This window comes from Dama dama, chromosome 1 (assembly GCF_033118175.1).
Source record: "Dama dama isolate Ldn47 chromosome 1, ASM3311817v1, whole genome shotgun sequence".
Classification (NCBI taxonomy): Eukaryota; Metazoa; Chordata; class Mammalia; order Artiodactyla; family Cervidae; genus Dama; species Dama dama.
In genome coordinates this window covers 41,026,077-41,082,409 of record NC_083681.1, presented here as the reverse complement: position 1 = coordinate 41,082,409, position 56,333 = coordinate 41,026,077, and the positions used below count along the sequence as shown (strand labels likewise).

Genomic DNA, 56,333 nt, shown 5'->3' with positions numbered 1-56,333 from the left:
GACTATTTCTAGTTGCATCCATGTTAGTTTTATTGCCTCTGCCTCATAGGAGATCAGATAGAGAAATAACCTGTTTTCCAAACACGGTGGTCTTCCAAAAGGGGATTTCTTACCAGCTCTTTTGTCATCTTATGCAGGGCGATTGAGCTGCTGCTGCAGCAGCGACACCTCTCAGCAGTCTCTCGGCTCTCTGCCTTTAGAAACCCGGTCTATCAAAACATAATCTCTAATCTAGTCGGCTTTCTTGACTCTGGTGGGGATGCACAGACCCCAGGAGTACTTCCTGCCCCTTGTCCCACTCTTCCGCCACAGCAGACCAGCGTTGTTTCTCTTTTCAGCTCTCATCCTTCTGCCTTACACCCGCTTTGTCCTGAGTGTGTCAAAAGCCCAAAGAAACAGGGTAGGGAGGCTGGAAACGACTTGGAGGAGTAAAAAGAGGGAGCAGGAAGACAATATGAAGAGGAAGCTGGGAAGAATCAGCAGCAATCATTTTTGTTCTATTATACTCCTCCTCAGTCTAAGACTGGGTGGGTGGACAAGCCAGCCACTCACCTATGCAGAAGATGGGGCTCAGACTCAGAGCTTGTACCAACGCCCAAACACTTTATTTTCTAAACTTGCTTTCACCTGCAGGTTGGAAAGCAGGTGGGTTGGGATTCATAAAGCTGTATTTTGTTCGCCATTTGCTTGTTTATTTATTTCAAACAACATAGACTAACAGCACTTTATCTGTCTTGTTCGTGGTTGACTTTAGAAGGAATCCAGAAATAGCTGACAGCAGGACTGCTTTCCTTCTCAACGAATTCAAGGGGACCCAGACATTTATCATTCTGTGGTAAGGAGAATAACAGCCCCCAAAAGATATTTGTATCCTAAACCCCAGACCCTGTGAATACTTACCTTACGTGATAGTTTGGTACTCGCATCTTCCTGCCTAACCTTTCCTATTCCTTCTGCCCTCCTGAGAAACTGTCATCTTTGAAAGCCAGTTCCCATGCTGCTTCCCTTCCTGGGAAGGGTAAGCAGGATGATGCCAGTACCAAACTCCACTACTCTTTATACATTCCACTTAGAATCGTGAGTCAAGATATACCAGCTACTTGAGTCAAGCCTCTCATGTTGTTACATTTTTGTGGCTATGACGACAAAGAACAAGATAATATACCTGCATATAAGCCCCAGGAGACAGGAGCCTGGTTTTATCTCATGTACCACTGTCTCCCTGACACCTTACATAGGGCCTGACATTTAGTAGGCACTCAATAAATTTTTGGATGAAGTAGTTTTCAGCCTCTTCTCCAAATGCTCAGTTTACCTCACCTCCCAGCCACTGTGCATTACTTGCAGTTACCCTTCTATACCATCCCTCCTCTTTGCCTGCCTCCACCTGTGGCCCAAAATGCCCTTTCCTATTCCTTCTGCCCTCCTAAGCAACTATCACCTTCGAAAGCCAGTTCCCACCCTGCTTCTCCCAAGCCATGTGCTCCTTCAGGCTCCTGTAATACTGCAGATATCGGGTTGATGGCTTGCTTTCTGTCAGTGCTGCATTCAGTGTATCTCCCTCACTAGGCTGGGATACCTTCAGGGAAGGGGCCCTGTCTGGATCAACTTGATAGCCCTGGGGCTTATCACAGCACCTGGGCCTGAGCATCTGGTGAGTAATGAGGATGCAGAGTGGTCCTGATAGTGGTTGACACTAAAGGGAGAACAGCTGTATATCGCATCTTTAAATTATCAGTATATCCTGGGCATACTGTACTAGATAATTGTTTTTGTTTGACGTCTCTTCAGCCTTTTGAGTCTCCATTTCATCTGCTAAATGAAGAAAATATTCATGGGTTTAATGAAGATTAAACATGGGTAAATGAAGACACATATGAATATACCATCTAATCTGGTGTCTATCACCCATATGTCACCCTGACCTTCATATATAGTAGCTTTATTATTATGAATTATGGTCCCTGAAGATCTGTGTTCGGTCCAGAACTGCAGTTGATTAAAGCAGCCTCCCCTCAAAAGGGGCATGTGCTGTGTTGTGTGCTTAGCCGTTCAGTCTTGTCTGACTCTTTGCGACCCAATGGAGAGAGGAGCCTGGCGGGCTACAGTCCATGGGGATTCTCCAGGCAAGAATACTGGAGTGGTTGCTGTGTCCTCCTCCAGGGGATCTTCCCAACCCAGAGATTGAACCCAGGTCTCCCGCATTGCAGGCGGATTCTTTACCAACTGAGCCACCAGGGAAGCCCAAGAATGCTGGAGTGGGTAGCCTATCCCTTCTCCAGGAGATCTTCCCGACCCAGGAATTGAACTGAGGTCTCCTGCATTGCAGGCAGATTCTTTACCAGCTGGGCTACCAGGGAAGCCCCAAAAGGGGCTTACAATTCCATTTACTCTTCCAGAGACAGCGAAGCACTGACACTCTTGAGGACTAATCCCCATCCAAAAATGGTTAACATTTCTAAAATATTTTGATGCTTCAACTGCCTGGAAATTTTGCCTTATGGAGGAGGTTTTTTTTCCTTTTTGGACAATGCAGTTCATTTTTATTTTTTTTTGGCTGAAAGGGTTTTCTATTTAAAGCCAAAAAAAAGAAGTCCAAGAGTTACAAAAGAGTAGTTTAAGTGATTTATGCTTGGTTTCTAAATGCAACATATGTGTTTATACATAATTTAAAACTCAAAGAAAGCATGCTTATACAATTGTGACTTTAACATTTAATAACTCTGGATGCATACATGATGGAAACAGTCCATGACACCTGAAAATATCATTTATGGAACCGCATACAATTCAGTGCTCTCAGCTTGGATATTACAACCATATTTCATAGAGCCTTGCTTGGTTTGATTTTCTCCATGTGGCTGATCATGGTCTTCAGTTGTTGGTAAGTGATTTTACAAATTTCATTTATAATCCTGGCCCTACGACTACCTAAGTGCTGTTTCTGGCAAGTTAACATATATTATGCTCCAGTCATGTGTACCTTCAAAGCTACTGACGTGACTGAGTGCCACAGGGGGCCGTGTTAGTATTTTCTGTCTCCACGAGAATGCTAGCCACCCCACAGCGCGGGGCCTGTTGTATTTCTAACAGTAGAAGTTTAACCTTACAGGGATATGTGAACCAGTCTGACTTTAGTTCCAGATGTGCCTCAAAAAAAAAAGGGAAGAAAAATCTCATCCTCCTCACAGGGGGGACTTTTGGCACACGGAAGCTGATGGGGAGCAGTAGGGTGAGCACGGGGCATGGAGTCACACCTGGGCAATCTGCTCTGGTCTTCACGAGCTGTGTGACTTGGGCAAGCAAGATGACATCTCTGAGCCTCTGAGATCCTGACCGATGGGGAGACCAACATCCCCCTTCAGCAGGCTGTGGTGAGAGGACGTGGACTGCTGCCCTGGCACAGAGGTAGGAGCTGAGTAACACTGCTGAGAGGATGAATGCAGGCAACAGGGAAGACATCTCACCTGCAGCAGCTCAGGACAGCACGTGCCTGTGCCCACGGCGGGAACAGCATGACAGATTCACTGGTTGCATTTTCACAGGTTTACGTTTGCAAAGCAGGGCATCCTTCTCCATGTGTCTGAGAGTCCACATTCCCCTAAAACCCGTCATGGGGAAATTCTGCATCCTCTTCCATCCCCTCCCGCCCTCAACAACGCTCAAGGCAATGTCATATAAAACAAAACGTGCCATCTGCCAACCAGCAGAGGCGGAGCCGCCAATACTTTGGACCAGTTTAGCAGCCCTGTTCTGCTTCAGCCTCCCACACCCCAGTATTCCCCAGGCACCAGAGCTGTGATGATGCACAGTGGGGCAGGGCGTGCTGGACAAGGGTGCAGCCCCTCATGTTGTTTCAAGCCAGAAGGAAAATGGACTGGGAAGAGGCCACGGAAAAAAGCCTGGTGAGCCCACACCTAGGGACACAGCTGGGGAAATAAATTAGCTACTTCTATTGCACGTCTACCCACACAACAGGCCTGGGTCTAAATCTCCTCTCCCTCCAGCTGCTCAGAGGCAGCCCCGGGCTCCCCGAGAGCCATCTCCACTGACAGGCTCCTCTCCAGGTTCTCCAGCTCCCGGCGCACCTCCTCCATGAAGCCGCCATCTTCATACTCATCAGGGGCCTCTCTGGGTACCAGGCTCTCCCCGTCGTCCTCACGGCCCCCGATGAAGGTGGGCTTGCACACATACACCAGGCTGTGGCTGTGGAGGGAGAAATCGGGAGCCCTCAAACTAAGGCCCCGCCCTCTGCGCGACCCCAGCTCAACCTCCCCTAACGCTTGCCTTCAAACACGCTGATGGAGGGTCACCCGTGACAGGTGTCCTCAAAGGGCAGCTCTCCCATGTCTAGCGCAGGTCTGTCCTCCTGTGACTGACCTGCTGGGGCAACCCAAGGACTCCGAGGTCTGACCACTTACAGCCCCCTGCCCACCCAGGCCCCCAGGCAGAAGCAGCCCCTGAGCACTCATCCGCTGTGCCCGTGGGGAGCCCTGGGCCTCGTGAGCTGGGCCCAAAGTCCTATCTGCCTGCCCAGCCACCCTGGATTCTGCTGGGAGAATCCTTCTGGCAGAGCAGTGGCCGCTGAGTGAGACGCACACTGAGAAACCTGCCTCCAGCAGGCCGATGCCTCGCATCCCTCCGCGGCCTCCAACTCTGTTGGCCGCTGTCCCGGGTCCCCTCCGCCTCTCTGGCTGCACCTTCTGTCTCCTCTGCCCTCTTCTTCTCTGGTCATCGCCCTGATGGGCCTGGGAGCCCTCCCCACCCAGTCTTTTTTGAAGGGCATCTACCCAGGAGGCTTCAGCTCCCCACCTGGATGAGCCCAAACCTGTACCCTGGCCACACCTCCTGAGCCCTCATTCTAGAGATCGCTACTGGGCCCTCCATCTGGAAAACCCAGGGACACCTCAAACTAAACCTGTCTTAAATCCACATCTCCCCCCCACTTCTGCTCCTGGGTCCCCACTGGGTGGCACCTCCTCTGCTCTCGGCCCTCGACAGGAAGGGCAGGTGGAGCCTCACCTATGGGGCTGGCAGAGGAGGCCACTGGCACATGGGCATCGGTCCAAAGCTCCATCGGGCTCCAGTTCCCAGGTGATGAGGTCCAGAAGCCGGCTGGCAGGGTCGTGGCAGAGTTCACCCTCCACGGGCAGAGGTGTACACACAGGAAACAGCAGACCTAGAACCGGCCAAGAGTCACGTCTGCATGCCCAGCACCAGGCAGGCACCAAGAGAAGGATCAGAGAAATGGGGTGCAGCCTCCCACCTTCCACTGTGAATCCCAAAGTAGGGGTTAGGATTGAAGACATGGAATGATAGGAAACAAGAATAGCAGCATGGCCTCAGGAGGGAACAAGCTGAAAAGGCTTGAGCAATTAGGACTGCCTGGAAGAGATGGGCTTGTGCTGGGTTTTGAGGCCAGAGGTCTGAAGAAATTAAGACTGGAAAAGAGCAATGAAGTATTTTTGAACAGGTAAGAATTACTGCAACAAAATACACATACATGTGTTCAAAGAAAAACAATCTGGAAGGATATAGATAAGACTTATCTGTACCTTCTAGTTTTCCTACACTGAAAATATATTTGTAAAATTAAAATATGAAAAGTATGTGTGTGTATGTGTATATATAATATAAAAAGAAAACAGAAAAATAGAAAAAAAGGGGGGTGGGTACACAACCAACAAAGGCCTGAGACTGGGCTGGTGAGAAAGGTTGAGGCAATGAGATTCCCAAAAGACCCGAGGAGTGAGTGGAGAGAAAAGGAGGACAAGTAAGCTGGACTCAGCGAAGGCCTTGGAAGGCCAACTGAAGGATCTAATTGAAGTGACAGGACAGGAGCAGCCACTGCTCCCAGAGGAATGCTACCAGTGAGCCATGTCCCTGAAGAAAACTGCTGGGGCAGCCGGCACCGGTGGACTGGGGTGGTGGAGGGGCTGGGGAAGGCCTTCAGAAACACCCGTGGCTGGGAGAGCACTGAGCCAGCCTCACCTGGGATGGGCAGTGGAAAAGGGGGCCACTGGCAAGAAAGTGGGTGGGCCTGGGGATCAGAGGAGTAGGGTGCCCTCGTCCACACATCTAGAGGTGTCCCTCCCCCAGGCTCATGCATCCTGAAAGAATGTAGTTTCTAGACATCACAGCCCCCCCTCCCCAAATGAGACAGGGACACAGAGAGCTGGCCTTCGGCCCCAGGCAGAGGTCGTGGGGCTGGGACACAGAGCAGTGAGTACCGGGGACCCTGCGCAGGAGGGGGTCCCTGAAAAGGTGTGGTGGCATGGACGGGGCCCCCGAGGCCCGGTGTGTTGGCGCTCGGGACAGGGCTGGTCCAGCGCCGAGGGGAGCTGCGCACCTCTCTGGAAGGCACAGCACAGCCCCGGCTGGCAGTCCCTCTGGTTGTCACAGATGGTCCCGTTACCGCCTGCGGCGGAAGCTTTGGTGCAGCGACCCCACACACACAGCTGGTCTCCGCAGCACTCGCTGTCTCGGGTGCAGACCTGCAGGAGGGAAGATAAACGATCCGGTAGGAATGGGGAGCCCAGCCCGTTGCTACCCCCGATCCTGGAGAGAGCACAGGTCAGCTAACCCACATACTCCTCCCATCACAGACAGGAGGAAACCAAGCTCCTAGGTCTGGGGGCCCTTTAGGGATGCCAAGGGGGGCAGAGGAGAGAGCTGGGCAGGTAGAGGACATGGCATCTGCAGGAGTCCTACACAGCTCGAGACTGTACAAAGGATGGTCGCATCGTCTCGGTTCCCCCACAGACTTGGACCTCGCCTCCTTTTTGTTAGGTAGGAAGATGGCTTACGGCCCACAGACACAGGCAGAGAGTGAATCTGACTGCCTGATTAAGGCCCCAGCCTGGGCAGCCCCATGGATGGGCAGGCCCTGGGCGCCTCGGCCCTGGAGTCACACAGAGAGTGTGGCACCCAGCAGCCGCCCAAGCACAGGTAGGGCCGGGCAGGGCAGCAAGAAGCCCTTGATTTCCTCAATTTGTTATGAGGGAGGGAGGGAGGGAGGGTTAGTTGCTCAGTCATGTCTGACTCTTTGGGACCCCATGGACTGCAGCTCACCAGGCTCCTGCATCATTGGGATTCTCCAGGCAAGAATACTAGAGTGGGTTGCCATGCCCTCCTCGAGGGGATCTTCCCGACTGAATCCACTCTCCTGTGTCTCCTGCATTGGCAGGTGGGTTCTTTACCACTAGCACCACCTGGAAAGCCCTATCAGGCTGTGTGATTGCCTTAATAACAGAAAGGACAAGAAAGCCTATATATGGCCTGGACCAAAGCATCTGTTGGGCAGAAGGAAAGTCTCTCTTCCCTAGCTTCCTGTTTCCTGGTGGAAGCTCCATCTGGAATATGCTCTGGCTTCTTCCTGGGCCCCCTTCTACCCTCTCAGAACAGACTGGGAGGAAGATGTGGGGGGTGGGGTGCCCCTTCCCTGCCCAAGACCCCCTGCTGTTGCTGGCTGTGTCTACTGGGATGGGTCTTCCCCAGGGAAGAGACAACGTGGGGCCTCCTCCTCAGCCCTCTCTCCCCATCTCTGGTATCTATGAGGCAGGCGATGGGGCCAGAGATCACTAGGCGGGCAGAGTGGCAGCATGTCTGCAGACGGCTTCCTGATCACCCCAGGAGTCAGCCCCACTGGGCACCATGGACTGGCTCTTTCAAGTGTGGCCATGGCGGGGCCCTTTAGGAGGCTTTCAGGAAGCCCCGCTGAGAACCGCAGGCTGCTGGCCTCCTCCCCCAGGTGCCCCCGCCTGGGCCCCCACAGCTCAGGTGCTGCTGCCCCGGGGTCTCTGGGCACACTCACGGCCTGCTGGTCCCGGCACGGCTGGCAGGAATACTCGAAGCTGGAAAACTGGCAGTACCTGCTGGGCCCGCAGTCCTCGTCAATGATGCACTCCTGTTGGGGGGAGGAGGGAGCGGCTTCGTCAGTGACACGCAGACCAGATGACCCACGCGCCCTGGAAGGGCCAAGCCCCGAACGGCCTGCAGGCCGGCGGGGCCCTCACCCACCCCACACGCCCAGGCTGCCGCCCCAGCCGCACACACGGCGGAGTCTGTGTACAGCCCTCCCCCTCACACACCCGGGGCGGGAGCACGGAGACGCTGGGCCATTCTTCAAGGCAGAGCAGATGGATTTAATAAGGAGAGCTAATGGGCTCCAGGCTCAGGCGCTGTACAGGAGGGCTGGGGTCCAGGCCCAGCAGGCCCTGCTGACGGTGCGGGCAAGGGCTGCCGAGACTTGCAGTGGGGCGGCTGCAGGGGGCCCTCCTGGGGGTCCTGGTCTGGGGTCCAGGGCTGCCCGGCAAGGAGCTGCCAGTGTTGAAGGAGGAGGGTGTGGCTGGCACCACGCCCTCTAGCCCAGGTGCCCTCTCAGGGCTGCCAGCTCTGCTCGGCAGGAGAGAGAGTGAAGAAAGGCAGAGAAGGCATCTCTCCATCCCGAGGCCCAGGAGAGGGAGGAGGCCACAGGAGAGGCCGCTGTGGCCCAGCCAGTCAGCCGTCACTGCTACTTTAGCTCCAGACCTGCTGTCAGGCTGAGGCCTGGGGACTGGCAGCTTCCGAGGGAAAGAAGGGCAGAGGAAGTGAGGGGCATCAGATCAACCACTGACAACCCCTCATGGGGCCAGCCCCGGCGGGCTCCATGTCCCTGACCTCCCTTTGTGACTCCACCACCGGGGAGCAGGGAGGGGTTACTTGCCCCATGCTGCCAAGCTGGAAACTGAGGCTCGGAGGCCAAGGGGCCCCCCAGGATAGTACAGTATTCAGGATAGGGGGGCTCCCCTCCACCACCAGCCCTTGGCTGTGAGGGGGTTTAGGGCTCCAGATGCAGCTGTCTGAGACCCACGGACAGAAACTCTCCTGAGGCAGGTGTCCTGGGGCCCCAGCAAGCCTTATGGAAGGGTCGAGGGGAGGGAGGGACCTGCCTTCTCCTTCTGCCTGGGCATGTGCCATGCTCAAAGTAAGCGTGAAGCCAGACCCAGAAAGGCCCAGATGAGCAGGCCCTGGCCTGAGTGCTCCTGAGCTGAAGTACCTAGGGCTAATGGATGTGGACAGGAGACTGTGAACAGGGTCTTCTAAGGATACACCCAGGGCGAAAGTGTGAGTATAAGTCTAGGGATCAGCAGGGAAGCTCTGGCCAGGCAGCAAAGGGAATGAAGCTCTGTTCCTAGGAGTGATAGGTGTGTCCCCTGGTCAACACTGCAGGCCCGAGAAGATGGGCATTCAGTCCAGGGCATCTGTAGGCTTGGCCCCTGCACTGGACAGCTGTAGCCCTGGCCTGGCACTGACCCCCAGCCTGGCACACCCCAGAGCACAGGTCATGCTTCTGTTCACCAAGCAAGGCTCGCCCAGCAAAGAGGACCATCAGGCCCAGTGGACAGCATCTCCCCACAGCCCCTCTGAGGGATGACGAGGAGAAGGCCAGCCTGGGGACACGGTACAAGTCACCCACATGTGCCAGGTTCTGCGCTCACCAGGGGCTCCAGCAGGGACCAGGGCTCTGACACCTCTGAATAAGTGGAAAGTGATTCAAATCTCTTCTGTCACTTCTCAAAAAAACTGTCCAAGTGTAACCGAGCGGGGCCCTCTGGGGCCTCCCTGGGACAGACCCCCATCCCCTGTCCTCTGTTTGCCTCTTGTTGGTAGAGTAACTTTAGCCTTTTAAGGCTTTCCCTAAGTTCCAAAGAACAAATTTAATCAGAGAAGTGAGAAAATGCAGAACCACAGGAAAACAGTCAAGCAAAACAAAATAATAGTTTAGCCATTAAACAAAGTTTAGGACCTTTAGGGCCTCCTCCAGGACTACAGACAGTATTCAGAGCCATAACCTTCAGCTATTTGACAGACACTAAAACCCCCACCAGGTGGAAGGAGTTACCCGTATGCCGACCACAAACACACAGACCCCCGGAAGAGTTGGGACCAGAAGGTTGATGATATTGACTCCTGATTACCTCGCCACCAACCAATCAGAAGACTGTCCACAAGCTGATCACACACAGGTGCAACTCTCTCCCTCTCCCTGTCTTGAAAAACACTTTCCTGTGCCCTACAGCAGATTCTTATTAGTTATCCATTTTATATACAGTAATGTGTATTTGTCAACCCCAAACTAATAAGAACCTGATGTAGAGCACAGGCAACTCCACTCAATATTCTGCAATGGCCTATGTGGGAAAATAATTAAAAAAAAAAAAAGTGGCTGAGTGTAAATATAACAGATTCACTTTGCTCTACACCTGAAACTAACACAACATCATAAATCAACTTTACTCCAATAAAAATTAAAAGCAAAAACCCTTCTCAAATCCATCAGGGATTTCAGGTCTTTTGTGTTCTAGCCACTGGCTCTCCCTGCTTGGCCTTACAACAAAGGCTGCACTTTCCTTCACCACGACCTGGTGTCAGCAGATTGGCTTGACTGCATGTGGGCAAGCGGGCCCAAGTTTGGTTCAGTAACAGAAGGAGAGCATAAGGCCCATCACGCTGCAGAATGACCTAAAACTGCTCTTCTCTGGGTCTCCCCAGAGTCCCACTCATCTTGGCCCAGCAGCCCACCCCTCCACCCCCCGCCCAAGGCGCCGCCCGTGGCTTCCATCACCATGGTAAGTGTAGCAGCTCAGCAAGCAGAGGCTGACTCTCAGAAGGAGCCGCTCTTGTCCCTGGCTCCAAAAGCAGCAACCCAAAAAGGTCAGCATGCCACCACTGCTGTTCTTACTGGTGAGAAAACGGAGTCTCAGAGACGGTGGGAGAGCCTCCTGAATCAGGGGCTGTGCTGGGGGCAGGGCTCTCAGCCTGTGTGACCCCAGAGTCCATAAGTAAAGCACTCAGCCACCGTGCCTTCCAGAACACAGACTCAACTCAGCCAGTTCAACCAAAGGCCTCCTGACATATTTTCCAAAACAGAATAGCAAGAGCTTGGTGTGGGAGTGAGGGAGAGAAAAGCAGAGTGCCCACAGGCACCAAGGCTGTTCTCTGAACCGGGCTACACTTTGAAGCACTGAGATGCAAACGTGAATATGAGAAGGCCCTTGCCCTCAAAGATTTATCATTCAATTTTAAAAAGGCAACCCAGCAGAAAAGGAAAGAAGGGTAAGAACCGACAACTTACTGCCAGAGAAACCAGTTTGTTTTCCTCACACAGAAAAGATATTTGACCTCACCAATAACCAAGAAGACATGACTTAAAAGAGCAGGGTACCATGTTTTCACTTAGAACAGAAACAAAAGGCTGATCCTATCTGCAGAAGGCAGAATACTGATCCCCCTCCACCCTGCACAATGTCCACACCCTCCTCCCTGGGAGCTGTGGGCATGTCATGTTACATGGCAAGGGGATAAAGTCATGGGTGGAAGGGTGCTAATCAGCTGACCTGACGTAAGGAAAGAAGCCCAGGTTATGCTGGGGCATCCAGTGTAATGGTAAGGGGCTTACTGCATGGCAAGGAGCAGCAGAGTCAGTGTCAGAGCAAAGACATGTGCCAAGACCCCACCCACCCAGTCATCCAGACCTCACTGGCTTTGAATATGGATGCACCATGGACTGCAGATCAGGATCTCTCTAGACCTTCCAGAAGGACCACAGCTCAGCCAACACTTTGATTTCAGTCCAGCATTGGACTGCTGACTTACGGAACTGTAAGATAATAAATTTCTGCTGTTTTTAAACCACTACATATATGATAGTTTATGATAGTGGATATGATAGCAAGGAGCTCAAACCAGTTAGTCCTAAAGGAAATCATGAATATTCATTGGAAGGACTGATGCTGAAGCTCCAATACTTTGGTCACCTAATGTGAGAGCCGACTCATTGGAAAAGACTGATGCTGGGAAAAACTGAAGGCAGGAGGAGAAGGGGACGACAGAAGATAAGATGGTTGGATGGCACCACTGACTTAATGGACATGAGTCTGAGCAAACTCCAGGAGATGGTGACGGACAGGCAAGCCTGGAGTGCTATAGTCCATAGGGTTGCAAAGAGTCAGACATGACTGAGCAACTGAACAACAACAAATACAATTGAACAAGAAATATACAATAAGTTGTGATAGAAGCAATAGGAAACTAATATAATATCCAATGTGGGTAGGGATTTGAGAAACTGAGCATTGCCAGATGGTAATTTGGGGCTTATTAAAACTGAAGTAGATATGCTTTGCAGGCAAATTCATCAGCATCTATCAAAAATGTGAAAGCATATAGATCCTTTGACTGAGTATGCCCACTTGGGTAGCTATCCTCAGAGACACTCCACATGTGCAATATCCGAGTACAGGGATGTTTCAGGCTATATTGGTATATGTGCAATCCAGAAATAATGGAAATGCCCAATAAGAGGGGACTGATTAAATTACTGTACAAGCATTTCGTGGGAAAATGGCACCAGGCAGATACTAAAAAGGGTGAGGTAGTTCTTTGCACTGTGATGTTTACCATCCATCAGTAAACAAAACAAGCAAGTGGAAGAAGCATGCAATCCCACTTCTGTAACGCAGAATAACAATACGTAGGACACGTGTCTGGACCCAGCACAGCGCCTGGCACGTGGGGGCACCCGATGGGTGTATGTTGAGTGGATGGAAACACTCGTACATTCCTGGAGCAAAGCGGCCTACAAAATGCTGACTGTTAGCAATGATTTGGGAACCAAAGCAAGAAAATATGCACATTCCATTGGAGATTTCTCATTCTCCAAGAATCCTATATGGAATTTCCACTATATACTTTTCTTCCAGATCTTTAATTAAAAAGATAATGAGCTGGGAATTTCCTGGTGGTAGAGAGGTTAGGACTTGGTGCTTTCAATCCCTTGCAGTGTGGCCAAAAAAAAAAAAACAACCCAAAAAACGAGCTAAGACCCTTTCCTGTTCACAGCTCTCCATGAAGAAAAGAACAGGTTCATCCTCAGGAATATCTTCCTTTCCCTGAACTGACTCCTATGCAGAACAAGGCAATCCCTGCAAAGTCACAGTGAAGCAATTAATTTTTTTTTTCTACGTATGGAAAAGTTTTCAGCATGGAACTTTGCCAAACACTTCTGAAAAATCCAAATGCACTAAAGAGATGGTTTCCTTTGCTGACATGTTTCTGCTACCTCCAGGGGCTCTGGCAGGTTAGATCAGCATGACTGCCCCCCAAGAAAGCTCCGTGCTCTGTTAACGGTCTGCCAGCTTGCTTGTTGTGGGTGTGTATTTCCAGCAGCCTCTAGAAATGCTCTTTGAGAATTGTGATCATACTGGAAACCATGGAACTTCAAACTGTGAAGAACCCCTAAAGGCCACAATAGCAGAAAGAGAATTCTGGTTTTACCACTTCATAGCTGTGACCTATCTCACAGCGCTGTGGTGCTGAGTTCATGCTCTGTGCATGTAGCCATAGCAACAAAAGACAGGGCATCCTAACCGCATCATAACCATAGCAACAGAGGACTGGGGATCCTAATCCCCTCAGTGCCTGATTTCCCCAAGGAGACCCCTTGCCAGGGGACTTGCTGTCAGCAGAAAGGCAGGTCTAAACAACAGGGGCTGATGCCTCCGCCAACAACTCCCTATCTTGACCCCTGCCAGCACTTGGGCATTTCACACCTAATCCTGACCAGTCTCTATCCACAGAGTATCACTAAGATTAGGCAGCTGCCTGGACCACTTGTAGCAGTGAAGCGTCTCAGGCAGAGTGGCCTCTTTTTGTACGAAGACCAGGCTCTCCATATGGTAAGGCTGTAAGTTGGGGTCTCTCCTGAGGACCCCTTAGTGGTAGGGGGCAGGGTCCCACCTTCCTTGGTGTTAGAGACCTGGGAACAGGTCAGGTCCCCCTGCCTTAAGCAGAATTCAGTGGATGGGAGGGGAAGACATGGGTTGGTGCTCCCAGAGCCAGGCCTGATGTTGAGAAATCCAGGATTTTATTATTTTTAATAATTCTAGCTTCTTTCACCAGTACTCAATGGATATGTTCATATTTGAGCAGAGGTTTTAAAGGAGTCTCTGTCCCCAGCGGGACGTAGTGTGGCTGAAGAGGTAAGTTCTGAAGTGAGAGGCCCATGAGTGGGGAGAGAGGCTCGGCTGTGACCTGTCTAACAGGTGGTGGATGTTCTGGGTTCAGGGTACCTCTCAGGTCACTGGGTCTGCAAGAGAGGCTCCATGCTACACCCACAAGGTGAAATTAAAGATGCAGAATGAAGGTCATCCAAGTACCGCAGAGCAGGTGGGATGAGGTGCTGGGACAAGAGGACAAGCTGAGCCCACACCAGCCGCCCACAGCGTCCGAGCACCAGGCCCAGGCACCGAGGGACCACTGCTGCAGCCACCCCGCACCACTGCTGAATCCCCCCAGCGTGGGCCTTAGAATCCATGCTTCCCAGATGTGGAAACTGAGATTTAAGGTGAAGAATCTGCCCAGGGTCACCCAGCCTAGACGTGGCGTTGTGAGTCCAGGCCAGAGGGTCTGACCCTAAAGACAGGATCTTACCGTCTCCTCCTGGGAGGATCACACTTCTTCCCTCCCTTCAGCACCGACCAGCCTCCTGTCCCTCAGTCCCGCCTTAGCAGAGCCTGCCTGGGACAAGGCCTGGGCCCCACACATCGCCAGAGACAGGAGGCAGGAACTCAGGGCCAAGGCCACAGGCGTCCGGGCCTCACGTGTCACAGAACCAGCTTCTTCAGAGGCTCCTCTGTCCTGGCCACTCCCTGTCTGTCCCCGTTCCTCCCTCCCATCCTGGTAGGGGAGACTGACCAACAGCCCAGAGGCCTGCCGTCAGGGCGGATGCCACTCAGGGGATCGGGGCTTTGTTGCTCTGAGGACGGAGCTATATTTAGAAGGCTCTGGCCAGCGGCCTACACAGCACTCAGCTCAGATGCCGGCGGGGAGGCCGGGAACGTGCCGGAGATCTGGCAGGATGCTGGGCCGGGAAATGGCCCTGGGGCTTCAACACTATCATGAAATAGTGGAAAATGGCGGAGGAGCCATTCTACCTCTTTGAGTTTCCATTTCGGAGTTTACCCAGGGGAGGCAAAGAAGGAAAATAGCACAGGAACCCTGCGAGGCTTTCCTCAGCTTCTGTGTGGGCCAATGAAGGGGGCACAGCATCTCTGGCCCTCCTGCCGCCGCACTTCACTTCTCATGCTGGCCAGGGCCTGCTGCCTGCAGTTCCCAGGAATCCAGACTCTCCTGCATCATGAGGCCGGAAGGAGGAGGCCACTGGGGACCCTGCAGGGGCTGTCCACAGCCTCCTCTCAAGCTCAGGGGTCTGATAAGCAGCCCGTCTTCAGAGGAACAAGCCCAGGGCACATGAAATGAGGGTCCGGGGGACCTCCACCAGCTGAAACTCTCTGGCCCTCAGAGCATCTCCCATGCAGCAGGGAATGTTCAGAGAGCACCTGCTGCGTGTCAGCACCTGCTGGGGCTTCCGTGGCTCTCTCTGTACCCACAGCCCTGTGAGGTCACTTCATGTCCCCCACCACGTGCCTGGAGAAGTGGAGTTGTCCTTCAGTTGAAAATATATAGGTAAACCGAAGGCCAGACTCCACTTTACAGGTAAGGGAACTGAGGCTCAGAGCCCAGGGTCTTCGATATAACTGGCAATGCTAAGATTTAAACTCAAGTCCATCAGACCCCCAAGCTGAGACTCGCTCCTTCCATCACACCCTGTTGCCTCTAAATGCACAGGTATGGATTGAATTATGCTCCCCACCAATTCACACACTGAAGTCCTGATCCCGAGTACCTGGACTTGGGATAGTGCCTGTCCTGTCAGTAAACAAAGGATGCTTCAGCCATCAAGCCATCACATGACGGTGGCCCCGAACCATGAGCCCTGAGGGAACTCAGGATGCAGACAAACCAGAGGGGCTGCCCAGGGCCAAGCCCTCAGCCTCACCCGCAGCTGTGCTCCCCGAGGGAACTCAGGATGGAGAAAAGCAGGACGTTAGCTGCAGGTAGCTGAGGTGCCCATCAAAGGAGTGACTTCAGTGAACCCAGACTCTTTCATCTTCTCATACACAGAAAAGCACTAAATTCCTTAACGTGAGATGTCTGGTTTTCTTTAATTAATAGTCATCTTTTGATGTTCTGACTACCTGGTCTTTGTTACAAAAACTCCTATGCACCGTGGCTCCCCCCGCCCCACCCTTGCCTCTTCAGAACAGTCCCTCAGAGTCATCTCAGGGTCCCATCTCCCAGGGTTGACATCCTCAGAATGCTCACGGAATAACACAAAACTCTCACTCTGTAGGTTGTGCTTTTTTTCAGAAGACATGTCTCAGAATGTGACCATATTTAGAAACAGGGTCGGTGCAAATATAATTACTTAAGACGAGGTGACGAGGGTGGGCCCTAGCCCGATATACCCAGCGTCTTAATGATAGGGGGAAATTCGGGCACAGAGACAGACACTGGAAGAAAGGAAGACCTTGTGAAAAATGGAGAGAAGATGGCCATCAACAAACTGCCCCCTCCCAGCCCTCAGAGGACCCACTTCGGCCAACACCTCAACTTCAGGCCTCCAGCCTCCTGAGCTGGGAGACCACACACTTCTGTTGAGTCACCTGGTCACCCAGCTTGTGGTTCTATATTCTGGCAGCCCTAGGAATCTGACACCCATGGTCCCAACAAGCCTGTGGCCAAGTCTCCTCTCTTCCAGACCTTCCAAACATGTCCAGCCTCTGTTGCTGAGCTTCCAATTTTCCTGGGCGAGGTGACAGAGGGGATGGGGTCAGAACAGATGCCTGTTCTGAAGGATTTTGACCCCAGCGACCAGAACAAAGGCCTTCTGGCTGAGCCCCCATCAGCCAGAAAGTCCTGGCTGGTTTGGATGAATGCTCTTCTCCTGGCCCAGGGTGTGGGGTGCTGATGCCGAGCCCTGAATGCTCCTGAGATGCGAACACAGTACAGTCAGATAAACAAACGTCCCTCCCAGCTGCAAGACTGTTCTCTGATTCCCCAGTCCTCCTGAGCAGAGAGACAGGCCCACAGAGAAAAGCAGACCATGGTCACAAACTGTCCTGTTGTGTCCAGTATGGGGGGCTTCTCAGGACGTAGGCCCTGCAGTGCCAACATTGAGAAAGCCCTGGGCACTCTGGGGGCACACCCCCGACCTGTCTCTCCTGTCGCTGCACTCACCACACTGCTGGTTGCTCCGTGTCCTCCACCCCCTCAAGGCCACGTGGCACCCGTGTACCTCGGGCGGCATGAGGCGGGAGACGCAGGCTTTGGGGCTCAAGTCTGGATTTGAATACAGGTTCACTTACAAGCCGGGTGATCTTGGGCAAATTACTGAGCCTTGGTTTCCTTGTCTGGAAAATGGAGAACCTCAAGAGGCTGTTGGACAGATGAAAAGAGATAAGATGGGCACGCACTTGGAATGGCGTCTGGTCCTCAAGACTCAATCCTCTGGGCTCAGCTCTGTTTGCACAGCTTAACTCATTGCAGGAGCTCAAAAGGTGACCATGGGAAGGTTTACGCGAGCTTAGAGCTTAAGTTCAGGCCAGGGGATCTCATTCTACAGTGATACCTTCCTACTGAAAAGATCCAGGATGTCAGGTGCAACCAGGGCTCTCAACCCATCACCGCGAGACAACCTTCTGCTTCACCCTGGAGCCCTTGGCTATGGAGGAGATACAGGCGGGGAGGACAGGCGTACAGACCTACAAGGGGACCAGGAATACAAGCGGGCATGCAAGGGGCTGGGAAATACATGATTCAATTTCACCCTGGGTGCTAGGCACTGTCTTCCAAAGTGAGCAAGAGAAGCTCAATTTTACAGATGAGGAAACCAAGGCAGTGAACTCACTTGCAGAGGTCATGGGTAAGAAGTGGTAGGGAGGGCCACTCAAGCCCAGGAGTTCCTCCGACCCCAACCCAGTGCTCTAGGGAGATAAGAGCAGACCCCAGGGGCCCAGACAGAGAGGCAGGAGGGAGACGTGCGGGGCATGAGGCCTCTGGGGGAGGTGGGGAGCCGCCAGCTCTACCTCCAAGGGAAGGCAGGGTCCCCAAGTCTGGGCCCCGGGTGCAGGTGCCTGTAGTGTGAGAAGTGATGCTGACAGCGTGCAACAGGCAGTCTCTCCTTCATTCTACAGGGTCTCCCCATTCCCCCGAGTCCTTCTGTGACCAGGACCAACTGCAGGAGCCTGTAAGACTCCTGTGCCATTTGTCTCCAGGACAGCAGGGCCCCCAGCCTCTCCTGGATGCTACCTTGGAGACTTTCAGCCAGCTCAGGGCAGGCAGGGGCCGCAGACCTCACCCAGGGCTCTGGCCTGGCCCACAACACAGAGACCGCCCTGCCGAAAAGCACAGGCCAGAACCAGGAGCCAATGCCAGCTGTCATTATCCTAAGCCCTGGTGTCTGCAAAGGCCTTGGGGCTTCTGGGGTTGCTACACCAACCTCTCTTCCCCAACCTCACAGCCCGTGAAAGAGGAAAATGTGGCCCCGCTGGGCTGAGCAGGCCAGATGCCAAGAGCCGCACGCTGAGGCCCTCGGTGGCTGCTTCACTCGGGACCTGGGCCCCGAGATCTCCGCTCCTGCCGCCCCACTGTCCCCACCCCGGGCTCTCAGGGGAGATCTTCACACCCACAGGTCTTCAGAGATGGAGAGCAGGTGTTCCAGACTGCAGCCAGGACAGGCCACAGAGTCGGCCAGGCTCACACTCCGGGAACTACCCAACACATTCTTTCAGCCTGAGCCACGTTTCCTCTGGAGAACTTACAACCACATCTAATTCCAAAAAAGCTTCTAATTCACCTGTCTGAGTTGTGTTTAACCAATGGAGTGCTGTCACCCGCCACGGTTAGAAGCAGTCAAGTGAGCCCCTCACCCTCCCCCTATCTACGTTTCTGAGGCTTTGAGTTTGCATGGCCTGAAAAAAAAAAAAAAAACAGACTGGATCAGGCCTGACCTTCACCCAAGGCACACGGAACACAGTTAGTGCAGAAGAAACCTGCGGCCCAACTCATCAGAAGCCTACTCATAACTGTTCTGAAAACTGCTCCAGCAGACGGACCTGGAGAAGGCTGAGGTTGGACTAATTCAATCAATGTCAAATTGGAGGAGACAGGCGGCCCTCCAGGCCCAGGGAGAGCCAGACTGCATCCGTGATGGTGACATAATAACCAAGTGTGACAAGGGCAGAGGTGGATAAAAAACAGGTGTGTCCCCCTGTGATCTGAGACAGGGGGGCCCAGAGTCCCGTCACGGGGAGGTCTCTGCCCTGCCTGCCCTAGGCAGACCTGGAAAGGTGGATTGCCCCCTCGGCTGAAATTTCCACTCACCCAGCAACGCTTGGACAACCCACCCAGCTCCCTAAGACCCTGACAACAGATGGGAGGACCCGGATGGGTCCTCACCATTCCTTCCACTAGAAAGAGATGCTCCTCACCCCTGCAAACTAAAAACTACACATCAGTGAGGTCCGAGCTCAGTTAGCAAGAGGGCCAAGGATGTCCAGTGTCTGGATCTACAGGGCTCAAGGGTCCTGGACTCTGGATTATTCACCCAGGCTATGAGTTCCCATGAGAACATCTCCCTGCTTATACTCTATTTTGTAACTCACAGTCTCTCCACCTTCCCTGCCAACCATGATCTGAGTCCAATCTCTGTTGGCACACAGTTCCCAAACTTCTTTCCAGTCCAGGTTCCTTATCTCCTCAAGGCCCAACTTTGATCCCTGCTTCTAGAATGCCCTTACCTCCCCACTCTGCCAATTCATCTTCAAGGAGGAGCAAAATGTGTCCTCCTCAGAGACCCTCCTGACCCTTCCCAGGGGGTAGTGAGGGCCCATCTCCTGGGTGCCCCCCCCCCCCCCCCCGCCGCCCCCAGCATCCACCCCAGTGAAAGTTGGGTGGAAAGAGGATGACATTCAGGTTCCAAAGACCAGCAGGCATTTATAAGACTTGCTGATCCTGACAGTGGAAGATTCAAGACTCAAGCTGGGGGGGGGGGGGGGGGGGGGGGGTTGGTTCTAGTGTCTGTAATTGGCTTTTCTCTCTGAGGTATGACCCTGTCCAGCATCAGCCTATGACCTATGGCTGGCTGGTCTTTGGTGTCTCTAGGCAACCCAAGGTGGGTCATCATGACTCAATTTCCAAAGCTCTCTTAGATCTTTCACTTGAGTCACCAGCCTCATCTCACCAGAGCACTTACAGCATCTTTGGACTGTTTCTTGAAATAGGTATTTGGAACAACAGAAAGCGCAGTTCCCTCAACTGTCCTGTCCACCCTCGAAGAGCACCTGGGCTCACTTCTAACAAATCGGGTGCGGTGAAGCTGTGACTTTCAGGGGTAGGTCACAGGCAATGCAGCCTTTTCTTGACTTGTCCCCTCTTCAGATGCTTGCCCTCTGAACCAAGGCTCAATGCTGGGGGGAAGCCCTGACTACATACGTGGAGAAGCCGCAGCACCACGAATATCCCAGGCAACAGCCAGAAGCATGCATGTGAAGAGTTTCTAGAAGATTCCAGCCTTAGCCACTAAGTCACTCTGGCTTCAAGTCAGAGCTCTCAGACTATGGAACAGAGATGAACCATCTCACTGTACCTGTCCAAATTCCTAGGCCCTAATCCACAAGCATTCCACAGGCATGGTTGTTTGACACTGCTGGGGCTGGGGTAACAGATCACCTGAGCAACCGTCTTGGGAGAGAGGATGGGCCCTCGTAGCCAGAGGGATCTGGGTGTCATGGGAGATCTCCCAGGATCCGGCTGCAGGGAGTCATGACAAGAGTGTTTATGGAAAGGCACGTCTTGATTCTTGTTTCCATAATCTTTTTTTGCTGTGCTGGGTCTTTGCATGGACTCTTCGTTGCAGCATGCAGGCTTCTCAAGTTGAGGTGTGAGGGCTCAGTAGTTGGGGTACTTGAGCTTAGTCGCTATGAGACAAGTGGGATCTCAGTTCCTTGCCTAGGGATGGAACCTGCATTGGAAGGTGGATTCTTAACCACTGGACCACCAGGGAAGTCCCTCCACAAGGTTCTCAGCACTGGTCTGCAGAGCTGCCTCTGCAGTCCTCTCAGCCACCTCGGGAAAATCTCGTCACCTTCCTCTTCCTCCTCTCCTGGTTCAGGGCTGAAATACTAATAGCTGGTGTGGCTCACATTTTCATGCAGATTCTGCATCTCCTTCTCTCCAGTCCTGCTGAGCCTCAGCCACTTTTTGTGATACTTGCAACCAGAATCAGAGGTCCCCTCTGTGTTGGCACTTTCCCCAGATGCTCCCATGTGGCTGCAGCGGAGGTGGGGTGTCCAGTCAGGGCCTGTGGCGGCCACAGATCTGTGTCCCCAACCTCACACAATTCCTCATACAGGCCCTAAGGAAATCACCTCATGCATGCATGGCATGCTAAGTCGCTTTAGTCGTGTTGGACTCTTCGCGACCCCATGGACTGTAGCCCACCAGGCTCTTCTGTCCATGGGATTCTTCAGGCAAGAATATTGGAGTGGGTTGCCATTCCCTCCTCCAGGGAATCTTTCTGACCCAGGGATTGAACCTGCATCTCTTGCATCTCCGGCACTGAGAGGTGGGATTTTTTGTTTGTTTTTTTACCACTAGCACCACCTGGGAAGCTCACTTTCAAACAAAGCAATTCCGAGGATGAAACTTAAATGAAATCTACAGTCACCTGCCCCCAGCTAAGCCTGGCACAGCTCACACAACTGGCTGTGTGATTCCTTCTTCATTCATTCAGGGGAAAGAATAATGTGGGAGATGAACCAGCAGTAGAGTGGGTTTCAGGGACAGTGTACCAGTGTCTGCTCAGGCTTTCCAAGAGTTAAGCTAAGTAGGTTCTGAGAACGTTTTTACTGCTAAGTTACATTGGATTCTCCTTGCTGTCCAAGGGACTCTCAGGAGTCTTCTCCAGCACCACAGTTCAAAGACATCAATTCTTTGGTGAGGAGATTAAACCAGTTAATCTTAAAGGAAATCAACCCTGAATACTCACTGGGAAGACTGATGGTAAAGCTGAAGCTCCAGTATTTTGGTCACCTGATGTGAACTGCTGACTCATTGGAAAAGTCCCTGATGGTGGGAAAGATTGAGGGCAGAAGGAGAAGAGGGCATCAGGGGATGAGATGGCTGGACGGCATCACTGATGCAATGGACACGAGTTTGAGCAAGCTCCAGAAGATGGTGAGGGACAGGGAGACCCGGCATGCTGAAGTCCATGGGGTCACAAGGAGTCAGACATGACTAGGCGACTGAACACTACTATCACACTGGATTCTACTTAAGACCCTCCCTCTCTCTCTAGGGAAGGATGGAGTTTCTCCATATTTACTCAACTGGTTTCCTTTTACTCTCTTCACATGAGTCCATGAGCTGACTTGACCCAACCCAGCCCCTTCGAACTGTTTTTCCTTTGCCTCGGGAAGAAAGTCGTGAAAAGTATCATGTCTTGACACACCCTTAGCCCTGGAGAGAGTGTCTACATAAGATCTAGTTTCTCAAGACTTCACCTTGATAGAACTGTAGTCTTTAGTACACTTTATGGCTTACTAACCAAACTCAAGAAGTTTCTATATATTTTAAGAGGACACTAATATCCATTAGCAAATACTTGATGCTTGGATAATCATTTTCGGAAAATTAAATTTTAGTGAAGAATATGACGGTACTTTGAGTCACTCGACTCCATAATAAAATAACATACATGATTTAAAAAAAGATCTAGTTTCTCAGAGGAGAGCATGCTGAGGCTCGGTCCTGAGGCACACGTGCTGGAGAGAAGTGGGGTGCTAGAAACTAGCCCATCTTCCTTCTCTTTGTTCTTTGTTCATCTCAGCGGCTCGGGGCTGAGTCTGCAGGGCAGCAGGTCAAGTCTTCTCCAAGGAGGAACAGACTCCGGGAGCCAGAGTCTCAATATGTTAAAAATCTCCAATGGGACACGTCCTGTGTCCTCAAGCTGAGTTGCTGGTGAAACAGGACTCAGAAGGAGACAGAGGTCAGGAGACACATCAGGAGGTGACTCAGGCCACCAAGCCCCAGCCAGGGCCTTCCCAGAGGAAGACTTGCCTCCCAGGAGTCCTAAGCCATGGGGGTCTGCGGGCTTCCCCCCTGGGCCGCCTGGTGTCAAATGGCAGATCTGGGACCACTGCACATTCCGACCCTGAGTTTGGCCTTAACTCTGCACTTTGAACCCTGCACTTGCAAAGCTGGTGATCCAAATTTTTTCAAACTTCAGTGTCCAGTGAATGGGTCTATAGAGTCTTTAGGCTTCAAATCACCTGAATGGAGGCTGGCATTGCTGGGGTCTGGGGGTCAAGTTCCATCTACAGTGGGGGTGAATCCCACTCCAGGGAATGCAACAGACAGATCTCCTTCAGTAACCTCCCCTCCACTGGGGAGGCCACATCTAAATCTAAACGACTAAGAGGCCCCAGTACAGGCACTGGCCACTATAAAAACAGGGAGGGAACTTAACATTTTTCATGCCATGGACTCTTATGGCAGCTTAGCAAAGTCTATAGATTCTCGGAATTATGCACTAGGTGAATAAAGGAAAACACACAAGATGACAAAGGAAAATGATTGCACTGAAATGCCATTATCAAAATATTTTGAGATACAGTGTTTTATGGACTTCTTTACTAACACAGTGAGCAGTAAGATTTACTAGCCAGTCTGACAATAACCTTAATTTCTAAGCAGCAATGAGTGTAAATGCTGTTTCAAGTCATCTGCAAGAGGCAAGAGAGCACAAAAATACACCTGACTGCTTCTGGGAACAAGGGTATCACTAATGATAGTGTGGTTGGCTGTCTACTTTCAAGACTGAAGGAAGTGCCACTTGAATATAAAAGCTGGTGAAAATCAAAGTGCATTTCTTTTCCATGAGTTCTGTCCAGATTAAGGTGATTCTAATGCATATTCAAGGTTAAGAACTGTTGCTTTAGAGTCACCCATCCAGCACCCTTTAAAAAAGAAAAAAATACATCTTAGGACTTCCCTGATGGTCCAGTGGTTAAGACTCCGGGCTTCCACTGCAGGGAGTATGGGTTCAATCCTGGGTCAAGGAACTAAGACTCTACATGCCATGCATTGCTGTTGTTCAGTCGCTCAGTTGTGTCTGATTCTTTGCGACCCCATGGACTACAGCACACCAGGCTTCCCTGTCCTTCACCATCTCCTGGAGTTTGTGCAAACTCATGTCCATTGAGTCGGAGATGCCATCCAATCATCTCGTCCTCTGTCATCTCCTTCTCCTGACTTCAATCCTTCCCAGCACTGGGGTCTTTTCTAATGAGTCGGATGCCATGTGGTATGGCCAAAAAAAAGAAAAACAACTCAAAGAATTCCTTCAACTTTCTTTAGGGAAAATAAAAAGAGAAAGATTAAGAAAATGTAAATCAACAGGAAGCAAAAACAAAGTTGGTTCCCCCACTCCATGCTGAAAAAGTCACTCTCCCAGCCAACTGCCAGGCTGCTGGGTGGGGAAGCAGACTGGCATCCACCCCAGGCCTCGAATGGGTTTCCAAACCCCTTGGTCCTGGCCTCTTTCCTGCCATCAGCAATTATGCGTTTCTTCCCCCCAGCACTCCCCACAAAGTTCACCACAGTGAGGACTTAAAAGGGGACTTGTGGAATTGTTAAACCTTCCAAGTCGAACCATTTGTGCTAACGAGCTTGGAAAAAGCTTTAATATGTTTCAGTCATGGAAAAACATATGCTATGGTTCTGCTCACAAGTGGCCATGTCTTATTTTGCTTCATCTTTGTGCAATGGCAGGGGGCACAGAAAGCTACGGCTCCAAGGGGGAGGTGGCAGGCCAGTCTAGGGAGAGTGGTCAAGGCACACCTAGACATCTGACATCATCACGATGGCCCCAGGCTGCCCGCTGGGACACCCATGCCGAGGCGTCCAGCCCCATCACCAGGCCTCCTCCAGCTTTCCAAGCTGAGACCCAGCCACAGGCTATAAAAAGGACCCATTACAGTGGGCTTCCCTGGTGGTTCAGGCAGTGAAGAACCCACCTGCAATGCAGGAGACCTGGGTTCAATCCCTGGGTCAGGAAGATCCCCTGCAGAAGGAAACGGCTATCCACTCCAGTATTCTTGCCTGGAATATTCCATGGACAGAGGAATTCTCTGGACAGAGTATTCCATGGACTGGTGGGCTACAGTCCATGGGGTCACAAAAAGAGTCAGACGTGACTGAGCAACTAAGCATGCGTGCATACCCCTATAGTGGTGGGTCCTACAGCTTCCTTCTCAATTCCCCTTGCTGGGTAAATCATTCAGTGTTACTGGACTACAATTACTTCATTTGTAAAATGATGACAAAACCAAATCGATTATATTGCTATGAAGATTGAGTGATAAGCATGTCCACATATCATGGCCTGGACCAGACCTTCAGTTACTATTAGTGACCTCCCCTTCTGTAAAATAGTATACTTAGAAGAAGGCTTGGCTTTGGAATAAGACAGATCTATTTCCAGATCCTAACTCTGCCACTTACTGGCTGCACAAACTTGGCAATTTGTTCTGTGCTTCCTTATCTTTCAAGCGGGGCTGGTACCCACTGTTTAAGGTGGGTTTGGTAAGAGTGAAGGAAAATAGCTTCTAGGAAATGGTCCACAGTACCTGGCACATAGTAGGTGCTCAATGAATATTCGTTCTCTTCCTTTCTCTTGCCCTCCGAATCCCAGCAGAACTGTCAGGGGGAGGGGAGCAGCTCTGCCCAGGCAGGCACCAGCCATGACTACTGGCCTTTGATCCAGCCTTTCTGCTTGGGGTGTGGATTCTTTCCGGGGAAAGAGGTCCAGCAGACGTGATGGGGAAGAAACAGGACCCCAGAACAATGGGAGAAGCAAACGTCTACTGGACTTGGAGGAGCTGACCCTAAGGCCTGCTGCTTGCAGGGCCTGAGAGGAATGGAGTCTGCTGGGCCCCACCCACCTGGAGCTGCCGGGGCCCCACTGGCCTGGGGAGCAGGCCTCCCTAGTCTGTGAGGCAAGATGTTTTTCCATCCTGACCACTAATCACCAGGCAGTGGGCTCTCTCTGCCTTTTGTACCTGCTTCCTTTTCTGGGAGGCCATGAATAATGAGACTATGGAAAATTCAGACTGTGGCTGTATTTTCCACATCACATCACTGAAACGTGTCAGTGGCCAGACTTCAGATACGGGCACCCGCTACCCACTTAAAAGCTCCTCCTCGGTGGTTTAGAATGTTTCCCTTCAAGTGCATGAGTCTCACAGTCGACCGATGACGAGAATTAAAGCAAGTGGGTGAGAGATTCCACGGTTCCCTAACCTGATAGCCTCTCGTGGTGACCCCAAGGGAAAGAACCCCTGCATTTACTGCCATGCAGTAGTCCTTTCATGATTTTGGTTTTTCATTTTGAACATTTTGGGAGAAGAGGGGTGTTCAATGACTCTGGATATAAATGACGGGAATGCAACTAGATGCAGAAAGTGTCATAATAACCTCTTCAAACCAACCCAAATTATGGCTGCAAACTTCCATGACCTTCCCTATCAGAAATATATCTTTTTATTGAGAAGACCAAAGTTTCAGAGGAATAGGAACCCATCCTACTGTTCAACCATCCACCATCTAGAGAATTTAGCTTCTTTAACTCCAGTGTCCTCATCTGTAAAATAACACCCACCTCTCAGTATTATAAAGATTAAAGAATACATGATGTAAAAACACCTGGTATCCAGCCCAGAAAATAGTAGGTGCTCAATAATATAGATGAACACATGAAGGCAAGAAAAAACAGAGAGGACAATTTTTTTTTCAAGCAAATAAAAACTCATCTACATATTTGTAGCTCTTTGCTGAATCTTATCTTCAATGATGGCTACTTCTGTTCATAGTCCCCAGCTTACTCCTTGGTCATATAACTTTCATCTGTTAAATGTGTTCACTCAACTACTAAGCGCTGACCCCCTATTGACACAGAGGTAAACACGACAGACAAGGCCTTCTCAAGTTTGTCTTCTAGATGTTTCTCCTGGCTACCACTTCATCAACTTCTGATGTTGCTCCCTAAACCTAAGAAGACCCCTCCCCATTGGTCATCACCAACTTCTCAGCATTAGGCAGACCATCTCCCTGGTTACTAATCTTAGATGCCACAGAAACGATGACACAAAGGCCCTGCTTCCTGAACAGGAAACTCCAGGTCCACACAGTGTATTAAAAACCCAACTAAACTGGATCAGTTCAGTTCAGTCACTCAGCTGTGTCTGTTTGTGACCCCATGGACTAGAGCATACCAGGCTTCCCTGTCCATCACCAACTCCTGGAACTTGCTCAAACTCATGTCCATTGAGTAGGTGATGCCATCCTGCCATCTCATCCTCTGTCGTCCCCTTCTCCTCCTGCCTTCAATCTTTCCCAGCATCAGGGTCTTTTCAAATGAGTCAGTTTTTCACATCAGGTGGCCAAAGTATTGGAGTTTTGGCTTCAACATCAGTCCTTCCAATGAATATCAGGACTCATTTCCTTTAGGATTGACTGGTCTGATCTCCTTGCAGTCCAAGGGACTCTCAAGAGTCTTCTCCCAACACCACAGTTCAAAAGCATCAATTCTTCGGTGCTTAGCCTTCTTTATGGTCCAACTCTCACATCCATACATGACTACTGGAAAAACTGTAGCCTTGACTAGACGGACCTTTGTTGAAAAAGTAATGTCTCTGCTTTTTAATATGCTGTCTAGGTTTGTCACAGACAACTGGATATGAGGTCCCAACTCCATCAGTTGCATGATTTAGAGAAAATTATGTGCCCCCTTCCAACCCCATCTCTGTTTTCCCATCTGTACAATGAGAGATATGGTCCATAGCAGGAAAGGGAAACGGATTTCAAGAAGAGTGCTTTTCCATTTGGTTAATAGCTGCTTGAAGTGCTGTTGCTATCTCAGGTTCTGAAACTCTGGGCTCATTCGGAAATAACCACAATTGACTAGTGATGTCTGCCACGGGTGTGGCAGTGGGAAGGATGGCAGTGTATGTGCCCATGTTTTCAATTCTGGTCTATAGGAGCTCAAAGGACCCTGTAAATTCTGCCTTTTATACTTCTGAAACTCAGTGAAATCTTGCTTCACTTTATCTTTGACACAAGATCTTTCTTCACGTACAATAACTTTTTCATCTGTTTGGTCTAGCACCTGAGAAAGCTTCTCAGTTACTGGGTTTCCAGGCACAGAAATCTTGCAACAAAATAAACGAATGTACTAATTTATCATGACCATATTCAGTAAATCACTGCCTCTGGACCACAGAGGCCCAGGAAATTAGGTCAGAAAGGAGAATCTACATTTATTCAGTTCAGTTGCTCGGTTGTGTCCGACTCTCTGTGACCCCATGGACTGCAGCACGCCAGGCTTCCCTATCCATCAGCAACTCCCGGAACTTACTCAAACTCATGTCCATCAAGTTAGTGATGCCATCCAATTATCTCATCATCTGTCATCCCTTTCCCTTCCTGCCTTCAATCTTTCCCAGCATCAGGGTCTTTTCAAATGAGTCAGTTCTTCACATCAGGTGACCAAAGTATTGGAGTTTCAACTTCAACATCAGTCCTTCAAATGAACACCCAGGACTGATCTCCTTTAGAATGGACTGGCTGGATCTCCTTGCAGTCCAAGGGACTCTCAAGAGTCTTCTCCAACACCACAGTTCAAAAGCATCAATTCTTCAACATTCAACTTTCTTTACAGTCCAACTCTCACATCCATACATGACTACTGGAAAAACCATAGCTTTGACTAGATGAACCTCTGTTGGCAAAGTTATGTCTCTGCTTTTTAATATGCTCTCTAGGTTGGTCATAGGTTTTCTTCCAAGGAGCAAGTGTCTTTTAACTTCATGGCTGTAGTCACCATCTGCAGTGATTTTGGAGTCGAAAAAAATAAAGTCTGTCACTGTTTCCACTGTTTCCCCATATATTTGCCATGAAGTGATGGGACCAGATGCCATGATCTTAGTTTTCTGAATGTTGAGTTTTAAGCCAACTTTTTCACTCTCCTCTTTCACTTTCATCAAAAGGCTCTTTAGTTCTTCACTTTCTGCCATAAGGGTGGTGTCATCTGCATATCTGAGGTTATTGATATTTCTCCCGGCAATCTTGATTCCAGCTTGTGCTTCATCCAGCCCAGCATTTTGCATCATGTACTCTGCATATAAGTTAAATAAGCAGGGTGACAATATACAGCCTTAAGGTACTCCTTTCCCAATTTGGAACCAGTCTGTTGTTCCTTATCCAGTTCTAACTGTTGCTTCTTGACCTGCATACAGATTTCTCAGGAGGCAGGTCAGGAGGTCTGGTATTCCCATCTCTTGAAGAATTTTCCACAGTTTGTTGTGATCTACACAGTCAAAGTCTTTGGCGTACAATAAAGCAGAAATAGATATTTTTATGGAACTCTCTTGCTTTTTCAATGATCCAACAGATGTTGGCAATTTGATCTCTGACTCCTCTACCTTTTCTAAATTCAGCTTGAACATCTGGAAGATGGTTCATATATTGTTGAAGCCTGACTCTGAGAATTTTGAGCATTACTTTGCTAGTGTGTGAGATGAGTACAATTGTGCAGCAGTTTGAACATTCTTTGGCATTGCCTTTCTTTGGGATTGGAATGAAAACTGATCTTTTCCAGTCCTGTGGCCATTGCTGAGTTTTCCAAACTTGCTGGCATATTGAGTGCAGCACTTTCACAGCATCACCTTTCAGGATTTGAAATAGCTCAGCTGTCATTCCATCACCTCCACTAGCTTTGTTCATAGTGATGCTTCCTAAGGCCCACCTGACTTGACATTATTGGGCTTCCATTGAGTGCCAGATTCTTTCCATGACTTATCTCTTCCTTCTAAACACTGTTGGGGAAGTCACTAACTCCTCCTTTCACAGAGCAGGAACCAGTGCTCAGAGCAGTGGGGCAGATCACCCAAGGAGCAGAGATTCCAACCCATGACACTTCAGACTCCAAATCCCACTGCTCTGTGCTCCCATAAAACATACCCAAATGTCTTGTTTATTCTTTCTCTTCTCTTCAGGAGGTGGAGGTGAAAAATGAAACTGACAGTGGGTCTAGACAGAGAGATGAGATCTGGGTAAACATTTAGATGACTCAATCCTTATCCATCATTTTTCCTACAGTCTTCTGGGGATGGGACCAAAAGAAAGTATTCCTGCCTGATTTGGGAGACCAGCTCAACTCATCAGGTTTGGAGCATGACTGTGAATTCCCTGAGAGCATTAAATACCTACCTCTGCATCCCAAAACTGCATCCCAAGTCAGTTCCCTTCCACGGGCTCTGCCTCTGATCCCAGATGCCCTGTCCTCTGGCCCTCCTCCCAGAAAGCCCTCTCGACCACCAGTGGGAGTTTTCAAAAACTGCACCACCACAAAACCCTCTCCACGGAGGCCTGAGCCGCTACCTGGGCTCCCAGGAGTCTGCAGTGCCCTGACAGGAAAGCAGGAGTTCCCCAAAGCCTCTGGGATTCTTATAGGAGACATTCTGGGGGATCTCACAAAGGAGGGTGTGGACGGGGCGTAGATTCTTAACCATCAGGAAATCCGCATCTTTGGATCCTAGAGATGAATTTCCAAGGATGCAGCCTGAGCCTGCCTACACCTAGCTGGTGGGTGAGCTGAGGTGGAAATGGTTTTCAGCAAGTAGGCGACAGGCTGGGGCTGTGAGGTAGTGCTTAGTTATATCTCTGCTTAGTGGTATCAGTTACACCTCAAAGACACCCCTGAGACTATGGCGGCCATACTGCAGAGGCTGCTAGTGGGCCCAGTGTTGGGAAAGCACTGTCTTGACCTAGGACAACAGAGCCCAGGAGTTTTAGTAAGCCCTTCAGCTTACACTGGGCCCATGACTTCTCTCGAGTCTACAGTCATGGAAACCAAGAGATAACACAACATCCTATCTCAGGCTCCACTTGTGGCGATGTACACTGGCATAGCTGCTATGGAAAATAGTATGACAGTGCCTCCAAAAATTAAAAATAGAATTATAACATCATCCAGCAGTTCCACTCTGGGTAGACACACAAAAGAACTGAAGTCAGGGACTCAGAGAGAGATGTGTACACCCACACTCATCGCACATGATTCACAACAGCCAAGAAATAGAAGCAACCCAAATGTCCACTGACAGATAAATGAAAATATACACACAGTGAAATACTGTTCAGCCTTCAAAAGGAAGGAAATTCTGACACATGCTACAATATGAATGAACCTTGAGGACATAATGTTAAGTGAAATAAGCCAACCACAAGAGGACAAATAAGAGTATGATTTCATTCATATGAAGTATCTAGAATAGTTAGATTCATAGGGACAGAAAATAGAAGAGTAGTTGCCAGGGGGAGGGAGGAAACACAAGTTATTGTTTATTGCACAGTGTTTTAGTTCTGCAAGATGCAATGAGTTCTGGAGACAGGCTGCATGGCAAAGTACATGTTCTTATTACTGAACTATATGCTTAAAAATGGTTGGGATGGTAGATCTTATGTTATATATATTTTGTGTGCATGTGTGCTCAGCCATGTCTGACTCTTTGCAACCCCATAGATCATAGCCTGCCAGGCTCCTCTGTCCATAGGGTTTCTCAGGCAAGAAAACTGGAGTAGGTTGCCATTTCCTACTCCCGGGGATCTTTGTGACCCAGGGGTCAAACCCACGTCTCTTGCATCTCCTGCAGTGGCAGGTTGGTTCTTAATCACTGCGCCATCTGGGAAGCCCTTATATATATTTTACCACAATTTAAAAAATGTTTTATTAAGAACATGGGTTTTAGAGGTTTGGCAATTAAGTAATTTGTTTTGTTTTTTTCTCTTAGTACTGGCTCTCTACTTAGCTCTGCTATCTGTCTTGGCTGAGCCTCAGTTACTTCACCTATACAATGGGGTCAAGAGGATATGTGCCCTGCATGTCTGTCATGAGGATTATGTGAAGGGAAGCTGGTCAGATCTCAAGCAAGAGATCCTGAGCAAGAGCACCATAAGCAGCAAGTCTTATGTTCATCATCATCTGTTACTAATACTGTCATTTTGATTGAGTCACTGAGCACTCAATCACATCATAGCACTGACCTGATGATCTGAACTGTTACCAGGATTTACCCAGGAAAAGAGAGATAGGTGGCTTTGGAGAAGGGATGGTTAATCTGGTCACTTTCTGAGTCACGCTGATCAAATGAGGCAATGTGGTCTTTGATGTTATTTTAAAAATAGAACAAAATGGACTCACGAGCTCTGTGAGTTTTTCAGAACTATGCCAAAGATCAAGAAAGGGCAGAGACACAGATCTTATAGTCAGACTGAAAAGGCCCCAAGCTAGTCTGGAAGGATCTTCAGGCCCTAATAGCCCGGGACAGCCAGCTACCTGCACAGGGACCGCTTCTGCCCCTGACATGCTCAGGCTACTCAGAAGCCCCAGAAATCATCTTGTTCTGCAGCCGTCAGCCTAATGAGATTTCAAGTTCAATCACTGTCATTTATTTGGCCTGCCTATTGGCACCAAGCAAAAGCAGTGTGTTCTATTTCTAAGTAAAAGTTTCCAGATTCCAAGCCCTGAAGCCAGACTTTTTGCAGGACACAGATGACTGGCCCTTGACTTTCAGCCGGATTAAGCAAAATCCTGTCCCCACCAATGCCTATGCCATCCAAACCACGGCTTCCTGGCTCTTTTGTCTGGGGATTGTGTGGAACCTCCATACCCGATACAGACGCCCGGTATGTTCCTAACAGCATGAATTTCCAACTCCTTGGCTGGGCTCTCGAAGCCCTTTCAGATCTAATTCCTGCCTCCCCGCAGCCTCATCTGTGGCTCCCGCAAGTACGCCTCCAGTTCTGGCATTCTAAACTATGCAGTGTGCCTCAGACACATGTTCTATTTCCACATGCCTCCCTGATCGTGAACAAAGAATGCTTCTGCAAGGAATGCCCTTCCTCCCCACAACTGAGAACTCCTAGACTCCATTCAAAATACTGCTGAACTGCCACCTCTTTCAGGAAGCCTGCCAAGATGTGTAAAGTGGCTGAGACTTTACTTACAAGGTGGTAGGTGAGCTGGTCACAGTTTCATGGCTACCAGCAGATCAGAGACACAGGACTTTATTGCTGACAGCCCAGAAGCAGCATGACCTTCATGTCTGGGACAGTTCTCCTTGCCCTCCAATCCCAGGAGGCAATGTGGAAGGGCCCAGGTGGATGTAGCGTGTGTAGTAGGTATGCATCACAGCTGAGAAATCTCAAGCTTAGAGCACCAAATCTTATGTAATGGACTGCAAGCAAATATGCCCTCTGCCAAGAAGTAGAGCCACTTGCTGTACAAATATCCTTGAAAAGATAGTCTGAAACCAAAAGGCAACTAGTACGTCTGCTCATAAAACCTGCAGAAACTCCAGAGACCAGGAAGGATTGTTTCCTAACAAAATCTACCTCATCTGACACACACGACGTTCCCACCTCTGCCTCAGGAAATACATATGAATCCATGTTGTAATGACCCATTTACTTTTTTGTTTCACTGCTATCCTGGGTCCTCTCTGCTATCAGGGACCATCTCTTACATTTATTTGCCAGACACATATGAAGTGCTCAGTGAACGTGCAAATAAATGGGTGAGTTGAATAACTAATACTCGAAATTCTGACAGCCATGGTTTGGAGGTAATCAAATAATGATAAACACAGAGAGCTGACATTTACTGACTGCTTATTTGCACATTCTAGGCGCTGTATGGTTTTGTTATCTGGATTATTTTGTTTTATCCTCACGAAGCACTATACACAAGGTACTTTGATGAACTCGCTTTACATATGGGGAAACCAAGGTCTGCAGCAGTTAAGGGGTCTCACCAGTCACACAGCTAACAGCAGTGGAGCTGTACTCTACGCTGGCTCTTCCTGGGCCCAAGCCTTACCCAACCCCCTGAAGTGCTCCTCCTCTCAGAGGGCACCTAAGCTTTGGTTTGGGGTGTTTGTGGAAGGGGCCAGAGAAGAAAGGAGGGAGTGCCTGTCTTTTTGTGTTTACAGGGGTGGCGGCAGTAGGCTGCACATCATCACCACCTACTCCCTGGTGTGACTCACAGCCCGGCAACCGTGGCCAGGGACACGGAACACACAGACAGTCCCTGCTGGAATGTCACACCTTCCTAATCTGTCCCACACTGGGCCAGATGGTATCTGGTCTTGGGAACAGACTGGCATGCAAAACTGACCCTTCTTCCTGAGGAAGAGGAGGGATGAGATAAATCTGCAGAGAACTCTATGTTGCCTACAACTTACAATTCTCAAACAGCGATTCCCCTTGCCCTTACTAATAATCAAAGAAATGGAAACAAAGAGAAGACACAAGTGGTCACCCACTATAACACCCATTGCAGGCGAGGGAGAACTGGTGAAGTTATTTCAGAAATCGCTGCTGAGAGCAAAAACAGTACAACCAACTGGAGGAAAATCTGGTAACGTCTCTCAAAATCTTACATCGTACACACTTTGATGCAGCAATTTAATTTCTAGGATTTACACAAAGAAAAACTTGCAATATTGTTCAAAAATATAGATAGATGTCTATGGCAAAATTGTAAATAGTTCACAAACTCTTTTTAAAACATTCAAAACATAGAATTCTATAGAGACAAAATCTCTGCAAAGTTAATTTCTCCCAGAGGTAACTACTAGTAATGATTTTGTGTACATTTTGCCAAGTGTTTTAATGTATACTTTTTTTTCTAAAAAATGAGATAAACTGTATGTATAAAATATGAGCTCCCCTGGTGGCTCAGAGGTAAAGAACCCGACTGCCAATGAAGGAGATGTGGGTTCAGTCCCTGCACAGGAAGATCCCCTGGAGAAGGGAAATGGCAACCCCCTCCAGTATTCCTGCCTAGGAAATCATTTCCATGGACAGAGGAGCCTGCAGGCTACAGTCCAGGGGGTTGCAAAGAGTCAGACATGACTTGGCCACTGAGAGTGCATGCACATATATCAAGTATATCTTAAATATACCGTCATATATGTAAAGCAACATATTGCTTTACAATTGCTTTTTCTTCACTTAATGTTTCATTGAAGACATCCTTTTATATCAACATATATGAAACCTGTGTGAAACTGGTTCATCAACTTCACAGTATTTTGATTTTGCATGTGGAATCACAAATTCCTTCTTGAAGGATATTTAGGTTGCTGCTGCTGCTAAGTCGCTTCAGTCGTGTCTGACTCTGTGCGACCCCATGGACTGCAGCCCACCAGGCTCCCCCATCCCTGAGATTCTCCATGCGAGAGTACTGGAGTGGGGTGCCATTGCCTTCTCCGATATTTAGGTTGAGGAGAGTACAATTTAATATTGCCAGGTTATAGCTCAAAAAGAAATGCCTACTCCTTAAACAATGCTCTCTTAGATCAACTTTATTTATTTGGGGACTGCTTATCCCCTTTTCAGAATGATTCAGAGCTCTTCAATTTTCCCTATAATTCTTTCCTACTGGATGAAGGTATAAGGGCCTTATGCTTGGCCAGAAATTACTAAGTCAATGCAAAATAGAAACCTAAACACAGAAAAGGACCCAAGTGTCTGGTTACAGGACTGCAGAACTGCACATTCACAAGAGACTATGGATCACTCTTAGACCCACAAGCGTGTTGTTTCTATAGAAACCAAGATGCATCCTGCCAACCTGGCCCGATCTGGGAACTTGTTAGCACCTGAACATCACTTATGCTTCTTCTCATTCATTAGGTCCATCTTTCCTTCTGTTTGTAACTCCAATACCCAAACCAGTCACTTATGACTCATGAGAACAAGAAGTGCAGGGTGAGTCAGGCTCAAAGCAGGGAGCACAAGCTTCTAGCAAAATGCATGACTCAGAGGGTGAGGCAGGGCTCTAGAGAACTTAGCCCCAGGCCACAAACATCAGTGGGAAAAGGCCATGGAGTCCTGAAACACATCCTCAGCTTCCAGGGGAATTCCACTTTTGCAGTAGGTTCCTGGGACCCAGGGGAAAAGCCAGTTAGAACCCAGTGTTAATTACTTTTTGGTAATAATGAGCCTCACACAAAGAGCTTTATAAACCTCTCCTTAAAGACTCACCCAGTGTTGTGAACCGAGGATGGTTAGCTTCATTGGATAAAGAAAGAAACAGACCCACAGAGGACAGAGCGTATGAGGGTGAGGATAGGTTTGAACCTAGGTGAGCCTTACACCTTGTTCAGACTTCACTCTGCCCCCAGACTGACAGAGAAGGGCAACATCTCCCGGGACTTGGCAATGCACTCAGCCCCCCAGTATACACCAAAAAGAACTCTCCAGGAGGCTGAACTTTTGGGTAGTGACCAAAGTTCTCCAAGGCAGGGATCCCTAACCTCTGGGATTTAATGCCTGAAGACCTGAGGTGACACTGATGTCATAATAATAGAAATAAAGTGCACAATAAATGCAATGCATTTAATCATTCCAAAACCATCTCCCCCACCCTGGACCATGGAAAAAATTGTCTTCCATGAGACAGGTCCCTAGTGCCAAAAAGTTTGGGGACTACGGCAAGGAACCTGTGCCTTCTGCTAATGCATTTCTGTTAAAATAAACGGCAATGACTGGTCAGCATGGTGCCCTCTGTAATTCCATAAAATCTATACAGGCAACTTCAGCCTCAGAAATCACGGCAGAGGGACCAGACAAAGCCAACACCTCACCTGCAGTTACTCTGTGATAAATGAACGAGCTGGGGACAAGGAAGAACTCAAGGTCTCCTGGGGAAAGGGGCCATTCAACACGCTTTCTCTGCCCACACTCCTGCTGAGTCTCTCTGGGCTTTGAAGTAACAGGATGTTTACTGTTCAATGGGAAACAAACAAATCTTGAAGTCCAGCCACACTGACCATCTGTCTTCCCCCAGACCTGAAGACAAATAACAAGCAAAGCATCTTCATAGCAGAGAAGACGACATTGAGTTCACACTGGTAGAGAAGTCCATCGCCATTTTCCACAGTCTGCTGTCTATCCTGATTGTTCTTGTGGACAAGGAAATCATGGGATGACTCAAATCATTACTCTCTGGACAAATCTGGTGGTGAAATTTGTCTACCTAGACCCTCAGAAGTTTCAAGAAATATCTTGGAGCTGGTTGTCTGTGATTGAAACAGTGGATTCAAATAAGGTAAGTTCAGCTGGAGAAAATACCTTATTATGTATGATATTGTAAATCACACTCTAATGTGAAAACAGAAAAGACAACAGATGCACAATGTGCTGAGCTCTGTAGTTCTGAGTTATATTTTAATGAGTACATGTCCCTTCAAAACGGTGCCTTGGGTAATTGGGCCAGATGCTTCGTATCTGGGGACACGGTTATAAACAAAAGCCTTGTATGTGTGCATAATGGCTTATCTGCTCTCCGGCTTCCAACACGCCACTTCCCTCCTAACCCACTGCATGAAAGCAGCACAGCCGTGGTCAGCCCACCCAGCGGCCCATCAAGGGAGACAGGCGGAGGCTCCACACAAAAGCTTCACAGAAAGACGTCAGACCACATCACAGTCGCCCGTGCGCTCAGGTGAAATAACAAGCCGCCATGTCCTTTTCCCCTTTCGGGTGTGAAAGCAAAAACAGACCAATGCCTTGCACGTACTGTGCTAGATTTTCTAGACGGGCATATAGTGTTACTGTCTGTGACTTTCCATGGGCCTGCTCGGGTTACCATATGTATGAATACACATCCCAGCATCTGAAGAAAGGAAAATAAGGGGTGTTTGGTGGTTATGTTTAATTGAATTCATCTGGGAGTTTTAAATCCTGAGAATTCAGCCCCTATTTATAGTAGTCTAAGGTTTGAACAGCTTATGATTTTTTGTCCTTTTGAGAGGCAAGCCTCCCTTTTCCATCCCAGGGAATGCTTCATCGGCACATAACGCATTTTCCAGAGCCAACGGTAAAGACCATTAAATTGCCAGACTATGGAATGGGACAATGGTGACGATGTTCAGCCATTCTTATGCCTCTGAAGGCAATCTAGTCTTTACGGCTTCCCATTCAGACACAAAGAGAATTCAAATGCAAGAATTCTGTGGGCATCTGAAACCAGACCTTGTTTCTCTGACTCTTGGCAAGACACTCGACAACAAGCGAGGCTCTGCAGTAACATACCATTGTTCTTGCCACATGACCTCCCTTTCACAGGCGCCTTGTAAAGTCCCTAGTCTGTTCTCTCAAGACCCCATGCAATTCAGCAGGCACCGGCCAGTCAAGCATCAGATGCCCTGGGTCACTCTCCTAGTCAATCAAATTGGAGTTTATTCTCATAGAAAAACTTGCTGAGTTAAGAACCCAAGGGCCTGTGCAGGAATCTGGAAAAACTCAGTGATTCTCCACCTTCTGGGTTTCTTGGATGTGTCTCCTCCTGTCACCCTCCTGAATTCTCAGGACCATAATACACAGGGGTTCAGGTTATGCACCGCACAGGGGTGTACCTGCAGGTCCTCCATCTCACAATCAACATGTGAACTTGCAAAAGCAGCCCTGGGAATTCTGGGCCCCCCAGCTGAGCCCAGAGCAGGGACACACAGGCTGTGCAGACCCCGGAAAACTGGCACAAACTTGGGGGCTGCAGCACACAAGTGCAGTCACTGCTCCCTGACCCACGTCCACTCTTGGCATCTTTGAGATCTTGTCTCTCACCGATCGGCCATTCTCAGAGCTTGGTCGCCCCTGCCATAGTGCTCCAAGCCTGACACAACTGCCTTACTTGGAGGGCAGAGCAGGGAGCTTGGGATGTATATCAGGGCCTCCAGCAGTTACAAAGATGCTCACAGCAGTGCTGCTGCCCTCTGGGCTCTGGGAGGCTTCCCAGAATAAAACTATGCAATCATACAATCACACACCTTTTTTTCTTGAACACAAAAGCTTTTTTGTAATCCACATCCCTAGAGTTGTTTCCCCTGTTCTCTCACAGAGACTTAAATCTGGAATACTCTAAAGCTTTTCCCTCTTGGTACCATCTCTTTGTCTGTTTTTTTTTTTTTTTTTCTATTCTCTTTCTTTCTCTCGTTTCTCCCACCTTCAAAAGCTGGCCTCTCCTCTCTCCTGACCTTAGTCAATCTTATCTTTGCTTCACAGGCTTCTGTACTTTCAGAGTTGGGAGAGATGGTGAAAATCATTGCCTCATTAAAAGATGGGGGGAAATGAGGTGACCTAGTTTGTAAGTGACAAATTCATGCTTCCAGCCTGTGACACTGGGTCTCTTTCCATTTCACCACATGGCTTGCCCCCCATCAGCTCCTAGGTCCCTTGAATGGGGGGTCAATACTATCATCCAAAGCTGACTGGACTCCCCCTGCCTGCAGTAAATGTCTGAGTACTGTGTCAAAAACAAGCAAAAACAACCCATCAAGTCAGCAGAAGGAAGAAAATAATAAAGACTAGAGAGGAAATAAAAGAGAAATTTTTTAAAAATAGAAAAAAATCAATAAAACCAAGAGCTAGTTCTTTGAAAGGGTAAACAAAATCAACAAAACTCTGGCCAGACCTGCCAAGATGAAAAGAGAAAGAACCCAAATAAACAAAATAAGAAGTGAAAGATGTGAAATCACAATTGATGTTATAGAAATACAAAGACCATAAGAGAATACTATGAACATTAGACTCTGTGGGAGAAGGCGAGGGTGGGATGTTCAGAGAGAACAGCATTGAAACAAGTATACTGTCAAGGGTGAAACAGAATCACCAGCCCAGGTTGGACGCATGAGACAAGTGCTCAGGGCTGGTGCACTGGGAAGACCCAGAGGATGGGATGGAGAGGGAGGCGGGAGGGGGGATCGGGATGGGGAACACATGTAAATCCATGGCTGATTCATGTCAATGTATGACAAAAACCACTACAATACTGCAAAGTAGTTAGCCTCCAACTAATAAAAATAAATGGAAAAATAAAAAAAATTAAAAATTAAAAAAAGAGAATACTATGAACAATTATATGCCAACAAATTGGACAACTTAGAAGAAATAGATAAGTTCTGAGAAACATATAGCCACCAGAACTGAATTGAAAAGAAACAGATAATTTGAACAGACTGAGCACTAGAAGTGAAATAGAATCTGTATTTAAAAAAAAAAACAAAAACCACCTTCCTGCAAACAAAAGTGCAGGACCAGATGGCTTCACTGGGGAATTCTATCAAGCATACACAGAACTTACACTGATCCTTCTCAAACTCTTTCAAAAGACTGAAGAGAACAGCCCTAAAGTCATTTTATGAAGCTACCAACACCCTGATATCAAAATCGGTCAAAGACAATACCAAAAAAGAAAATTACAGGCTGACATCTTTGATGAATATAGACGCAAAACTTCTCAACAAAACATTACCAGACCAAATCCAAAAACACATAAAAAGATCTTACATCATGATCAAGTCGGATTCATCCTAGAGTCATAAGGATGGCTCAGCATCACAAATCAATCTATGTGATACACCATATCAACAAAAGAAAAGACAAAAACCTCATGATCATCTCAACAGATGCAAAAAAGTATTTGATAAAATTCAACATCCATTCATAATAAAAAACTCTTACCAAAGTGGGTATAGAAGGAACATACCTCAACATAATGAAAGCATACCCACTGAAATTAATCTTCAACAAAGGAGACAAGAACATACAATGGGGGACAATGGGGGAAAGACAGCAAGTGGTGTTGGGGCAGCTGGACAACTGCATGTAAATCAGTAAAGTAAGAGCATACTCTCACACCATACATAAAAATAAACTCAAGATGGCTTAAGACTTAGACATAAGACACGACCATAAAATTCCTGCCAGAGAATATAGGCAGAACATTCTCTGACATAAACTGTACCAATGTTTTCTTAGCTCAGTCTCCCAGGGCAATAGAAATAAAAGCAAAAATAAATAAGTGGGATTTAAACTTGCAAGCTTTTGCACAGCAAAGGAAACCATAAACAAAATGAAAAGACAACCTATGGACTAGGAGAAAATATTTGCCAATGATGTGATCAACAAAGGCTTACTTTTTAAAATTTACAAAAAGTTCATATAATTTAATAATAACAAATAACTCAATCAAAAAACGGCAGAAGACTTAACTAGACATTTCTCCGAAGAAGATAAACAGATGGCCAAGAGGCACATGTTCAACATCACTAATTCTTAGAGAAATGCAAATCAAAGTTACAAGATACCACCCTCAGCCAAAAAAAGAATAAAATAATGCCATTTGCAGTAACATGGAGGCAACTAGAGATTATCATACTAAGGGGAGTCAGAAAGAGAAAGACAAATACCATATGATATCACTTATATGTGGAATCTAAAATATGATACAAATGAACTTATTTATAAAACAGAAACAGATTCACAGTCATAGAAAGGAGAAAGGGGGTGGGGAGGGATAAATTAGGAGTCTGGGATCAGCAGATACAAACTATTATACAAAAAGACAAACAACAAAGTCCTACTGTATAATACAAGGAACTATATTCAATATCCTGTAATATACCTTAATGGAAAATAATATGAAAAAGAATACCTATATATGTGCGTATAACTGAATCACTTAGTTATATACCAGAAACGAACACAATATTGAAAATCAACTATACTTCAATAAAAATAAGTAAATAAAATTTTTTTTTAAAAAAAGAACCCATTGACTACCAACCACAGTAACACCACCTCCCTAGTGGTTATGGGTACACTGCTTCTCTTCTTATGATAAGGTCACAAAGGGTCAGGTTATATCCCTGATCCCCTCGGAAGGCTGGGGATGCATTAGGCACCGCAGAGGGAGAAACGTGTGGTGGGAAGTTTGCATAAGGCTCCTGGGCACAGAGAGGCTGGCCATCTCCAGCCCCATAGAGGAGGCACTTCATACAATGGACTTGAATCACACGGCAGCCACTCCGTCTGCTCCTCACCAGGCCTCTGCATCTGAAACCAGCCACCTCTTTGTGAAGATAAGGTGCAGCGGAGTCACCTCTGGTCTGGAAGTCTGGAGACCAGTGACATCCTGGGTCACTCTCCAACCTGCGCCAGGCCTTCCTTCTGTGAAATGATGCCCCTCTCGTCATTCAGAATCTATAATTCTCTAAAAAAGCACCCCACCTCCGGACTAAGCAACAGGCTACTGAGTAGCAAGTGCAAGCATAAGGGGCCCAAGTGTGAAGCCTGGAGCAGAGGATGCCTTTCTCTTGGGCCACTGGGTTTCACTGGAAGTTTTCTTGCTCTCAAACTGCCAAGCCAGGCCTGGGATCAGAAAGGGTGTGGGTCTGGCCAGCGGCTTTAAGGGATTTTCAGGTTAGAGGCACCAGGTCTTGTTACCAGAAACCCCCAACCAATACACCCGACACTTCAGTGTTCCCCTTTCAAGGTTGAGAGCAGCCGTGCAAATGAAAACCAAATTTGCCATGTCCTGACATTTCTGAGACAAAGTGATAGAAGCAGAGCCTGTTACTGGACTGCATCTGTCTGGCCAGAAATGTAGGAATTGGGGAATCTAGGCAGATACAAGGCAGGAGAGGCGCACAGGAGCTCCCTCCTTTCTGCCCATGGTCTGAAGTCTGGGTCACTTTTGGCAGGTTTAGCAAGGGAATGTGTGCATCGGGATGTGAGTGCAAGGAAGACGACAACTCACGTGGCTCCTTTTGCCTTCTTCATCTCCCATCGACGTAATGACTGTCTCTGAAAAGACCATCTGTCCAGTCCGGTTGTTTGTGATCTACAGGAGAACAGGGACAGTGAATGTGAAACAGAAGGGATTCTGGACAAATCCCACAAGTTGTTGGTTTTTTGCTGCTTCCTATTTTCTGAAGCAGCAGCATCTGTCAAAGTAGACAGAATGCCCGCTCCACCCTATGTCTCTGAACTCCACCAGCAGCATCAGAACAGTGATTAAGAGACAGAGCAGAGTCTACAGCATGGGGCTGCCAAGGGGAGGACTGAGGAAGTCTGTGTAAAGCACGCAAACATTTAACACTAGCTATTTTTATCATTCTTGGGGCTTATTCAAGCTCCAAGTCAACTTTCTTTTCAACAACTACAGGCCTGGGTAGTGAAGGAAGCAGGTTTTAGCTAGAGCAGCCCCTTCCTGATTCTGGGGAACTGTCTTGTTTCCTCAAGAAAGTGCTTGATTATGTGGCAGCCTTGATGGGAGGGGAAGCTGGGGGAGAATGGATACAGGTGCATGTATTGCTGAGTCCCTCTGCTGTCCACCTGAATCTATCACAACATTGTTAACTGGCTATACTCCAGGACAAATAACAAGTTTAAAAAAAAAAAAAAAAAGAAGTGCTTAAGTATGCTGAGAGGAGGCCTGGCCCCCTATTCCCTTCGCTATTGTCTGCCTGGCTTCTGTAACCAGGAGTGGGCACCTCAAAGCTGAGCCTTAGAAGCCTGATTGGAAGCCTGATTGAAACTCAGGCCACTTGCCCCATCCAAGGCCAGGTCTAAGCCTCATGTTGGTGATAAAAGGACAGAGAGAACCTCAGGATCTAGGGGATCGGTGTTCTTTGATCCCTGGCTCAGACACCAACAACCGTCTAGTATGCAACCTGGAACAAATCGTTTCTGTTCTCTGATTCACAGTTTTCTCATTTCTAGGTCATCTTTAAAGTTCCTGCCAGCTCTAATATCACAGGCGTCTGCAGCCAAAACAAAGTGGAAACTCTTAGCCTAGTGTGCAACAGTGGATCAAATTCCAGTTCTAATTCCAGTTCTGGGGCATAAGGATCATGTCTTCACCAACATACTTTAAAATTTTTTATGTAAATAATTCCTCTCTCCAGCAAAGAAATGATGTCTTCTTCCTTTTATACCAGATTTTCACAAGATTAACCAATGCTATATATTTTTAAAATTATACAGTCCTGTATGTAAAGATCCAGGGACTTCTCTGAGGTTTGATTACACTAAGGTGCATTTTTGTATCCCTAGGAAGAGGAATATGTACAATGTTTTCCAAACATGTTTCACCACTGAGCTCTTCTTTTATAAAGCATCATGCAGGACAGGAGCTCCATGGAACCCACTCAAGGTACTACTATACCATGCGGATGCCATAACATCATCATAAGAACAACGGCAATATTAACAGTAAGAACAATTTGCTGCTGCATAATGCTTTACAGTTTACAACATCTCTCACACACTTTAACTCTTTTGGCCCCCACGACACCATAAGGTATTACAGATGCTGATTTTCCTATTTCCTAAACATGGTTAGTGAGGGTCACAAAGTTGAAAATCATACTTGTTACTGGCAGGACACATACTTGGGTATTCTGACATTCACAAGGAGCAAATTTAAGAAGCAGCCAAACCTACTGGCTAATTATTGTCAGAGAGGATGACTGAATATTGGTTTTGACAGGAATAAAATAATCACTTTTGGAGACAAAGACTGGAATTCTCCAGTCTTCAGATGAGCAATGCTAAAGGATTCTGTTTGGCAGGTGGCTCATTCATTTCTGTGGGGGGTGTGCTCTGAAGCTAGGGCTGTGAGTATGCAGTGGGACTAGAGCCACACAAAGGCTACTTTATAGTCAAGGCAATGGCCCATGAGAATTGACCCTTTAATCCGCTCTGGCACAGAAATGCTATTGTGTCAGCTCAGTCATTACCTGGACACTCTGAACAAAAGCAAGGCTCTTTTGTGAGAATCTTCATGGCCTTGTGCATAGGCCTTGAGATGAGATCAGAGGTCAACTTTACAGCCTCTAACAATGACCCAACATCTGCACACCAGACTCTCTTTAAGAGGAAACAGGCCACATGATTTGATCTCAAAGCCCTACCAAAGTCACCCTGGAGACATCTCATGCTGGGGGCAAGCGAAGGCCACCTTCCTTTGCAATGTTTTCTTCCTCAGGTCAGATTGAGAACAAACCTGCTCACTCCTCATGCAAGATTTTGGACCAAGAGACACTTAGACGTATGGTAGGTTGGAAAACAGGCCACTGTAAAATTTTGAATGGATAGCCAGCAAACAGATGAATGTTTCATCTTGTGGCAATAGAGGTTTTCCATTCTGAAGACTTGAGTATATCACATCTGAGCTCCTCCTAAGGAGATGGTGAAGATCTATTCAGCGCAACATGAACTCTATTTCAACTCCCTACTGAATCACAGATAAAAACCTGTGAGATAAATTCCTCAAATTCAATACTGGGAAAGTCTTTCTCTAAACACTTATTTGCTTCCTTCTTTCAAGTAATAAAAATCCCTGAACATTCCTTTGCAATTGGACTGGTAGGAAGACTAGAGTTAAATTTGTTGCTCCAATGCAAAAGCAATTTATGTTTTTGATACATATCTTTCCCCTTTAAATAATCTCCCTCACTCCCTCTGGCTTTTAACCTGTATTTTACCATCTTTATGTGTATCAGATATGTAAACGTATGCACACCAGACCCTCTGAAAGAGGACACAGGTCACAGCTTAATCCGCTGATGGGACTGGGCACTGAAAAAAGGAGGAAGTGCTGGCCACAACTTACCTTGTGAATTTCTCGGTGGACGTGGATGGTATTATTTCCCACCTTGGTTTCTGTGTTGGTCTCGTTGTGGTAGCTGGGAGGTAAGTGTGCTAGGTTCACTTCTGATGATGTTTTAGCAGCAGCCTCTTCGGCTTCCATCTAATTAAATCAATGAATTTAATGAGCAATATTGTTTTCTCCTGAAACATATCAGAGTCCATTAGAAAAAAGAACTACTTCTCTTTTCCTCTTCTGCAGTAACAATGGTGCTGCTGATAAGGACCACTGAGAACTGAGTAGAACAAGACATTGTTCTAAATGTTTTCATATATTATCGTCTTACATCTCACAGTCTCCCTACGGGGTGGGTGTTAATGTCCCCGTTTCACAAGTGGGGCAACTGAGGCTCAGGAAGACTAGGTAACTTCCCAAGATTCCCAAGGAAGGGCAGCGTTCTCAAGGGATTTGAGAATGCCCCCATTGAGCAATCTTGACCCCTGAGAGATGCTCTTGGCACCGCTCCCATCTCCCCATGTCCTAATCAGGAGGTCACTCACATTCAATTCCCTTACATGCCAGCAACCAACTCTGTTTCTCTGAGAGCATTCTCTGACTACAGAAGCGTGTTCAGTCTGCACAGGGCCAAGTGTTAGGTAGTGAACACCCCAGGGACAACTCTCAACCCAGGAAGAACAGCCTGTGAGGGTGAGTTCCCCAGTGCCCTCTCTGCCCAGAGGGACAGTTTCTCTCTCCAAGGACCTCAGAGAGATGGAACCCTAGTTGTCCCTAGAAGTCACCTGCTCATCAGCACAGCCTTTACTGCCTTCTTCCTTTTCCATCTCATTCCCCTACTTCCTCCTAGTGTTTCTGGGATCACATCACAAATAAATTACATGCATGCTAATTCGCTTCAGTTGTGTGCGACTCTTTGCAACCCTACAAACTGTAGTCCGTCAGGCTCTTCTGTTCATGGGGAGTCTCCAAGCAAGAATACTGGAGTGGGTTGCCATGCCCGCCTTCAGAGGATCTTCCTGACCCAGGGATCAAACCCGTGTCTCCTGTGGCTCCGGTACTGCAGGCGGATTCTTTACTGCTGAGCCACTGGGGAAGCCCCGCAAATAAACCATTTGCTCCCAAATCCCTGTTGCAGGACTGAGTGGGGGTGGAGACCAACCTAGGACAGCCCCTTCCCCATGACTGGTAGGGTCACAGTTAAGAGTCCTTCCCCATCCACCTTCTGAGTATGAGAGAGACCCCTGAAGAGGTTCAGATGACTCATTCCGTGGTACACCCTTCTTCTGGCCCTTCTTACACAAGTGTTCTTTGCTAATGTCAGGTTTCTGAAGCCACTGTCCTCCAATCATGAGCCTCCATGGCATCTCTGCCAGACACATCAGCCAGATTGAATCTGGACCCACTTCCAGACCCAGACTTGATGAGTGGGCTGGTGACAACTGGACTGGTCACAGCTGATTGGACTCAAACAGAAGCCACATCATGGACTAGCTGAGCCAACCAGACACTCTCTCTAGGAATCTAAAATGAGAGACACAAAGAGAAGCTGTAACTGGTGGTTGGAAATTTTCCAACAGTGCAGTCTTGACTCTCGGCTATTTTTATTCCTTTAAATGAATCCTCAAAAAAGATTTTACTATTTAAAAAAAAGAAATCACTGTTCTCTATTCCCTTATATACTATAAGAGGTCCATCTTTTCCAATCTTTCCCAACCAGGTTTGCTGAGCTGGGTATACATGGGGAAAGAATTCCCATGTCTCAATGGAACAGAGAGACACTGCACTAGAACTAGAAGCGTGAAGAACATCTAGTCAGCATAAAGGCCCAGAAAACCAAACAAGGACTTGGTCAGCAGCCACTGTGCACTGTGCTAGACCCTGAGACAACTCCTAACATGTCTGAAACCTGATCACTGCCTCCATGCCTGTGCAACAGCTATGTCTGAGCCATTGCACCAGTCCCTTCCATATCTCCTCGTGTATTCACAGCAACTTGCAGATGAAGAAAATGAGGTTGACAAAAGTGGAGGAATGTCTAAGGTCATCACATTCTTAGTAAGTGGCAAAACTTAGATTAGAACTCAGGTCAGTCTGACCCCAAATTATGTGTTTTTCCCAGTATAAGATTCTGCTTGTGCTTTTACTGGGGACATAGGGCATCTTCACACAAGCTAGTTTGAGGATGATTACGAAAGTCTCTAGAAGTCAGTCAGGTTCAAAGAAGAGAGGATAAAGGCTTCTAGGGGGAGGGGAGCCATGATTAGGCTGGTCTCAAAGGACAGATATGAGCTGGATTGAGAAGAGCATAGAGGAGGCAAAATGGTGGCAGCCTGGATGAGAAAGGAGTGTCATGGGCGAGGGCAAGGGGTCCATGCTGGACCCCAAATGGATAAAATGATGACGAAGTAGGACAGATTGACAGATGGATCCCGGGTATAGTTCTAAAGCAGATGGTGTTAGCCTAGTTCTCAACCAGAAGGGTACCTCAGAGTCATGCTCAATGCTTTAAAAAATATCTACATATCTGGAGCTGCCAAATTAAAATTTCTGGAGTGGGCACCCCACAAAACAATGAGTTTTCCAGATGATTCTGAGATATTCCCTCCCCTGTATTTACCCCCAGGTAAGAACCTCTGCACCAAGCAATGGGGAGCTGCAGCAAGCTCTGAAGACTAACTGGGACATAATACAGAATCGAGAGAAGGAAAAGAATGGAGTCAGAGAACTAGCTAGAAGTAGGCTGAGAGTCAGAAGTTATATCTGCGGAGGGGCCTTCTATCCAAATAAATCTAGAAGAACTCAGAAGCCTTTCTGAGAGCTCGCCACTAGACTTGGCAAGAAGTTGCCCCCAGCAGCATCCGAAGGCAGCAAACTAGAAAGTACCCAGGTTCTGGAGTCAGGGAACATGGGGTTAAGTTCCAGCTCGGCCACAAAGCAGCCACGTGATCTTCGGCAAGATAACAAATGCTGGGGTGGCTAATATGTAACACCTTACAGAAAGACCCAAATGATCTTTTTGGTCAACCCAGTATCTCTAAACCTCAGCTTTCCTGTTTGTAAAATGGTGATGATTCTACTTTATCGGACAGATGTAAGAATTAAAGCTCATGAAATCTGAGAACTTGGTTCAGTATCTGCCATTCTGCAAAGGTATAATAAAGCAGTTTTAGAAGAAGCTAGTTTGCCAGGGGATGTCTGGGTAGGGGTGGAAAAGGCAGAAGTAGATAACATATGTTGGAAGGGTTTGCTAATAAAATAGAGGAGAAACGGATGATGTTAAGAGAGGAGACTTAAGACAAAGAAAAAGCCTTTTTAAATTTGTTTTAAGGGAGAGATCCTGGGCTGTTTAGTGATAGAAAAGGAACAGCTGGGAAAGAATAGGAGTCTGGGGACGCTAGAGGGACTAAATCCAGAAGGAGAACAGAACATTGGTGCTTTTACAATTCCTATAGGAATCAGACTCCTTCAGTCTGGCTTACATATAATTGACAAGGTACCAAATTTAGAATTTGCTCTGGGCTGAGCAGATAGTCTTTATATAAAGCCATTTCCCCCTCAACCAGTGGTTATTCCAACAGAATGAGCTAAAGCTCTTTCATGGCACCACAAACTAAAAGTACAGCTTACAATGGAAATTTCAACCACAACTATTACTGCCGCTAGCAAGAGAAACTTAAGCCTGAAGCAACAGGACTTGTTTCATAGAGGAGGAATGTGAATATTATTTAACATGGCACTCACAATTCGTTAACTCTGTGTTTGTTAAAGGAACAGAGTAAGAAAAACTGGAGAGAGAAATTCAGGCTTGGTGTTGGCATTCTTCCTAGGAATAATGAGTTGATAAGAACAATCTATTGTAAAATATGCCAATTATAGATGTGGTAATGGAGGGGTGGGGAGTGGCTTTATCTTCAAAATATGTTTATCAGTAACAAACAGCCCAGACTGAACCATTTGAAGATTTGCTTCCTCTCAATAATGACCCTATAACCAGAGTTAACTTTTTTCCCTTAAGAGAAATCAGCAGCTTGAGTCAGCTGGAATATTTTAAATGTCAGGAAGTTACTTGAAAGCAGATTCATGATGCAACTATGTAAACAATTAATGGGTCTGGCTGCAGGTCCTTTTCTGTTCTTCACTGGGACAGTAAGTAAATAGCAATTATCTTGTGTTTATGAGATTTAAGGGGCTTTCTGGCAATCTCTTTTAAAAAATTAATACTAACAGCCATAATGCATTGTGATTCTATTATATATCAGACCCTGGTGGTTCCTTTGTTATTATTAATATGATGATAATGAGTATGTTTGTCTGTGTGTTAAGTCACTTCAGTCGTGTCCAACTCTGCCACCCTATGTGCTGTAGCCCACACCAGGCTCCTCTGTCCATGGGATACTCCAGGCAAGAATACCAGAGTGGGTTGCCATACCCTTCTCCAGAGGATCTTCCTGACCTAGGGATCGAGCATGGGTCTCATGTCTCCTCCACTGGCAAGCAGGTTTTTTTCCATTAGTGCCAGTGAGAGCCATTATTTATTGAGAATCAACAATTTCTCATAGTCCTTACAACAGCGACAAGAGGGGGCAACTTATATTGCACCAATTTTACTCAAGCCCATTTTATTTTTTGGCCACTGCGTGCCTTGTGGGATCTTAGTTCCCCAATCAGGGATTGAACCCAGGGTCACAGCAGTGAAAGTGCTGAGTCCTAACCACTAGACCACCAGAGAAGTCCCTACTTAACCCCATTTTTGACAACCAGATCGCATGCTTTACTTACATCCTTTCATTTAACTTTCCCCTTTACCCCAGAGGTGGACAATTCCTCCACTTTGGAGCCTGGATCCCATCACTCATATGTGGCAGAGCTGGGATGAGATAAGAAAGGTTGACTCCCACTGAGTCGGGGGGGCGTGGCAGCCAATGTCTCCCTGGGTAGCAGACTGCAGAACTCAGGCAGAGCCACATCTGGAGCAGGAAGGCTGGGGCCCAAGCAAAGGCAACGTGGCCAACTCCCATGGAGTGAGCACCAGTACCCTGGACTGCTGGACCCCAAACTGCTCTGATCAATAAAGAGACTGAATGGGCCCTGCTGCTCCCTCGGCCCCCTCACCAGGAGCTACCAGCAGAGGACCATGCTGTGTGGCCAAGTTCACACTTGAATAAAAATGGGGAGGTGACCTCATGAGTCTCAATGGGAAGCCGTGGGCAGGAGGGAAAGTCCTAGAACCCAGCGAAGGGAAGCGGATGACCTGCTCTGGAACCAAGGATGATGTGTTCGATTTAATCAGTGAAGGTGCAGAGTTAAAATTCACTGGGGCCTGTCTGACATCCCTGCCCCTTTCATTGTTCCGTGTCAGGATTCTCTTGCTTTCACAGGAAACAAAGTCCACATTTGGAATCTGGCCTGTCCAGTGGATGTTCAGGTACAGCTACCCAAGCAACCACCTTCCAACCCAGCATCTCCTTCACCAGGATCCAGGGTCCACCAGGTCGACTGTTGTGGGAAGGAAGGGGAATGATCCCCAGACTAAGCAGGTGTGGGAGGAGAAAGCCATCTCACCTAGTAGATCAGAGCCAGCTTTGGAGGCTTTGCCCAAATGCAGTGTGGAGAAGCAGGAACATGGAGGCACCTAACCTACCAGCCTAGACATCTGATTTCTCACTGACTCCTTCCCTGGGATGGCTGGCTTCTCTCCAAAGGCAGGCTGCAGCCAGAGTCAGGCCCAAAGGGGCCATGCCCACCCACCCCAGGCAGCAGGGCCACCCCGCTGGGAGAGCTGGACCACTTGCACCTTCTCTCCAGGCAACCCTGGCAATGCTTGCGTGCTGACCACAGCGGATGCCATCCACAGTGTTTGGATCTGGGAGGCAATGGAAGCAAGAAACAGGCAAAGTTTTCCCAAGATGTCTGGTATCTGATAACTAACAGCTGCTATATATGCACATCTGTTGCACTCCAGGTGCCACACATATCACAGATTTAATTCTCATGGAAAACTGAGGTAAAGGATGTTAAGGGATTTGGCCAATGCCACCCTAACGTGAATGGCACAGGAGGGCCCTGAGCCCAGGATTGACTCCAAAGCACCCTTGGAATCACAGTGGGTGGTGGCCTTTCACTTTGCCCCTGCTCCACTCACCCACCACTCACTGACACTGATGGAGACTCCCAGGTTCCTTCTTTGCCCCACATGGCATTTGGGGAAGCCCAGACAGATTACCAGCACAGCTCAAGGCTTTCTGTCCCCATATGGAGAAGGGGACGACAGAGGATGAGATGGTTGGATAGCATCACCCACTCGATGGACATGAGTTTGAGCAAGCTCCAGGAGTTGATGACCGGCAGGGGAGCCTGGCGTGCTGCAGTCTATGGGGTCACAAAGAGTCGGACATGACTGAACGACTGAACTGAATGGCACCCTAATTGTCTCTTGGGAAGATGGCACAAGCTCAAAGCCCAACAGACAAGCTAGGACTTGAGATACCTGGAGCCTCCTCTGCAAAATCACAGTGCTGGAATATCAGGGGCCTTGCAAGCATCCGCTTAAAACAGGATGAGGCCAACCGCACACCTGAAATTAATTGTAAGGTGATGCAGCCTGCAGGCAGGTGGTGGCCCCAGTTGTCCATGGGTGGATCCAGCCGGTGTCTCTGGGCGGACAGCCTCAGATCCAGAGCATTTGGCAGGAACCAGGTGGGATCTGGGATCACTCCCGCACTGCCTCCAGATAACTCGAAATCTGCTGCCGGCTGTGCCCAGCCCCTTAGCGGACCCGAGGACCCTGGCCAGACGTTGGGGCACTGCTTCGCCAGCCCCCGCTATCACCCGCCTCGCGCTTCCCGGAGCGCAGGCCCCTCGGGCGCACCCACCTCCTCCACCGCGCTGCGCAGTTTGTACTGCGTGTCCTCCATCAGTTCCTCAACCTCGCGGAACATCTCGTTGAGAGTGGCCTCCTCCTGCGGGTAGTTGAGAGCCGGGCCGGGCTCGATCGGGGCCGAGGTCACCGTCGGAGCCGGCGCGGGGGCCGTGGGGACCGCCGCCGCCAGCAGCAGGCAGAGCAGGGTGCCCCCGAGCCGCCGCATCTCCGCCGCCGCCGCCTGCGCGTCCCAGAATGCGGTCAGAGGCGCGCCGACCACCCGCTCGCCCGCGCCGCCGCCCCGCCCCGCCGCCTCCGGCTCTCACAGCCTGGCCCGCCCCCGGGGCCCCGCTTCCCCGCACCCACCCCCAGAAAGGAGGAAACCGAGTCTCCGGAGGACGCAGCATCCCCAGACCGGGAAGCCCTCCCCCACCCCCACCCCAGCCCCGCGCCCGGATCCTCTCCGTACCCGCCCCCCCCCATACTGGAGCACAAGCCGCGCTCTGCTACGGCCCCCCGGGATAGCTCCCTCCTGCGAGCAACAGAACCCAGGCGCCCCTACGCTTACACCTATCTCCCCCCAGGGCCCTGCCCCGCCCTGCACGCTCCCTTACCCCGCCTGGGTCCCGGGTTTGAGCCCCGTTCCGTTCTCCACCAGATCAGAGCGCCGTCCTGCTGCCGCGACCCTACTCCCACCCCTATTCGATCCCCCATCTTGAGTGGTCAGAGAACTGGTCAACACCCCCACCCCCGGGGCTGGAACCAAATCCGACGCCCCCGTCCTCCTCCACCCACCCCGGAGGGACCGAGCTGAGCCACCCCCTTCCTCGCCCTTCACGCACCCCAGCTGGACCGAGCTGCGCTCCGGTTTGGACCTGCCAGGCCTCGCCGGGGTCTGCCTGGAGGCTGCGGAGCGAGAGCTGCTTGGTGGGCGGACCGCCGGCGCTTAGGAGCTCGGCAGGGATGCGGCAGCGCTGGTACCCCGGCGAGCCCGCAGCGCTCGCCCCGCCCGCCCCGCCCCGCCCCTAGGGAGGGGCTGCGGCCCAGCCCGCCGCCATTGGCCGGCCCGGGCGCCGGTAACCTCCCACCCCAGGCCGGCCTCCTCTGCCACCGCCCCTGGCCCTGCGGGAAGCTGACCCCTTCTCTGCATCCCGCTGCCGCCCGGCATCCCAAGGCGGCATTGTCATCTCTGGCCCAGATTCTTGCCACACTTTCCATGAGGTGTTCTTTCTGTGTCCAACCCTCGTCACCTTTCCTTTTCCAGGCTAGTCTGTACCTGGAAGGCTGGCACTCAAGGCCCATCACAAACTACTGGTCATAGTCTCTCTGCCATGGTTGACTCCTCCTCCAGCCAAGAAAACCCACCTGTAGCTCCCGCAATAGGTCCTAGGCCCTGAGAACGTCAGCAGGCTCTGCTGAGGGCGTTGAGGGAGGCAGAGTGGTTTAAGACCAGACTCTGCAGTCAGGCTCCGTGGTGTCAACCCCAGCTCTGCTCCTTAGGAACTTTAAGGATCTGGCCAAGATATCAGACTTGTCTCTCCCCAGTTAGCCCAAATGTAAAATGGAGGTTGGAGTATGACAATTAAAAAAAAAAAAAAAAATGTTGCTCACCATCTGGTTCTATAAGAACGAAGTCGCTAGCCCCTGAAGCTGCTGACCTTCAGCATACCCTGAAAGGAGTCCAGGGCAGAGATGGCGGCTGAGGCATTCTGTGCTCTGGGAAAATGGCAGAACAGGCGTTCAGATAGTTAAGATATTTTCAGGAGGGAGATTTATGAACCTGAACTCTTGCATCATCCCATTCTTAGAAAAACACTAAAACTACTAAGTAACACATGTGTTCCTCATGACTAGCAGCCACTTTTTATTGAGATGTTGCACTTATCCCCTTTGCCAGAATCATGGATATGCTGACTTTCCCCCCTCCACCTTACCTCTTTGGAGCAGTTCCACAGAGCTTTCTGAGAGGCTGTCTCATGGGCTGTCATCCTCAGTAAGTCCGCAAGGAAAACGGAAACTCCCAGCTCTCCTGTTGTTATTCTGAATTCAGTTGACAAGTAGTAAGGGTACCTTGTCGGTAACAAGAATAAAACAGGGAAGTGGGGTATAAAGCTCAGTTTATTGTAAAGAGAACAGAACTTGGTCTATTCACAGTATTCTCCTTAGTGCCCAGAACAGAGAGCACTCACATAATTTTTGGAAAATACCTGTATTTTATTTGCCAAACTGCTGCCTGTTTCTTCCTGTTACCCTTTCTGTCTGGACAGCCTTCCCTTCTCCCCTCAGCCAGACTAACTCCATCCCATATTTCAAGACTCGGAGTCTCTTGTTTCCTGGCCCGACTCCATCGCATCTCTCCTCTAGGACCCTCCCCTCCCCTCCACCCATGTCCTTCCCCATGAAGCCCTGACTTGCCATGGTCTATAGGTCTGGTCACTGGCCCAGGAGCTGCTAGGAGGCAGGAACCAATTTGCTCACCTTTGTGTCACCAGGGCTTCAGTTATATTCCATATTTGGTCACCAAGAAATGGATGGACTGGTCATTTTATCAGCTACTATTGATATATCAATATAAGCAATAACACTACTGAGAACTTGCTATGTGCCAGCAATAAGTATCAACTCATTTAATTCTCAAACAATCTCTGAGGTTGGTACTACTACTTTTATTCCATATCACAAATAAGGAAACTTTCCTAAGGTCATGTAGCTCATATGTAATTGGTTGAACTGGGATTTGAACACAAGAATCTGGCTCCAGTGCCTTCACCCTTCATTGCCAAACTCCTCTCCTATAAACTTGGTCAGGATGTAGGAGAGGACTTGGGAGCATGAGATAAGTAATTTCTGCAGGTGACCACTTAGAAAACATGTATTTAGAGGAGAGAATTCAGGACATGCCACCCCAAAATATGCCACTTTGGCACATTGACTATTTTGAATGGAAGGTGCTTGAGAAACAGCAGATGCACCTGCCCTTTTCTACATAAAAATAGGCCATAAAATTTCTCGGGAAAGAGATGCCCTCCATGTACCAGAGAGAGAACATCCTTATCACCAGAGAGGAAGTCAATGCCAAAATGGATCTGTACAGACACACTTACTAAAATAACCCTTATCTTAGATTTGCCCCATATCGCTCCTAGTCACTTCCCCACAATTCACTGTCCCTAACCCAACGCCCTTGGCCTTGTCACTTCTTCACAAATCTATCATTTTTTTTGTCTAAAAGGTATATAAGCTTTCTGCTCTAGGTACCTTCTCAGGTCTTCATTTTCCTGTGAAGTCTCCCAGGTACATGTAAAATACTTTTGGAGTGGGGCATGCAGCCTGTGGGGTCTTAGTTCACCGGACAGGGATGGAAACACCAAGTCCTAACTACTGGACCCCCAGGGAAATCCCTACATGTAAAATTTTAATAAAATGTGGATGTTTTTCTCCTGTTACTCTGTGTTTTGTCTGTTTAATTCTTAGGCCCAGCTGGGGACTCTAAGAGGGTAGGGGAGAAGTTTTTCCCTCCCTACAAGGACCATGGCCTCTTTGGCATGCTCATCCAGCTGAGTCCACAGCAGAGTATCAATCAGAAAGAAAGCATATGGGGGCCTTCTTGGCATCAGACATGGTGCACACCCCAAATCTGTAGTGAGGGATGGGACTCAGAGAAGCCAGACCCTCTGCCCAGAGTCAGTCAGCAAGTAAGAGGTTGGTCTGGAAATAGACTCTGAGTGTGACTGACTGTAAAGTTGGCACTCTAAACTTTCCTTCTCATGATTGTCTTTGCACGCGTCTTCAAATCACTATATATCACCAAGATGTGGCTTCTAGCCATGTTCTCTTCAAGTTCTGGGCCTTTGGATCAAGCCTGCTAAAAATCCAGGGAAAGCCCATTCATCCCCAGCATCCCCTGCCCTGCAGCCCTGTCTCAGCGATTCGTCAGCTCTCTCAGGGTGGCTCATCCTGTGCAAAGAGCCCGGAATGCAATCTCCCCCACCTTGCCACTCCAGGCACATACAC

At 48.7% G+C, this 56,333-nt stretch overlaps 1 protein-coding gene across 1 annotated transcript; it reads right to left on the bottom strand.

Annotated features, from left to right (window-relative positions):
• Positions 1-2,602: 2,602 nt before the first annotated feature.
• On the bottom strand, positions 2,603-53,301 carry DKK3 (dickkopf WNT signaling pathway inhibitor 3). Its single transcript, XM_061147714.1, has 8 exons — positions 53,162-53,301; positions 52,333-52,560; positions 45,467-45,604; positions 42,608-42,691; positions 7,814-7,906; positions 6,350-6,494; positions 5,023-5,179; positions 2,603-4,206 (listed from the first exon to the last, which is right to left on the bottom strand). The coding sequence occupies exons 2-8, from the start codon at positions 52,543-52,545 to the stop codon at positions 3,987-3,989; spliced, it is 1,050 nt and encodes a 349-aa protein (XP_061003697.1). The 5' UTR covers positions 52,546-52,560; positions 53,162-53,301; the 3' UTR covers positions 2,603-3,986.
• Positions 53,302-56,333: the final 3,032 nt, after the last annotated feature.

Coding starts and splice junctions, on each gene's coding strand:
- DKK3 (XM_061147714.1), bottom strand. CDS start 52,545: ATGCGGCGGCTCGGGGGCACCCTGCTCTGCCTGCTGCTGGCGGCGGCG. Junction 45,605..52,332: donor TGCGCAGCGCGGTGGAGGAG/GTGGGTGCGCCC, acceptor TGATTTAATTAG/ATGGAAGCCGAAGAGGCTGC. Junction 42,692..45,466: donor TCCACCGAGAAATTCACAAG/GTAAGTTGTGGC, acceptor GTTCTCCTGTAG/ATCACAAACAACCGGACTGG.